Raw genomic sequence first — 72,089 nt, 5'->3', positions numbered from 1 at the left:
ATTGTTTCCAGCTAATAACCCAAGATCAACGGGTTGAGGAGATGCCCCCGCAAAGGTACCAGAAAGTGATTGATACCCGGTGGTAACAGAAGGACCGCCGTGTAAGAAAGATTCAGGAGTTTGAGTAAACACAGACGACTGACCAGACATATTTACAGGAGTATAAATACCTCCAGGTGGAAAAGGAGTACGAGGTGTAGAAAAACCTACCCCTGAGTTGTCCAAATAATTGGTTAACGAAAGGTACCAAGTAGTACTTCTAGGAGGACTGTAAAAGATAGATTCACACTCCTTGAGCTCAATAGTAAGTTGATCTTCAAGGTTAGAGACGCCTATTTCTTCCTCTGGAGCAAGATCTTCAATAGCAATCAGACCAGTAGGAAAATTTTCGGTGATAACTCGTTCTACTCTTGGTGAATCTGGAACACTAGAAGTTGGAGTAACAGGTTCAGATATTTCAGGTTCTTCGCCTATATCACTAGTAGACGAAAAACTACCAGCAAGCTCAGAAACTGTAACAGCTTCGGGATTATAACCTGTCTCTAGACTTTGGTAATCTGGATGGACTACCAAGGAAGATTCTCCTTCTTCAGGTGAACCTACTCTACTGCCACTAGGAGGAGTTACAAGGACCTTCAAACCTTCTAGATTACTGGGGTCGTCTCGAGGAGGCTCACCCCGAAGTCTACGGATCTCCTCAACAATTCGGCCACAGAAACAACTTCAGGAGACTGGCCCCGAAGTCTACGGGATTGTCTCGGTAGTTCCGCCACAGCTAAAAACTTTTAACTACTACACACGAAAACAAAGTAAAATCTCAAATCAAACCACCTAAAGTCTCTAAAGAACCAAACAAATTTGAAGCACACGCCTAAAGAATCTAGGGCGTCAAACCAAGCACAAACAATAGCCTTCCAGACCGAAAACGCTAGTTGGAGATGAAACCCAACATCGCCGGATTCAGTACAGAAGTGGCGGGTGGAACAGTTACCCCGGAAACCTGCTTAATGAATAGACCGGCACAAGTTCCTCCACTTTAACCGTCTCGAGTGAAGTGAACCCCCCGGAAAATCCAAGTGAGTCTAGCCGACGTCTGCTCCAGGTACAGTGGGATCTTCCCTCCACCGTCACCTCGGTAGAATCCTAAAGATAATGGTCACTAAGGCTACCAACCGCAACAAATGCACCTGGGGGAACAGTCTACACTCCGACAGCACGCAAGGGCAGAGTATCAAGCTCAATCCCCTTGCCGGTTCCTTGACAATAATCCAAGGTTTACCGACAAGTGACCCCTGGCTCCTCGACAATGGTTAATCCGAGGTTTACCATTTGTAATACGTGCGTATCTGGCGTCGTTCCCAACGAGGGAGGATTGATCCCCTCACTGGTTCGGACACGAGCTCGTGCTTCTCCTTTAAGAGGAGCTTTCCCAGAGTACAAATGAGACAATTAGATTTATTCTATCACAAGATAAGCTACTTGTTTGGTTTTGTTGTCTTGGAGAGTTAATTACTCTCCTACTCCAAGACACTAGCCTGATCTAAATTGGTGTTTCAGAGCCCTAGTAAATAAAAGTTACTACGTTGATTTTACTTTAAGCGTTAATTTTATGGTTTTTCTTAAAGACAAAAGGTAGCGGAAATGAAACCAATGGTGTGTAGACTCGACTCAAACCACTACAAAGATGCACCTAAGATGATTTACGCTACTTTTCTCTTTCAATGAAACTCCTAACTAAGAGAGTTGGAAAATGCAAATTTTATAGAAAACAACTTTCTTAGTAAAGACAATCAAAGAAACAATTCTCTTTATCTTTCCAAGCATACAAACATGACCACTTCTTACGTGCACGAAAAACTCTTTTTCTTTCAAAACTCCTCACAGCTACTTGAAACAAAACTTTTGAAAGGAGATGTTTTTGTATTTTTCTTATTTAATAAAGCATATAAATCTATTTTAACGAAAATCAATCTCAAAAGTTATAAAATCTATGAAAACTTGACTCACAAGCAAATCAAAAGGAAATTTACTCTAAGCAAACCTAACGAGGCAAAAGCCTACAAAGATGATTCTAGGTTGTTTTTCTTGACCACAATCAAGCCAAGGACTAGCTAATGCAGAATCAAAAGACCAGTCAAAACAAAACTCAAATCTTTTTGTTTTTTTTGTAAAATGGAATTCAATACTCAATCAACAAGCACTTCGAAATTTGCCAAAGAGACCACTCAAAGGTAAGTTGCTCTCACAGGTAGACTTTATGACAGGTCCGACTTCTAAGAAGGCTGACAAAACCAGAGAGATCTAAGGCTTGACAACTTCTACCGCCAAAGTCACTATAGGACCTACTCAAAAATCAAACCCTAGGGCTTAAACTTCTATGAAATCCACTAAAACACTCAATGCTATCGAAACAAGTTCAGGTGAAGATCTTTGACAAGAGACTAATGGATCTGGGCAGTAAAAACTAAGAAAAAGCAAAATCTAAGAGAAAAAATGCAAAAAATGGAAATTTCTTAATTTTTAGCAGGGTACGCAGGCAACCTGTTAAGCCAGGTGCGGGCCCGCTCTGTGCACACAGAAACAGTGCGTACAAGTACGCACTGTGCAATACTCAGAGGGTGCGTACTACTGAAAAAACCAAGAAAAACTAAATTCAATCTAACCCTAAGCTAACCCACCCAAATACAAAGTCACAGAGCCAAAAACCAGAAAATAAATGACTTTTCTCAGATCAAAGTTGCATACAAAGGAAAAGACTTTCACATCAATGGATTCCCCAGTGGAGTCGCCATTTTGTGAGGCGGAAAGAGTCGATAGTGCGGACACAACCAACCTCCCTAGGAGCCTAAGACTCTCTAGTGACAAACAAGACAAACAAGAGCAATCCTTCTCTAAACATGCATTTACTATATAAGAAATCAAGTGTTTAGATCCTACCTGTAATCCAACGCTGTTGTAGCAATCCAGCCTCGCTGATCCGGATGAGCTCCTCCTTCACTTTGAAACCTGCAACCACTAACAATCAAACAATTAAATAGCACTTGATAATCTCGTAAAATAAAACATGTTTAACACATAGACCAAGGAGTACATGAAACAACTCATAAATAACAAGTTATTGAGAAGGATGGACTCATTTTCATTAATAGGAAACAAAAGGAACAATTACAACCTGAGCCTTGGTGTTGTGCAAGTCCCTCCCAGGGTCCATCAAGAGTTCTCCTTTACTTTGACAAAGCTCACCCACTTCCAAATAGAACAAGCAAAGATGGCAATCTCTCCTCACAAGCTTCTAAATGGGAGTCCTAATTCCAGCAGCATCTACCCTTAGAAATGTTTAGCTTCCAATCTCCCCTCCTTCTGGCCCAATGCCTGTATTTATAGTGCTCAAGAGGAAGTTAATCAGGTCCACCATCAATGGGATAATCCCCTCTTTGGATGGGATAGCTCCCTTATTGATGGGATAAGTTCCTCTTTGGTAGGCGTACATGAACCATCTTGAGGCGCTCAATACACGTCGAACAACCTTCTAGAATGCTCTAGAAATGACCACAAGTAACTTTTTAAAGATGAAACTTGCGCATTTTGACCTTTACAGGGGTACGCACCTGCCCCTTTACATACAGAGCGTACAAGTACGCAGCTTTTGTGAACATTAGGTGCGTATCCGCAGGTAAGGTTGAGAGAACCTGCGTACCCAGAGATAAACACATTTACAAAGACTTTCTCTCTTTCTTGAAGTTTGACATGGAGAGCAGAGGTATGAGACTTGCCCAGGAGGATAGCATGACTGTTGATAGAGCCATACCAACTATAAATAGTCATGGTGACATTTTTTAGTGTAACAATGATGGTAGAAATACTTTACTTAACTGTAATTTTCCTTCTTTGACAAAAAGAGAGAGAGGATCGGAGCTTCGGGTGGTACGGGAAACCTGATACAACACATATATATAAAACAACTAAAATCATGTCCTGAGTCGGGCATTCCCATGCTCACTAGCTATGTCAGAGTGATTTTCTCATAAAAGAGACATGACGATGCTGGCCCCCAATAAGCACAATGAGGATCCGGTGTCATAATAAGATCATTGTGATGAGCTGTCTCCAAAAAACGATATACACAACTTGGGAGAGGGAAAAAGGGTGAGTGATGCAAGCCTCTACCCAAGGTCTTGATTTCTGCTTCATTGAACAAAATAGATTGATACATGTGAATATATGCATTGATGTTGAACATGCATGAAATCTTCTGATTACCAGTCAATAATGGAGACTGTTAACAGACGCGAGGAAGGCCACCAATAATTGTGATGGTATCGAAGATGCACAGTACAATCAAGCGAGTGTGAAAGATGTTTTTGTCGTCGAACACCCATAGAATCGCTTAACCAGGAGCCAATAATGAGAAATCTTGATCAAACACAAGGTGACTTGCCACTAATGTCTGTAAGTACCAAGGCACTGTATGTGTTTCTGGTTGTCTTCATAGATAGAGTGTTGAAGTCGATAGGAAGATATCTGTCAAAAGGTAGGCAATAATGTGTCCTACATTAATCGACACGAAACAGGACAAGAATGATTTGTTTTTTGAGGAATCATTAAGCATTGGGTCTAAATGATAGAGGGCGTGATGAAAGGATATAATTGATGGGTTGATGGAGGAAACAAAAATTTAACCCTTCAACAATAAAAGGCACGACAACGATTTTAACCATGCAGCACTAGACTCATGAACACCAAAGAGTGTTAGGATATAGAGATGCAAGAACATCGGGGTATTTAGGCTAAACTCTTAGGATGGTAGGATTCATATTGAGAGGCCGTCACAAGGAAGGTTTATCTGAGGGAGTGCCATGTTCAAGGGAACGACTGCTGCCAAACCATGCTTTCTAACACTGAATACAATTGTACTATCTACTTTCCTCGTCTGATTAGTTTAATGAGTCCAGACGGGTAAACTCGTTGATCTTTTCGTATTTTAAGAGTCTCAAAAGGACCACAAAAAGAGCGACTTTATGCCCTATTTGATTAGTTTAATGAGTCTAGACAGGTAAACTTGTCGATCTTTTCATGTTTTAAGAGTTTGAAAAGGATAAAAAAAAGAGCGAATTTATACCTTGTCTGTGTATTTTAATGAGTCTAGACTAGGCAACTCGATGGTCTTTTCATATTTAGAGAGTTTGAAAATACCGTAAAGAAAGACTCCAAGGTGGTCCCTTTGTCATAGTTGTTAACCGAGTGCGACAAAAGGTTAATAGTATACCCGGATCGGTTACTTTTATGTGAGTTAATCTATTGAGTCCGAATAAAGAGAAACCTATGCTCAATAGATGTTGACCTCATTTTGTTACGAGTACGAGAAGACAGACTAAAGTCAATTTTCATAGTGAATTTTTAATGAGTCACGTGACAACAAACTCAATACCTTCATCAAATTTTAACGAGTCAAATGAAGAAAACTCAAGGTATCATTTTCAGTTTAGTGAGAAAGGAAAAAGAAGTAAAAGAACTGCTCATTCCTTCTTCATAGATTTAATGAGCCCGAAGAAGGGAAAACTTGAGGATTTTTCGATTTTAAGAGTGAGAAATGGTCCCAAAAAAGCAAGTGCTCTAGTTGTTGCCGTAGATTTTTAACGAGCCCGGTGACAAAAACTTAGGATTTTTTAGTTTAACGAGTGAGAAAAGTACCTAAAAGAATGCTCAGGTCATCTTTATAAATTTTTAACGAGCCTAAAGAAAAAACTCAGGATTTTTTCAGTTTTATGAGCGAGAAAAAAGTGCCTAAAAAGAATGCTCTAATGATATTTTTCAGTTTAATGAGCTAGAAAAAGAGCGAAAAAGAGTTTCTCAGACCATCGTCGTATGTGTTTAACGAGTCCAACGATGACAAACTCAGGGATTTTTCAGTTTTTAGAGCGAGAAAATATCCCATAAAAGAAAGCGCTCGTTGAAAAATGCTTGCAGTGCTTTACTGCTTTTCATTCCTGAGAGTACTTTCATCAAAAAGCAAAAAAAGTATAAAAAAGCAGCAATTCCTATCCATATGGGTTCATGCATGATAAAAAATCATGGGGAATGGACTACTTCCTTTTTAATGATTTCAAAAATCATGTCTCCAAAATAATATAAGGAAGTTTTTTGAGCTTTCACATTCACCATTTTCACTATTTGAGAACTGTGAGAGCGTTTTAGAGCTAAAGAGGAGTAGATTTTCCGCAGACCATTGCAGGAGATCTGGGCAACCATTCGACGTTCCGTCAGTCCCAGGTAGAGGCTAAAACCTTTCTCTATGCATTTCTTAACCTTTCTTATCAGTTTCTGGGGTGGATTCTTGCATATCTGAGGAGCCCTAAAGCAGTGTTTGTGCACTAATGCCCTCTGGCTGGCCTATAGGGAGCGTTAAATGCCCTATACGACCTGTTGGAGGGCATTAATCCTCCCTGTGTACCACTAGGGGGAGTGTTAGAGCTTGAGGGCGCAGTTTAAAACCCCATGTAGTGATTCCTGAAGTTGTATTGCCCCATTTTGACTGATTTTTGGGTTATTTTGCACAGGTTTTAGGCCATAATGACTAGCCTATGGAGAGAACAGGCCCATGATAGCCAGGAATTGCTAATGTGAAATGATCCAGCATGCATACTTGCATTGTGCCGCTGTGGTTTACTGAAGTATGCAAAGTTGGAGCTGATGAAAGGGCAAGAGGATTTATTGAGATGGATTATCTAGCGCTGGGATGAACATGAGCAAGTGTTCAGGATTGTAGATCATGAGCTGGCTATTGATCGTGATGACATATACTTTTTAACTGGTCTGTCGTGTCATGGGGCACAAGAAAACCTCACCGGGGGTAGGCCTAATCCACAATCTACCCTAGAGCTGGTGCAATCCTACTACATCCCTGAGAGTGGACTTGTCAACAACAGAGTCCCCATAGAGAGGATTAGGTCCAGGTCTATGAGGGCCATTTTATGGTTGATTCTATGGTTGGTGGGGTCAAAGAGTCCCCACATTGTGAAAAAGGCCCAACTGTTGCTTGCAGTTGACTGTGTCCAGCCACAGATGTTCAACTGGTGTGAAGCAGTGCTTCACCAGTTGAAGGAAGAGTTAACTACATGCAAGACTCGAACCCAAAAAAGTTTTTGGTATGGTACTCTCATAGTCTCATTCATTCTTGAGAGGGTACCTGTTATGCACCCAAGGATGAGATTAGGTACCTTTGATCCGAGGGAGCTAAGACAGGGGTGATGGTCATCACTCGATCGTCGCACAGGAGGAGGACCGATCCGACATTTTTTCCAGGAAGATTTCTTCTAGTGGCTTCATGGCCAGATTGTGATGATTGACAACTATGCTTATGAGGGCATGGAATTCACCGGCGACCCTGACTTGATGTTGCCACCTGGGACCAACTGGGGTCCTCAAGGTGAGAATGATTTTTAAAAGTATTTCAAGTATTTTTTAGCTTTTGAATGTTTATGTGATGTTTTTATGGGTGAACAAGTACTGACATGAAGCTTTATGCTTAACACAGATGTGGCACCATTACGACTTGCAGGTGAACCCCACCATACGATACAAGGAGGCCAACTACCTGCTGGAGGGGGTGATGCCACCAGTCTTCGCGAGGTTCTAAGGAACCTAGACAGATTGAGCATGGGTGTGCCCCCCCTTCCTATGAGGGAGATTCCAGCTCATATGCAGCAGCACACAGTCGGTGTACTTGAGCGGTTTCTGGTTCCTCTTTGGAGGATAGCTAGAGTGGTTTTAGCATTTTAGGAGCAGTAGGATCTTTTTAGCAAGTGTTTTGGCATAGACAATGGGTGTTTGTAGCTAGGCTTAGTAGCCATTTTGTACTTAAAACATCAAAGTTTTGGAATATTTCGATGTAAAAGACTGGATTCATATAGACATTTTGGTATTTTGATGGTGTAAATGTTTTTTAAATGTTTTTGTAAAATTTTTAACTCTGTAAATTTTTACTTTTCATGCATGCTTCTATAGTGAATGAGATAGATGCCAATCTAACACATAGTTTGCTAATGAATCAACAACTGTATTAAATTCTCTAGGAATGTGTTCATATGTGATAACTTCAAATTGACGTTCCAAGAGTCATACCCTTAAATAATGACGTAACAAGGTTGGATTACGAATGTGATAACGATTTGTCAATTGCATAACAACTAGCTAAGATTCTAACCTGACCACTAGATTGGAGATGTCCCTTGATGACGCTTCAGTGAGAAGTGAAATTACGGACATGTATGCAGCAATATTTTTGGTGACGGTATCAAGAAAGACTCCTCTGGAACAAAACAATTTCGACTCAGGTGTGTAGATGACCCAAGCAACTGATGCAATGTGCCATGTGTGATGACTGGAACCATCCGCATATCCTACGCATGCTAAGGGTAACGACGACATCTGCATTGCAAGAAGGATGTATGAGACAAATACTCCAGTAAATACCAAAACAATCCAATCACACCAAAAAAGGAAGCAAAACTTATAAATACATAAAATTACAAAGCACATGCCCAGTGAAATACTAGGCATAATACTTTTTCAGATAGAGCCCATTTCTGCGCTCAGCGAGCAGGACTCCTTCCCAGTCCTGAAGTTTGTATGCCCCTTTTGAGAGGGCTTTCCTGAAGACATAGGGACCTATCCATAAGGGTTGAAGTGTTCCTACCCCCAAGAGGTCATGTTTTTTATCATAGAGCAAAACAAGATCTCCCTCTTGGTAAGACTGAGGCTTGACCTTTCTGTCATACTGGGCTTTTACCCAGCGCTTGTGGGCCTTGAGTGCCAATTCAACATCTTGACGGGTTTCATCCAATTAATTGAGGTATAGCAGGCTCTCTTCTTTGGCAGTAGTGCCGAGCAGGAGTTCAACGACTATTTGTAGGGAAAGGATCTGACACTGTATTGGTAAAACTGCTTCTAGGCCATAAGCTAGTTGAAAAGGTGTAAAGCCCGTGGCAGTTTTTACTAAAGTTCGGTATGCCCATAGCGCCAAATATAAAATTCGATGCCAGTTGGTTTTATGATTTCCTACCAACCTACGGATCATGGTCTTTAAGACACCATGTACAACCTCTACTTGGCCATTAGCTTAGGGGTAGTAGGAAGATGATTGATCCTGACGAAAACCTAGCAGCGATGTTAAGTCAGACATCATGTGATTCTAGAAATGAGACCCATGGTCTGTAATGATCATGCGGGGTACACTGAAGTGACAGATAACCTGATTAAACAGGAATAGCATTGCGGTTTCTCCATCACTCCAGTAAGTGGGAAGGGCGTTAGCCCATTTCGTCAAATAGTGCATAGCTACAATGATATAGTTGTGTCCAGTAGAGGAAATGGGATTGCAAGTTACGAAGTCTATCCCCCATTTGGCAAAGGGGCCAACGGAGATAACCGGGTGCAGTAGGGCCAGAGGAGTGCACATTTTCTTTGTGAACACTTGATAAGGATGGAATTTCCGGATGGCCTTGACACAATCTTTGAACAAGGTTGGCCAGTAATAGCTTGCGCAAGATTTTTTGTGTAGTAGATATGCCAGAAAGATGACCGCAACATGCCCCAGCATGGCAGTCATTTAAAATGTGTTCCACCTCTCAATCAGTGAGGCAACATCGAAGAATTGTATCCATACCACGACGATATAACGTATCGATAATCACTAGATAGTGTCGTGCTTGGAGGTGGATGCGATGACGGTCACTTGATGATAGTTTGGGGCAGAATCGTTGTGCTTGGAGGTAGACAAGAATGTCACCGTACCAAGGGTCAGTAGTGTTGATAAGATAGACAACTTCATCTAGAAGAGGATCGTGGGCTATCTCGTTAGGATTGACAATGGGAAGGTCCGACAAAAGTTCGACGAAGACTAAGGAGTTATTTGCCTTGGTAGTGTTGAAAACCAAATCAAATTGTTGGAGGATCATGATCCATTTTGAATATTTTCCTCCAATTAGTTGACAAGACAAAATGTGTCTCATGGGATTCTCCAACGTGATGAAAATAGTCTATCACAGCAGTATGTAGTGTCAGAATCGGTTGACAGCAAAGACGATTGCCAATGATAGCTTTTCCACATGTGAATATCTAAGTTCGGGCCCAACCAGGCCTTTTGACAGATAATAGATCACATGTTCACTCCAGTCATCATGAGTTTGAACCAAGACCATTCCGAGAGAGGATGGCGAGGCTGCCAGGTATAGAAGAAAGTCACGGCCATAGTTGGGAGCGCTAAGGAGTGGTGGTAATATAAGTGCCTTTTTCAAGGCATCAAATGATTGTTGAGCTTGATCATCCCACATATACGACACTCCCTTCTTAAGTAGGCGCATAAAGCCTTTCGTCAACTCAGCATAATTTACGATGAACCATCGTAAAAAGTTTGCTTTCCCTTGCAAACGTTGGAGCTATAGAACAGATTGTGGTTCGAGCAATTGAGTAATTGCCTTTACCTTATCAGGATCAACCCTAATCCCGTACTTGGAGACAATGAATCCAAGTAAGCATCTAGAATCGACAAAGAAAATGCATTTATGTGGATTTAGCTGTATGTTGTAAAACTAAAACCTAAGAAAGATGGCTCTTAAATGGTTTAGGTGCCGTGTTTGTTGCTTGGAATGGGCTGGAAGGTCATTCAAGTAAGCTTGAACGATATGCTTGATATCGTGAAATGCCTAGTCCATAGCTCTTTGAAAAGTTGCTCTAGCATTCTTTAAACCAAATGGGAGTTTTTGATAGGCAAAGATGACACATGGGCAAACGATGGCAGTTTTGTGCTAGTCTTTGGGTTTTATAGAAATCTGGTTGTAACCTAAGAATCCATCCATGAATGAAAATGATTCACAACTAGCGCAGTTGTCGATGATTTGATCGATGAATGGTGTTGGATAATTATCCTTGGGACATGCGGCGTTCAAGTCTCGATAGTCAACACATACATGGATGGTTCCTTGTTTCTTATTGACAGGAACCAGATTGGAAACCCATTCCGTTAAAGGAACAGGATAGATGAAACCAGCATGTAACAAATTTTCCACCTCGTTTTTTATGGTTGTCGTTTTGCGGGGATGGATCGGTCGAAGCCTTTGATGGAAAAGTTTAGCATTTTCGTAAAGATTGATCTCATGCTTGACAATAGACAGATCTATGTCAGGCATTTCCTCATAAGACCAAGTGAATACATCACAGAATTCCTTAAAAAGGCAGGTGAAGCTTGTAATTTCCTTAGTATTGCAATCTGCTCCAATATGGATGTTTTCCACGATGCCTGTCATGACAGAAATATCGATGAGCAATGTCTTTGAAATATTTCCCATGTTTCCTTCCATGTCCAAAGTTTGGATAGTCGTATAGGGTGAGGAAACGATTTCTATTATGTTAGGTGATAGGATATGAAGAGGTATCATGTCCGAATTAGATATCGAAACACGATGGTGCGAGTCCTCCCAAGGTCGCTCTTCTAAACTCATGATTTCTCTAATAACTTCTTCCGTAGGTAGGACTTGATTGAGTGGATCGAAATAAGGAGTAGTTATGGGAGGGGCAGTGGTACCATTGGCTATAACCAAAGTGAATGGAGATTTAGATGCAGATTGAATGGCTTGGTAGGCCGATTCAGCTGGTGACAGTGGAATTTGTTCTCCGTAAGTGTCAATGTCTAAAGGAGTCGGTAGGATCCATGGATCGGTCTATTCATGAGGAATGGATGAAAGCATATTAATTGTCTGTGAAACCTTGGGTGGCTGAAGAGGGAAACAACCCATCAGGGAAGAAGCCTTCAGTAGACCAATACTAATACTAACGTAAGAGTCAGGTACACCACCTACCAGGGGTACAAAGCCACTTGGTAACAGGGAATGATCAGGGTGCAAAAGGACAACTAGTCCATTGTGACTACCTTTCCATCCAATGGAAATAGGATGATGTGAAAGACAGTAGATACAATGGCTATCATGGCATACGTCCAACTACAAACCAATAAGAGATTATAGTCGAGCTTTTTATCTACAACTTCTGTGTCCACCGTTACCATTTTTCCATACAAGGTGATGGGGTAGCTAGCTAGGTAACCTTTTGGAATGAAAGTGTGGCCATCAAAAGATTTAAGGGAATTCAATGATGGGTATAGGATTGGAGAACCCAAAGTGAGCCAACATGAAGCTGACATGATGCAGGTATAAGCACCTTCGTCAATGACAGTTCTATGTATACCTTTACCTTTCGAAAATATTTGCACCTGAAATGCAAGCTGGTGGGAAAGGGGAGGTTTACACTTTTCCATGTCGAAAATTGCAAGCATGGAATCTTGTGGGTTGATACCACCAATAGCTGAAAGCAAAGCTTTCCTTTGTGCTGGACATGTTTGTAATACTTCGAGCGCCGACATAGCCGATGGCGCTTGCACCAAGTCTTCTATAATGTTGTAGTTTTGGGTGGCACATGCAGATGTATTGTGCGTTGTGCATCGAAGTGCCCCTTTAGGGGGGCGAATCACAGGCTTAGAAACTGGCCTTTTGATATGAAAATTGTTAGGTGGTGGTGGGTTTTGACTTGGGGAAGGTTCCTCTGCATGAGTGACAGGAGCTCCACAGGATTTGGCTCTTGTTTGTAGATCTACCATTTCAAAGGTGTAAATGTTAGAGGATCCTTCACCAATGGAAGGATGTTGTGAACCACCATTTCCCCCTTGTGGGGGTTGGGGTTGGTTTGCAATAAGGTGTTGCTGCTGCTGAGCAGGGAAAGGATTATTAAGGACAGTGGGGGTCCTACCAGTATCCTTTTTAGCAATGAAATCTGTGCATTCCTGAAGATGCGGGCAACGATAGGTCATGTGGTCTTTAGCATAGATTTTTCAAGGGAATCTGGTGGGTTTATCCTTTCCATCGTCAGGAGGTGCAACAACCTTCTGCTTTGGGTTTTGCTGCTTTTTTGACTGCTCCTCAGAAGGAGCGGTCTTTTTCTTATTATTCTTGTTCTTACCACCAGGTTTTTTTGTAGACTGCATATAGTTTATCACGATGGTAGGAAGAGCAGTCGATTTGGTAGAAGGGTCCACTGACATCTGGGCAATGTGACCACTAAGTTGTTTTACAGCAGCCCCAAAGGTTGCACTGATAATACCATCAGTGTGCGCTCTGGAGTGCTGAGTAGCGGAAGCATTGGAGTTGCGAGGGGCATTGGATATTACATCGTAAAGAGTGCTAGACTACGAATATATCAGATCTAAGTGCTAGGCACGACGTATGGATTGTTCTTCTATGAACACACCACCTAAGGTGACATCCTTAGCGATTTGGGGGAGTAGGGACTTGTAGAACCAGTCTGCTAAGAGATAGTCTAGGAGGGGAGCTTTGAGTAACTGCCGCCTACATCTCCATTCATGTATATGATCAGAGATGTGGGTGGCGGTATCCTAACATAATGAACTGAGAAGTTCCGTCCCAGTCTCATAGCAAATGGGTAGCTAGAAGTGCTTTAATAATTCCATCGCTAGAGCATTAAAGGTATTGATTGACGCATGTGGTAACTCAATGTACTACTTGGCTGCATTACCAGTAAGGGTGCGGGGAAAAAGATGTAACCGGATACTATAATCCACCATGGAGTTAGAAACACACCAAAGATGATAGGTGGTGATATGGGTACCTGAATCCTCCCCTTGTTTCCCTTCAAACTTGGGGATGTCTGTCGGTATTTTATGCGGGATTGGTGGCCAGAGTAAGTTATGATAGATGGGGTCATTTTTAAGTTTGTACAAGTTGGGGATATCCAATGTTGCCAAGAAAGGAAGAGTGTGTGATGCCCCTCGACATGGACCAAGGCAATGACATATGACTTGAGGATCCTTGTGGTCCTCCCATTGTTTGAGTCCCAATATTATACATAGGTTGCATGGTATAGTAGTTTCCTTGGGGTATGGCATTGTAATGTGGATTTCCATGGGGATTGTGATGCTAGGGTATAGAATTTCCCCTAGGATAAGTAGTGCCCCCTTGAATCATTTAAGGTTGTGAGTAGGGTGCCCCCATGGATTGGTTGGGACCTCCTTGAGGATTCCCACCTGCCACAGAACTAACCATATGTCCTTGACTGACATAAGGAGTGCTCATGTCAATCAGTGACTGACCATGCATGCCTGAAAATGGAGGGGGAACTGTTACGTTCTCGACCAGTATATGCATATTGGGAGTGCCCCCATATACTTGAATCTGGGGGTGAGAACTATACAATCGATGCCAACCATATTTTTGGTTGAAGGGACCCATGCTAACTATGTTATATTGAGAATTATAAGGAGTGCTGTATGTAGCACTTGTTGAAGGTATAAAGTTTGACACTAAAGGGGTGGAACCCAGCATTGGATGGGTTCCACTCGTGGAGGGTGTCATGTGAGGGTTTTTACCTGGGACAAATGGGATAGCAGGGTTCACCATTAATGGTGTGGTAGTGATTGTCGACTGGGAACTGGTGGGGGACCAAAAGTTTCTAAAAAGTTCCATGACCCGTTGGTCATCGACGGGTTGGATGGAAGTTTTTGAATTGAAGAAAAGGGGGTATAGGTGCAACGCAAACCAAGAGTGGGTCCAACAGATTCGTGATAGGAGGGTTATAGGGAGGAAGAAATCCTGCAGTAAAGAAATCCTTTGGTAAGCTTGAATCATCGGTTGTCCAAACTGATTCTGTCTGAGATCTCGGAGATCGATTTCCCGAAGATGGGGAATCCGGTTCACTGGAGCTCGGCGGATATTCCACAATGAGTGGAGGAAGTCCTAACAATCGTCTAGATTGACGACGAGATCTGGATGTAGCCATGGTGACTGATAATTTTTAACAATAAATTTTATCATGATATTTATTAAAGTCTCAATGATAACACTCGGGCATCTAAAAAAAATAAAAAATACACTAAGTGAGTCAATCAGCAAACAGAGTGAAATGACCCTGTTTGATAAGCATCGATCACTGGAGATGAAACCCAGTATCACAATGAATAACAAAGAGGGCTGGCCAAATGTATAGTTACAATTACTGTAGAGCTTTGCCCGAATCTTAGATTGAGAGGCCAAGTACTCTCGTGAAGACGAGCACCCTCCCAAAAACTGAAGATAGAGTAGGTTCATCTGTGTTAATTACCAGGGCAGCCTGCTCCAATCACCTTGTGTAAGTCCCTAAAAGTATGGCCACTAAGGATACCTCAGATCATAGACACTACCGAGGGGGACATAGTCATAGACAATACGCTATGTGGGCAGGATACCTGAGTCCCTGACTCAGCTCCAAAATCCCTGAAGGGATCCCCAATACACAGAATACCCAAAGGAGTTGTAAGCAAAGGCAACCTATCTTCACTTACAGTCATGTTACAAAGTAATTTGTCACTGTCTTCACTCCAGTCCTTCTACTATGTCATGTGTCCAAGTCAAACATGCTCATATTAGACAAATTCTCTCTGATGTTGCCAAATGAACCACTTTTCCTAAGTTATCTACCTCATTGCATCTGTTGGCTAAATAAACGCGCTGAAGGGCGCTCATGAACAGTCCAGAAGCGTTGCCATCGTGAAAGTACACCTGATTCCCGCGATGGTCCGATTTTATGTCCCAGCGCGAGGTTACTTGTAATCTTCGGCGATGACCTGACTAGCTACGTTATTCAATAGCGATGTCAGTGCTATAGATCAGTTATGCCCCCACGATGATCCAGATTGGGTGAATTTGTTCCAACAGTTGGCCTTCTAGATGACTCCAGACTTGGTTGTTGGCATAGTTTGTATCGCCCTCCTTTCTCTGGCATGGTTGTTCCGTCATTTGTGCTACCTTCCTTTGGAGATAAGCTCACTCTTCCACCTTTCATGGAGACTCCTTCTCCTATTTAAACTCTCACCATTGCTATGCATTGCTAGTTTTCTGATAGTTGGCTAGTTGAGCAGTGCTGTTAGTGTTTGTGAGTTTGCTAGATAGCTGGTGTGAGTGTGACAAGTGTGGGATTGTTGATAGTTTGTGGAAGGTTGTGAAGTGCCCTTAATCTTGTGTGAAACTTATGAGTGAGAGAGACTTGTATGTTGGGAGATCCATCTTCAAAGAGTGAATGCTTGAGGAACATGCTGGCTGGACCCTTCTGAGAAGGCTTGTGACGTCAAGACTTTGGTTGTAAGCTTACTCTTATTTCATTATTAATACAATCAATGATGTTTCCCTATGTATTGTATGTAATTTACTTGATATCTCATGACTTCTTGACTTTAGATTAAATAGATCATTGTTGTTTCCGGTTACATGCTTTGTTGTATTTCCTTTGCATTGTTTTAGGTTCATCACTCGTCAGGAGAAGGAAGCGGAAGCTAAAGCAGCGCAACAGAACTTCATCGACCACCGGTTGAGGTAGGCCTCCAACTATGACTATTTAAGGAAAGCTATTGTTGATCTATCCTCATTTGTGACTAGACCCACTCTAGGGCTAGAGGGGTTGCCTCTGTCTATAGAGGTAACACTTTCCTGCATCACAAATTGGCGACTCCGTTGGGGAGATTGGCCTTTGTTCTTTTCTTGTTTACTCTTGTTTTGATTTTTGATTTAGTCTCTTTTGAAGTTTTGGGGATTAGTTACCAGTCTTTTGAGTTTCCTAGGTTGATCTGGGAAATACCCTTATTTGATTGAAGATTTAACTGTTTTTGATTTGGGAGTTTTGGTTCACCTGTCATTGTTTTGAAAGTCATCGCGGATTTAAATTTAACAGTCGCGCTGTCATCGCACTCACCCTTTTGTAATATCCTGTTCATCGCGTAATTATGCCTTACAGTCGCGACGGTTCTGAAAATCGGACCATCGCGGAAAAGTCGTGTACTTCTGCACTGACATCACTTTGTTGCTGTGGCTAGTGCTTTATTAGTGCTTGTTTCTTGTGTATTACCCGTGCTGATTGCTGTAGAATTGATTTTCTCAATTCTGCCTCCTGAGTCCATCAGTCTTGCTAGTCCCTTGCTTTTCTCACTTGTTCGATAACTTGTTTTTCACTGTTTATGATTAAGGACCTCTCTTGTGAGCTTTGTTGAATGAATCTTGTTTTTCCTTGTGTGACTGAGTTCATTGTTTCAAGTCTCTTGGATCAATTTGGCTTGGTTTCTTGTTTGCTCAAAGATTCGTTTGCAGCTTGTTCTTGGTTTGATTGAGCCTTCCCCTTTGCTTGTTTTTGGTTGATTGTTGAGTGACTGTTATTGAACCAATCTTTGGCATTGATTTGATTTCCTTTCGCTACCAAACATAGATCACAATTGTTTGGATCAACCGGGTTTTTCCACACTTGCTTGTTGTTTATCCGTTTCTTCTAGATTTAAAGACATCAAAATCAAAAGAATTGCATTCATTTAGTATACGAAAGTGAAAGTGAATTTGCATTTCAAGTTTACATATTGGAAAGCAAACGATAAGATCTCTCATTAGTAGTATCCGTGCACTTTAGGAATTGATGTCTGTATGCATTGAGTGACTGCCTTTGTTGTCTTGGTTTTCTTGGTTTGGGAATGATCTCTCTACCCTCCTGTAGGTAGGTGTTCATCGAAGAAAAAGGATATTTCATTCATTCTAGCTACATCCTAGGATTTGTTGTATACATACGGTAAGGCCTGAAAACTGAAACATAATCCAAGATCAACTCTAAAATGAACTGAATAAATCTAACAATGCATTGGAACATAACACACACTATTTAGAGGTCTAGGCTAGAGACGTGCTCCGGCGTCGTTAAACCTAGTCACTTTTGTTCCCACTCAAGGTTGGGTGATTCCTCCTGCTGTGATTCAATAGTGGTCTAGCACAGAATTGTGCTCCCATGTACCGTCGAGTATATGTTGGGAGACCCCACTAGGTTATCATCCTTTATCCTTAGGAAGCCGTGTCTGCCACCTTACAAACCGTTACGCACCGAACACAGCATTTGGGAAGATTGACTACTGTATGAAAATTCCTTGGTTTTCATATGACTGCCAAGCTGTATATACAGTTTTATGGATTTGTCTGGTAAACCTTTTGCCTAGTTCTCCAGAGTAGTCACTTTCGTTCCTTTTCAGACTCCCTAAAAGAAAAGGTCCATCTGAGCACTTGTCACTTCAAGCTCATTAAATATTTGAAGGTGACTAGAGTCATCATTTTGTCCTTCTCTCGACTCTTTAAAGATGAAAAGGTCAAGTTCTGTTCCTGTGTCTTAAAATTTATTCGGCCGCTATTCACATTTACCCTGTTAGATCTTGCTTGCATTAGCTTGAGTAGGATTCTTTCTAGTTAGTTTTCCTAGGGTTTCTGAATCATCATCCTAGCAGAATCACCGATCCCGTCTCCCGTTCCAAGTGACCAAGGGTCTCCTTCTTCTGTTTCTCCTAAGGTAACGGTTGTTAGTGATACTCTCCCTGTTATTCCGAGTATCCAACCGATTAACTATCGTGCTCCAGAAGATGAGTCTTACGATATTCACTAGAACCTCGTTTGGGAGCCTTCTGAAGAAGATATTCCCGGTACTCCTCCTAGTGTTTCAGTTCCAATGTCTTCTTCCGACATGGAGGACGCATCCCCTGTCACGAGTGAAGAATCAATTGCAACCAGCGGTGAAATTCCTATCTCAATGGAAACTACAACTTTTCGTGTCACCCCTCTTGGTGTCACGTTGCCTTTACGCTACAAGGCTTTGAGGGATGTTATGGGTTACAGGACCTCCCTTACGAGTTCCATGTGGCCTCACACTGTCACTCTGACCTCGGAGTCTTTTATTCCTCAAATTCACAATGTGTCTGTCACTTCCATCGCGACTATTCCAACTGTCTGTGTGGCCTCTTCAACCCCTGTGGTTGGTGCCATTACTGCATCCTCAGTTGTCACCACTGTTGTTGGACCCTCGTCCAGATCAGCAAATAGTGGCCCATCAGCATCTGTACCCAGAGTTTTTGATCCTACACTAAGTGTTGCACCTTATTCTGGTTCCATTCCAGTAGCGGGGGCATACGATCAATATTTGCACGCTCTTCAGAATCCGAACCCTCAAGATCCATTTCATTATTATGATTCTCGAGGAGCTAATATTTATTACCCCGGACCTTTACCCTCTCAACCGGTGGTTGAGGTTACAATCTCGTTATCTGTTTCTTGGGGTACCACCAGTTATCATGTTGCCCAAGTATCCCCTGTGAATTTTCAAGGACCACCTTATCAAGGTCAGTTATCTTACACGAAACCCTCCTATGGGTAGCAGTATTATGGACAGCCTTATCCAAGGCAACCTGGAGGCCCATAAGGACAACCCTTCCAGGGACAACCTTCGGCCTCTGGTGGTCCATATTTTACCTATTTTGGGCAACCTTCTGGTAATTCGGGACAACCTTACATGCAACAAGGCCAACCTGGTGTCCAGCAAGGCTACCCTTCTGGGCAAGTCGGTCAACCTTACGTTCAGCAAGGCCAACCCACTGTCCAGTCTGGTCAACCATCTGGACAAGTTGGTCAGCCTCAAATCCAATCAGGTCAACCAACTGTCCAGTCTGCTCAGCCATCCGGTCTATCAGGACAGCCCTCAGTTGTGCAAGGACAACCCAATACCCAGCAAGCTCAACCTTCTGGGAAAATGGGCCAATCTCAATCTCAACTAGGTCAACCTTCTGGCCAGATGGCTCAGTCTCAATTCTCTCAAGGACATCCATCTGGGCCTACTCAACTAGGCACTCAAATGATTGTTGCTTCTCAAGCTCAACCCGATTTTCAGTCCCAGTTTGGGCTCCAAACCCAATCTGATTTTCAAATGCAGGTTGGATCTCAATCTCAACTGGCCTATCAAATGTAGCCTGGCTCCCAAGCTCAGTTTCAAGCCCAGCCGCCTTATGGTTTCCAACAATCCCAAGGGCAAACCCAATTTTCCCCGTACCAAAATTATCGACAACTGCAGGTGAGTCCTTATCAGAATTACCAGTAACCGTATGTTGCTCTTGTAGGCCAAGTTGGTAATCAATGGAATGCTTGGGGGAAAATCCAGGGTCAACCATCCTATAACCCCTATGGACAAAATCCCTATGGACAGAACCCTCCTGGGCCAAATCCATCCAGACAGAATCAATGGGGGCAACAAGTAGCTGGCTGGAACTCTGGTGCTACCTCCTACTCGTGGCCTCAGATGTCCTTTAACCCTCAATTACCCTTTTTAGCAACATTGGAGTTATCGGATGTGTCCAAATTGACAAATGATCCTATCCTTCATAATTCGTATTGGCCCCCGGTTCTAACTAAGATTCCCGGTGATTGTCCCAAATTTGATGGTAAAGCTGGAGAAGACCCCCAAGCCCACGTTATGACTTATCATCTATGGTGTTTGTCAAATTCATGTCTTGATGATTCAAATTAGCTCCGCCTTTTTCAAAGGACCCTCACTGGCTTTGCTGCTAAATGGTATATTGAGTTAGCTCGCAGATCTTTTCAGGATTTTAACTCGTTGGCTATGGCATTTTTAACTCATTTTCAGTTGCCGATTCGATATGAAACGGGCACACACCTCCTGACATCCTTGAAACAAACAACGACTACACATATCTCCGATCATATCCATGAATGGAGACGGTGTCACCGTTTGATTAAGTTTTGGATTCCCGATCAACTTTTGACCAATTGGTTTACAACCTCATTTGTCGGTCCGATAGCGTGGGACATTGCTATGGGGGCATGTGTAACTGAGGAGCAGGCTATCGCGCGTGCTCAGTACCTTGACTTGGTTTACTCCTAGTCCGATATGCTATATGATTATTTTCCTGATGCCCCGAGACCCGAAACTTCCAAAGCCCCGCCAACACCATCTGTTGATGGTGTCATTGGTTCTGTTAATCCGCCTTCTAAGAAATCTTCCGCGAACCCTGGGAAGAAAAAGTCGAATGCTCCAAATGAAAATACTTCCCAGGCTGTATCCAATTCTAGTAATACATCCGAGGTCAACGCTGTCCAGTCCACCACGGCAGATAAAGCATCGAAAGGAAAGAAGACAGGAAAAGGAAAGAATAAAGCTGATCAACCTAAGCATGATTCCCCTAAACCTCCACCCGAGGAAGGTGCCAAATGCAAACCTAAGTATCCTTGCCTTATCTGTGATGAGGATCACTATACCAAAGGCTACTCGAGGCGGTCTAAAGTTAGTCATTTGTTGAAAGGTGCTCCCGAGACTCCTGCCGTGCTCAAAGAGCCTTTTCCCTCACAGTAAACGCAAATGGTGGCTGATCCATCCCAATCCTCTTCTCCCTTCGGTTCTTAAGTGTTTATGGCTGGGACGATTCCGTCCACATTAGTACTCAGGCAAAAGAGTATCTGTCACCTGCCGGGAAAGAGCCTAAGGTCCCCTCTACCACTCCTTTATCCAGTTTCGGTCCGCTCCATATCGAGGGCCTAGCACTGAGATGCCAATCCGACCCCCTCCTAAATTTGTACTCCGGAAATCTTCTTACAACCCTAATTCTCGTGCTTCTCAGCACTATAGCATCATTGAGGACTTAGCCCAGGCTCCATAAGCTATGTCTGCTTTAGAAGTTCTCCAGAGCTGCCCCTCTAAGAGGAAGTCCTTGTTATCAACTATCGGTGGCATTGACCCGGCCGACTCGGACCTAATCACTTTTGACCTCGACAGCCATATACCGAGACTGCCTCACCAAATTGCCTTCCTTATCCAGGTCATCATCAATTCTAAAATGATTCATCGTACCGTCATTGATGAAGGTGCTTCAACTTGCATAATTTCTATTGCTTGTTGGAAGGCTATTGGTTCTCCAACTCTAAGCCAGTCTCCTATGACCTTGGAAGCCTTTGATGGGAGAGAGTCTCGCCCTTATGGTATACTCCAACATTTTCCTATTACTTTGGAAGGGAAGACGGTCGAAGTGGAAGTTGAAGTTGTTGATGCCAATCTTACTTACAACCTCCTTCTGGGACGAAGCTAGACATATGCCATGCGAGCCGTGGCTTCATCTCTATTTCATGTCATTTGTTTCCCTCATCAAGGGAAGATCGTCACAGTAGACCAGTTGTCTTTCTTCGCCTCCTCTTCCAAAGGCAACGTGCCTTTTGTGGAGCATACCTCTATCCCATGTGAGCGTGTGGGAGCTGGACTTTTTAAAGATCCTGCCCTGATGAGTGTCTTTTCACTCCCACCTCCCAACGTCGCTCCCATTAATATGATTTATGTCTGCTCTGATCCTTGGGTTCTTCCCCCCACCGATCAGATAGACTCATGGGGCGATGAGATGCCATTGAGTCCTGCCGAGCTGAACTACGTTGAAATTGTTGCTGCATTGGCTCCACCCTCTGAATCTGCTCCTTCGAGTAGAGCTCTCGACTCATACGCTCATTCCCCTTGGCTTGGAGACGACGCTTATTCAAACCATCTAAAGGAAATATTTCCTTCTGATGAAGCCATTATTGAGACCATGTCTCTCGAGGAACCCCCTTGGTCTGATCATCACCATCATTCCACGTTTCTCCCTACCCATCAGGAAATGCTTACCTGTCTCGAGCGATTTGCTCCTTGTCTCCTATCCCAACCCCTTCAGACACCTATTCAAGTTTATCAAGTGTCTTCTGAAGGGAACATGGGAAACATCACGCAAACCTGGGCCATCGACATCTCTATTAAACCAGGGATTGTCAAGCATATCCATGTCGGAGTAACTTGTACTCCGGAGGAGATTCAGCTCTATACTGATCTTTTTCATGAATTCCGTGATGTGTTTGCTTGGTCTTATGAAGAGATGCCCGGCATCAATCCTAGCATCGTGGTGCATGAGATACCTACGTATCCAGGTGCTAAGCCTGTTCGCCAGCGTCTACGCCTCGTGCACCCCTGAAAGGCTGCGACTATTAAAGTGGAAGTTGAAAAGCTTCTTAAGGCTGGTTTTATTTACCCCATCCCACTCACAGATTGGGTCTCCAATATTGTCCCTATGACTAAAAAACAGGGCACTATCAGAGTCTATGTTGATTACCGTGACATTAATCGGGCCTGTCCCAAAGATAACTTCCCCACACCCTTCATTGATCAACTCATTGATGAGAGTGCTGGGAGTGAAATGTATTCATTTATGGACAATTTTTCTAGTTATCACCAGATTAATATTGCACTTGCTGATCAACACAAGACCGCCTTTATCTGTCTGTGGGGCACTTTCACCCACAAAAGGCTCCCTTTCGGTTTGAAAAATGCCAGTTCTACCTTCCAATGCGCAATGTCCTATTCATTCCATGATATTTGACACATTGTGCAACCGTACCTGGATGATCTACTAGCTCATTCAGCTAAATGAAAGGACCATCCCTCTCACCTTCGCGAAATATTTCTCCGCTGTCGACACTACCGCATCAGGCTTAATCCTCATAAGTGTGTCTTCTGCATTGAGTCAGGCAGACTTCTCGGGTTCATCATCTCCTGAGAGGGCATCCGTTTGGATCCCCTTAAAGTCGAAGCCATTCTGAATCTTCCTCCCCCTGCTTCTTTACAGCAATTGCATAGTTTGCAGGGCAAAGAGAATTTTTTACGATGATCCATTCTGAACTATGCCAAAGTGGCCAAAGGTTTTACGTGGTTATTGAAGCGGGATACCCCTTTTCTTTGGGATGCCGCTGCTCAAGAGTCCTTCGAGCATCTCAAGGTTCTCCTTGTTTCTACTCCATTGTTGTGTCCTCCGAATTATCATCACGACTACACTTTGTATTTGGCTGCTGCCGATACCACTACTGGCATGGTTCTCATTCAAGATGATGACAATGACACTGAGCATGTCATTTATTATCTCAGCCGCAATCTTCTAGATACGGAAACTCGATACACTTATGTCAATAAGTTGGCATTGGCCTTCGTTTGTGCCGTCCAATGTTTCCACCATTATATCTTGTTGCGCACTACGACAGTGTTTTCTGATTTCAACCCGATTATGTACATCCTGTCACGTCAATTGCTGGGGGTCAAGTACTCGAAGTGGATTGTTATCCTCCAAGAGTTTGACATGGAATTCACCACCGCCAAGTCTAAGAAATCCATTGTCTTTGCTGAGTTGCTTTGCTCTCTGCCATATCGTACCGTGCCCTCTCAATTAGAGGAACATATTCTGGACGAAACTCTATTCTTAATCAACACCCTTGATCTTTGGTATGGGGATATCATTGTCTATCTGCAGACGTCCTCTTTTCATCCCGATGTGTCTAAGGATGCTTGACGATGGATTCGTCATTAGTCTCAGCCCTATCGTATTATTGGGGACACCTTGTACCGTCTCGGTGCTGACTCTGTTCTTCGTCGATGCTTAACATTCGAGGAAGCTGAGCGAGTTTTGAATGAATGCCATTCTGGCGCCTGTGGTGGTCACATGTATGGATATGCTACTACTCAAAATATCCTCCGTGCCGATTATTTTTGGCCCTCCATCTTTAAGGATTGCATTCTTGCCGTCTACTCCTATCACGAGTGCCAAATCTACCAAGCGGAAGATGTGTGCACCCCCCGCTCCATTGCACCCTGTTTTTACCGTCAGCCCTTTTGCAAAATGGGGCATTGATTATATGACATATGACCCTCGCTCGACCAAGGGGCATGGGTATATCATCGTTGTCATTGATTACTTCACAAAATGGGCCAAGGTGACGTCCACATTATCTGAAGACGGTCACACAACAGCGCAATTTTTGTTTAATCATGTCATCTCATGGTTCGGAGTCCCTCAGGCTATCATCACTGATCACAGTAAGCATTTCTGTAATCACATGATGACTAAGCTAACAACCCAGCTAGGCTTGTGGCATGATAGCTCGACTCCATACTATCCTCAGGCCAATGGCCAAGTAGAATCCATCAACAAGGTTCTAGTTACGATGCTTCAACGTACCATTGGCATGCACAAGTCTAACTGGCACTTGATGTTGTTCTCTGCCTTATGGGCCTACCGAACTTCTGTGAAGGATGCCACCGGTTTCACTCCATTCCAATTAGTTTACGGACTGGAGGCTACCCTTCCCATCGAGTGCAAGATCCCTTCTTTGAAATTAGCCATCAAATTACTTCCCAACACTACTCCAGTAGAAGAACGCCTTCTTCATCTAGGATGGTTGGATGAGACTCGTCGACTAGCCTCTCTAGCTATTGAAGCACAGAAGAAGAGAGTGAAAACTCACTTCGATCATACTGTCCATCCTTGTTCTTTTGTTGAAGGAGATTTAGTCCTGCTCTACGATCAAGCAAATGATAAGCTGGGGGCAGGCAAATTTGAGCCCATGTGGCATGGGCCTTATATTGTAAAGCGAGTTTTGCAAAAAGGGGCCTATGAGCTGATTGATTATGAAGGGAATCCTCTGGATAAGCCCCAAAATGGGCTTTACTTGAAAAAGTATTATGCGTGAATTTCATGCACTTTGATTTGTACATACGTGTGTTTTTAGCAGGTGTGTTGTGTGTGTGTTTTCATGTTTTGGCTTGGTGTGTAGGCATGATTGCTGCTTATTGTGTCTTTTGCTTCTTGTGCAGATGTCTAGTGCACCTTATGTTGGTTTCGCTGATGGTGCCTGCCACAGTACTCGCAACTTGTCTTCTGCGGCATGGGTGATCTACAATCCTCATGGTGAGTTGATAGACCTTCAAGGTGTTTGTCTAGGTTGTACCATGAACAATGTCACTGAATATAGTGTTGTTATTGAGTTACTGGCCAAGGCGATCAATCTCAGTATTCGTACATTGGTTGTGAACCTGGACTCTTAGCTTGTAGTCCACCAGCTCAATGGGCGATATTTCGTCAGAGACCATCGGATTTTAAGGTTGTATTTACATGTTAAATTGTTAGAAAGGAATTTTGATTTCATCACATATCAGCATATTCCACGAAGATTAAACACGTTAACTTATGCATTGGCAAACTATGTATTAGATAGAGATTTGCGTAACGTGTAATCAAAACAGCGTATAAGAAGCATGCAAAACACAATAATGAACCATAGGAATATGTATATGTATATATATATATATATATATATATATATATATATATATATATATATATATATATATATATATATATATATATATATATATATATATATATATATATATATATATATATATATATAGATATATCTTGTGTGGCGCACCGAGGCACTCAAAAAATAAGTGTACATGTCCAAATAGAGTCTGTGTTCTCCATACATCCAAGACACATGTCTCTCAAAAAATCATCAGCAGGAACTAAAACCTAGGCATCTACTGCGGCGGGTTATGCTCCCTATAGCATACCACCGCTCGTGCCACCTGCCTCAACAGGTGGTGCACCCTGGGTTCCACTCCTACTGTATGGATCTGGAATGCTATAGGGACCTCCTCAATCCCCATGTAATCTGGAATCCCTTCTGTTAGGCCCTCAAGGTTCTGGGCCACTGTCTCCACCGTATCATCAGCCGAGCGAGCTAAGGCTAGTGCTGCAATTCCCTGCACATCCCTCTGCGCCTCGGGAGCCAACTTGATGGGTCTCACTGGTCCTACATCTGCATACCATAGCATTCTTCATTAGGACATATACATAAAAAACCAAAAAAAATCATAAAAAGTAAAATGCAAAAAATGTGATCAAGTGTCTTACCACCATCATCCTACTGCTCTCCAGCAGGCAGCTGCATGTTAGGATCTCCATGGAAGTCCATGCCAGCATATGGCCAATCCTCAACGAAGATCGTCTGGCACTCCAGCCACTCTCGAAACAGTGTCCCCCACGACACTGGTCATCCACCACCTCCTCGTGGCATGACGTGTGCCCACCATGTGGCCCTGGGCTCACGTGGTCTGGGCAAATCCAGATCCATGTCCTGTAACTACAATGCTGGCACCCGCTCCAGCATGAGCGAGACTAAGATCGACCCATAGCCAAACTGCTTCATCTCTCCTCGACGGCAGTTGGTAAGTTGCCTCTTCATGTTTGCCGTCACCATTTCTACCCAGTTAAACATGGTTAGGTAGAGACATTCGAGAGCCAGCCAGAGATGGGTCTTCGAAGCCTTGTGTTGGGCTTGGGAGACTGTTGTCCATGTCACCATGAATAGCACAGCATGAAGAACTACATCCTCCACTGTTGGGATTGCCACCTTCCCGCTCGTCGTCTTGCATGCTCATGGGCACACTTGAGCCATCAACATCTCTAAGGAATCGCCCCCGGGTCGCTGCCCCTCTAGAATGGGCCTCTCACCATGACGGGATAGCCTGGTCAAAAAATATATGTCTGTAGCGTCAAACTCGATATCCTGGCCTCGGATGATGAATTTCCCATCGGTGGGATTCTAGGCCCGGATTAGTAGCTCCAGTAAATCAGGCTGTGACCGAAGATGGGGAGTAAGGAAGAATTTGAGCAATCTGCATGCTCGTAATGCATTTTGGCACCCCACATCGGTGAAAGCTTCCACATCATTGTCATCATGCGTTCGTTCTTGCCAGACAAATGCCATTATGGCCTGCATGACGAGAAAAAATGAATTAGCACTTCATTTGCAAAATTTAACGCGTAATTTGCATAAAAATATAATTTCGCGTCGTCATCGCGTCTGTTTTTAAAATAGATGCGATGACGCGAGGTCGCTAGTTCTATTTTTTCGCGGTCATCACGGAAGTACACCACTTTCCCATGATGATCATAGCATGTTATGTGTGGATTTTTTCAGTCATCACGGACCCGAGGGGTATACCCACGATGATCGAGCGACGAAGCCCGGTCCAAAAATCCACCCAAACTAACACGTCTAATGTTCAAAATGCATGAAAAAGGTATTGAATTGAAGTGCAGGATGAGGACTGTTTACCTGGAACAAGTTTCGAGATGAACAGTGGATGAATGGGGCCGAAATTAGCTCGCCAACTTTGGTCCTCCAAATGCTCCACAGTGGAATGAATAGTAACAATGGTAAAAATGGATGGATTAACCCCTTCTTATAGTAATTTTTGGAAATTAAAAAATTATATTTTATAAATGTGGGTTTTTCTCATTTTTTTGTCACATGGTAGTCAAAATTGGGCTTTTAAACTATGTTTCTACATATGTTGTTCGTTTTATATCGAATGGGTTTACATTTGATGTGCTTTGTGCAGGGCTATAGGTAGTGGTATTGTTGGAAATAATACTGAGAGGGGGGGTGAATCAGTATTATATAATTCTTTTAATAAATCTTCTTTATTTGTTCTTTGAATTATTTTTTCATGTCAGTACCATAAAATAATGAGCATGAACAAAAGAAAATAGATAGTCACACCAAAGAACACAAGATGTAAGGTGGAAACCCAATGTGGGTGAAAACCACCTGCTGCAATATGTCTCTATCTTCTTTCAAATTAGAAACTCCTTTTACAATGGTTTTGTACTGGTGCAGTCCTTTACCAGTACGCAGGCTGCAACCTACAGAGAGCTACAACTCTCTCTCGTTTTCCAGTCTCTCCTGGAAGGGAGCTACAACCCCCTACTTCTTTTCATACAAGGACCACTTTTCATAAATTTTCAAACTGGATCCATAAGCATCAATTGATCATCAAGTGTAAGAGAATCACTCAATCAACTGTAGTAACCAGATCAACAATAATAGGACCAAACCCAAAACACAACAATGATAAACAAAGATTTTAAGAGAAGTAAGCACCCTGCTCAACTGCTAGCATGAGTCCCGGACTCACCCTGCTCAACTGCTAGCCTGAGTCCCGGACTCACCCTGCTCAACTGCTAGCCTGAGTCCCGGACTCACCCTGCTCAACTGCTAGCCTGAGTCCCGGACGCACCCTGCTCAACTGCTCGCCTGAGTCCCAGACGCACCCTGCTCGCCTGCGTCCCGGACGCACCTGAAACGCTTCGCTCCTGCGTACGGACGCACTTTTCTCTTACTGCACCTGCGTCCCTCCGAGCATAGATGATTTCAAGACTTCAGAAGTAACCCAGACAATCAGATCTACAGATCTGAACATGCGCCAAGAGATCTCGGTCCATCAATAGATTCGCCTTGTTTAGATCTAGACCAGATCAAGCCCTCATAAGATATTCAACCCAAAACATGCTCAAGCCAAATGATCTCCTTTGCTTTATATAGGCAAGCTCCTCCTAAAATCATGGAACAATACCACGAGCCGACACCATAATAACCCAAAACCGTCGGCTAAATACCAAGAGTAAAACATAAGAAACCCCCACGTGAGCTTTTCTCTGCCTTGAAATGTGTGCACTGGGTGGACGCACCTCCTGAACGGCTGGCCTGCGTCTCTGGACGCGGTCCCTGCATGGTGTACCTGCGGGTACGCACCTTCTGAACTGATTTCCTGCGTCCTTCTTAATTTTTCAATAAATGGAGAGCCTTGTCATGGGAGTTGCCATCAAGTACAACATCTGTAACATATAGCCATACCAGAAACATAATGCCAACAGGTATTATGTTAGCTTCATGAACACTTGATCTGAAAAGTCGTCTTTAAGCTCTTTTCCGACTTGAAAAATGAAAAGATAGTCGAGTTGTTCCTCTTGACTCGTTAAAAGAAGTAAGGGGCGGTCGCCTTTAAGCTCTTTTCCGACCGTGTAAAAATGAAAAGATTGCTAGGCCTTTGTCGTTTCAAGCTCATTATTGGTTTCGAAACGACATGATTCTGACCGATTTTCTACTTTTTCTGGTCGAAGTCACTGGTCACGAAAAGTACTCCTCGATCGTAATGGTCGGGCGGTTCTTTCGAGTATCGTTTTATACTTTTTCAGGCTCGAGAGACACAAATCTACGAAAAAGGACCCCCCTGGAGTTTTCTTTTCCGTGTCTTTTTCAAACTCTCTAAACATGAAAAAGACTCCGAGTTTTACCTATGTTGGACTTGTTAAAACCTGACGATGTTGGACTCGTCACCATGACGAGACTCGAGCTTCTCCTCCCTAGGGCTCGTTAAATTGTTACTAGGTTGGACTCAACAATAGGTTTATCATTGATTGTCTATGGTAGCTAATCACTCTTGAACATCGACACTTTTGCTTCTTGTCAGGTTGGGACATCCATACATCGTCATTTGGCCTTCCGCGGGTCGGGTTGTCATTTAGCCTCATTCCATATGATTCACGCCCTTTCCATCGAGCCTCTGATCCCTTGGTACTTGAATGCTGCCACCCTCCAGAGTCATGTCGCCGACATGTTCAAGAGTATGATCCTTTTGCAGTTTACACCCTTGCCTTCTCCTTTGATACTCTGTTTCACCATCTACCGCTTGTTCCTTATCTCGTGTCGTTGACAGGGGAAACATTATGGCCCTCCTGTGACGCATCGTCTCCTGTCGACATTAGCTCATTATCTAGGAGATTGATCTAGATATCCCCTTTGGTACCTTAGAGCTTGCATGCCTTAATGGCAAGCTCTTCGCACCTGACGGTCGACTTTCATCATTGGTCGTCGATTGGGTGATTCCACGAGTGTTCGACTTCAACTCCTTTTTCACACTTCATGGATTGTGCTCGATCGTACCTTGAGAACCATTGGCATTATTGGTGGTTTCTCTTGCGCTTGTTAATGGTTTTCATCATCGACTGGTAATCAGGCGACCTTCTATCATGCTCAACCTCAACACATCTATTCACATGCTAGAATTTGTACTATGATCAGATGGGTTCAAGACCCCGAACTCATATTACACATGTTCGGGCTACGTGGATTGGTTTATCATTACATCACTCATTGATGGATGGCTGCGACCATACCTGAGTCTTCATGGATGGCTACAACCATACCTTTGTTATTATCATGGTCTTACTAGCTGGATGGTTGTGTCCATACCACAAACCAAGCTCATATGTCTTTTGGATGGCTGTGCCCATGCCTAGACTACATGTACTTCATTATCAGAGATACCAGTTGTACTCGTGTGCAGGTTCTTCTAGATGGTGTTCCAGCTCAGTCAGTATCGTAAAGCATTTCATCCCTCCCACTCTCTCGGGCTTCATACTTTAGGGGGAATCTGTTACACAGTAATTTGTCACTATCTTCACTCCAGTCCTTCTACTGTGTCAAGTGTCCAAGTCAAACATGCTCATATTAGACAAATGCTCTTTGATGTTGCCAAATGACCCAATTTTCCTAAGTTATCTACCTCATTGCGTCTGTTGGCTAAATAAACGCGCTGAAGGGCGCTCATGAATAATCCATAAGCGTTGCCATCGCAGAAGTACACCTGATTCCCACGATGGTCCGATTTTATGTCCCAACGCAAGGTTACTTGTAATCTTCAGCGATGACCTGACTAGCTACGTTATTCAACAGCGATGTCAGCGCTATAGATTAGTTATGCCCTTGCGATGATCCAGATTGGGAAAATTTGTTCCAACAGTTGGCCTTTCAGATGACTCCAGACCTGGTTGTTGGTATAGTTTGTATCGCCCTCCTTTCTCTAGCATGGTTGTTCCGTCATTTGTGCTACCTTCCTTTGGAGATAAGCTCACTCTTCCACCTTTCATGGAGACTCCTTCTCCTATTTAAACTCTCACCATTGCTATGCATTGCTAGTTTTCTAATAGTTGGCTAGTTGAGCAGTGCTGTTAGTGTTTCTGAGTTTGCTAGATAGCTGGTGTGAGTGTGACAAGTGTGGGATTGTTGATAGTTTGTGGAAGGTTGTGAAGTTCCCTTAATCTTGTGTGAAAATTATGAGTGAGAGAGACTTGTATGTTGGGAGATCCATCTTCAAAGAGTGAATTGTTGAGGAAAATGCTGGCTAGACCCTTCTGAGAAGGCTTGTGACGTCAAGACTTTGGTTGTAAGCTTACTCTTATTTCATCATTAATACAATCAATGATGTTTCCCTATGTCTTGTATCTAATGTACTTGATAGCTCATGACTTCTTGACTTTGTGAGTGAATAGATCATTGTTGTTTCCGATTACATGCTTTGTTGTATTTCCTTTGCATTGTTTAAGGTTGATCACTCGTTAGGAGAAGGAAGCAGAAGCTAGAGCAGCGCAACGAAACTCCATCGACCACCTGTTGAGGTAGGCCTCCAACTATGACTATTTAAGGAAAGCTATTGTTGATCTGTCCTCGTTTGTGACTAGACCCACTCTAGGGCTAGAGGGGTTGCCTCTGTCCACAGAGGGAACACTTTCCTGCATCACAAGTCCGATGTTGTCTTGTATTTAGCTCCACTTTTACTGGAGTGGTCCCGGTAGTATGAGTGAAGAAGGAATTTTCTCTCTTTTAATGACACTAGTTTTGGTTTCTGATCTTGGGCAATTTACTCACACTACCTATCCCAAGATCCTAGCCTGAACTAATGTTTGTTTGCTCTATAAAGAGTTACTGATTGATTTTAGGTAGATTTTATGTGTACCTTTTTAGTGTCTTCAGTAGGGGTGGTGATGTATGATATTTGGTGGGACTCTGATTCAAAATCATGCAAAAGACAATTCTTGAAAATATTCAATTTGATGAAATAAGCTGTATTCTACAAGTGAGAGTCTTTCATACATTCATATTTGTTCCATGCATCCTACTCATTATAACACTAGCATAACCAACAACAATTTTTTAATGCTTTCTAACAACTATTTGAAACCAAATAAAGCAGATTTTAACCAACTAAGTAGAAGAATAAAAAATGTATCTTTTTCCTTTATAAAAACTTTTAAGAAAGAAAAAAAAAATATTTCCTAAAAAAAAAAAATCTTTTAGGACACATATCTTGCTAACAAAATATAGTTGCAGATCCTTTTTTAGTCCATGGGCAGGTTTCCCATCCCTTTGAGTTTACAGACACAACTGCATGTCAAAATTTGGGTGACTAACGCTCTGTGCCAAAGGCCACAGAGAGTTACTAGTCCTACTAACACACTATTTGTGCAGACACAGAGCTTTATAAAGCTATGTTTACTCTCCTAAACTGCGTTAGTGTGGGGAAAGAGTTCAAAACAGGGCTTTATGGATAAGATCCGGGGTTGAATATATGTGGGAATAATGTTGCAAGGTCTTGATGGGCCAAAAATGGAATGCAGAAGTATAGGAAGGTCTAGAAGGAGGAGGAAACTAGGAACTGTCCGGGTGAACCGGGAACTAATGTAGAGTCCCCAACTGAGTCGCCAATTCTGTTATAGGATAAAATGCACGGTGTATGGAGAAAGGAGATACCCTCAAGGGTCTTCTCAGGACCCTTGGTAGACTGTAAGATTTTCTATAGCTGTCACAAATCTACATGCATGTCCATAAACAATTACTAACTATCAAAGAAAAATAGATTCAATACCTCAAGCCTCCATGTAGGTTTACTGGAGAGCACAATGCAGCTAGGTGGAAGTCCCCTGAGCTGGCTCCAGATCAAGTCCTGCACATAGAAGAGACAAGCATAATCATAGCATACAACCTTGATAATTAATACATGAATATATAAAAGACATCTAGTTACACATAACTAAGCTACTCATGCTAAAAGGTATTGGACAAAAAAATAAATGAATGATAGTACCGACATCATGGAGTAGACAGTAAAACTGTAGTTCTATATTAATGTCGGAAGAGTGATTACAACCATCTATTGCATCAACCTTCCCTTACCCCTCTAGCTCCTCTCTCTCTCTCCCTTCTTACCAACTTCTTATGCTTAGATTTGAGACTATGCTCGACAATCAAGTAAGTTATCCATTTAAATGATCTGACCCTTATCATAATGGCCCTAGTTTTTCTTATGTAGCAATCGAGTTAGGGTTGCCAAGTTCCTTCATGAGTCTCTTAAGGTAAAAGAAATGATGTTGCCATGCTTTTGAGCTCTTTCCCATTTGCCTCCTTCATTAGGATTAGAAATCCCACAAATAGGTCAAACTTTAGATGTTTCCTTGCTTTTCTGAGTAGATTTAGGAGGGAATATAGAGATATTTATGAGTCAATTCGCTCCTTTGAACTCTATATTCTCATTAAGATCCACTAATGTTGTCCCCGAACCAACAAGTAGAGTTAATAGGGTCACTAATGCTCCCTTAGGCTTACAGAGAAGCTTTATAAAGCATGTTGTGTTGGGTCCCTATAATACTAGTGATTACCAATTACTATTGTAGTTGTATCCCTTATTAATATTGTTGTGCCCCTATTGTCCCCATATTTTTATGACTGTGCCCTGTAGAATCCCTCTATTGTTATTTTTGGGGCTTTATATTATTATTGTTAGGTCAGCTAGGTTATATTGTGACTCCTTAGACTCCTATATATAGAAAGAAGGTTTTGTCATTTGAATCATCCAAGAATTGTTCATTTGTGTAATGTAAAGGAGGTTTCCCCCTTGAAGAGGCTGAATTCTAAGGCATTGATCTCTCTTTTCTATCCTTTTGTGAGCTGGTTTCATAACATTTGGTATCAGAGCTTTGGATTCTAGGGTTTCGCTGCTCCAAACAGGTCATTGTGGAATTTTCACTATAACTTTTTTTCTGTGACATTTCAGAAGCTAAAAAAAACCCATTTGAGAAGAAATCACGCTAAATCTCGGGTCCAAATTTCATAGCTTTTCGCACTATATTTTCGGAGATATGATCTGAGGAAGTTGGTCTTTTTGCAGACTCCTAAATTACATTCCAAACAAGTTGGGGAAAATCGTCATAACTTTCTCTCTGAGCATCGGATTGAAATTTCGTAAGAAGGTACAAAAAGAGGACGGACTGTATTTTCTTGTATATATTTTTTAGAGCACAACCTATAAGGTTGACACCACAACAATTGGAAGAAAAAATAGCAAAAGGGCTTTGTTACAGTTGTGATAGCAAACCCTAGTCTTCCACAACCTATAAGGTTGACAGCACAACAATTGGAAGAAAAAAGAGCAAAAGGGATTTGTTACAGTTGTGATAGCAAATACAATAAAGTTCATAAGTGTGCTGAGAAGAAATTATTCTACATAGATTGTGAAGAGGAAGAAGAAAAGGAGCAAGAAAGGTCAAAAGAAGAGGATATACTCCAGGAACAAAGCCTAGATAAAGAAGAAATGAATCTGACCATATCTTGTAATGCATTGGCGGGAATTACCACTCCTCAAACCATGAAGATAGAAGGACAAATCAAGAAGAAAAAGGTAATAGTGTTGATTGATTCAGGAAGTACCCACAATTTTATTCATTGTAAGGTAGCAAAAGAATTGAATTGCTTCTTATATCCAACACCAGAGTGTCAAGTGATGGTTGCAAATGGAGGAACAATAAATTTCTCTAGAAAGTGCCATAATATCAAGCTATCCATGGGAGAATATTTATTAACTAGCCCAATGCTTTCCATTCCAATGGGAGGTGTTGATGTTGTACTAGGAGTCCAATGGCTACAATTTTTGGGTGCAATAGCTTTTAATTTTCAAGAACTTTTCATGAAATTTTATGTGGAAGGAAAGGAAGTTGAATTAAGGGGTATTGTAGGGAAACCAGGAAAGATAATCAGCTCTAACAGTATGAAAAATCTTCTAAAAAAGGAACAAAGAGGTGTAATTGCACAATTATGTTCGCTAGCTGTTTCCACGTTGGAATCATCTATTTCTCCAGATCTCCAAAAAGTCTTGGACAATCATTCCAAGGTATTTGAGACTCCCAAAGGTCTCCCACCTATTCATGATCATGATCATGCTATTCATCTGATTCCAGGAAGTGTTCCTCCAAAGATTAGGCCATACAGATATCCTTATGCCCAAAAGAGTGAAATTGAATGTATGGTTGCAGAAATGCTAGAGGCTGGTATAATTCAACCGAGTCAAAGTTCTTTCTCTACTCCAGTAGTATTGGTTCACAAGAAGGATGGATCATGACACATGTGTCCGGATTATAGGGAGCTCAACAAGCTCACTATTAAAGATAAGTTTCCCATTCCTGTCATTGATGAATTACTGGATGAATTGCATGGATCAATTTACTTCACCAAGTTGGATCTTCGTTCAAGATATCATCAAATCAGAATGAGGACTGAAGACATTCTGAAAATAGCATTTAGAAATCATGAGGGTCATTATGAATTTTTGGTCATGCCTTTTGGCCTTACCAATGCACCTTCAACATTTCAAGGTTTGATGAATTCCATTTTCAAACCATTCCTTAGAAAATTTGTGTTAGCATTTTTTGATGATATACTAATCTACAACAAGTCTTGGAAGGATCATGTTGAACATGTTGACAGGGTGCTACAACTATTGGAGGAGAAACAATTTTATGCAAAAAGATCCAAATGTTTCTTTGGAGTACAAGAGGTGGAATATTTGGGTCATATTGTATCTCATGAAGGAGTTAAGGTAGACCCTAACAAAATTAAAGCCATTAAGGAATGGAAAATCCCCACATCCATAAAGCATCTGCGAGGATTTCTCGGGTTGACAGGGTATTATCGCAAGTTTTTGAAGAATTATGGGAGAATAGTAGCACCTCTAACAACATTATTGAAGAAAGATGCATTTTCATGGACTCCAGAAGCAACAAAGGCCTTCGAGCATCTTAAAGAGGGAATGTGCCAAGCACCGGTCTTAGCTACACCAGACTTCACAAAAACCTTTATTGTGGAATGTGATGCTTCAGGAAATGGAATTGGTGCTGTTTTAATGCAAGATGAAAGACCCATTGCTTTTGAAATTCGTCCAATCAAGGGAAAGTTTTTACACAAAGCTATTTATGAGAAGGAAATGCTGGCAATACTCCATGCACTTAAGAAATGGTGACCCTACCTAATGGGAAGACACTTCAAGGTAAAAATGGATCATGATAGCCTTAAATACTTTTTAGAACAAAGATTATCCTCTGAAGAGAAACAAAAGTGGGTCACAAAGATGTTGGGTTATGACTTTTAAATCATCTACAAAAAAGGGAAGCAAAATGTGGTGGCAGATGCACTCTCAAGAAAGGATGAGGATGTGGAAACATTGTTGTGTGCCATTTCTATTATCCAACCAGATTGGATAAACGAAGCAAGGGAGGAAAGAAAGAATGATGAAGAAGTGTGGGCACTTATTCGAAAGTTACAACAAGACTCCAGTACATCTAATACATTTATCTGGAAAAATGATTTGTTATGGTACAAAGATTGCTTATGCCTCTGTAAGAATTCCCAGCTAAAACAAAAGATTCTTATGGAATTGCACACTTCCCCCTTAGGAGGGCACTTAGGATTTTTAAATACTTACCACAGGGTTAAGAAGGAATTTTTTGGGGAGGGCCTTAAATCAGATATTCAAAAGTTTGTGGCGGAATGTTTGGTTTGCCAACAAAATAAAGTTGAAACAATTAAGACACCAGGTCTATTACAACCTTTATCCATTCCAAGCCAATGTTGGGAGGAGGTTTCGATGGATTTTATCACAGGTTTACCCAAGTCTGAGGGAAAGAGTGTCATCATGGTGGTAGTTGATAGACTTAACAATTATGCACACTTTTGTGCATTATCACATCCATTTAAAGCCAGTACAGTTTCTACTGCATTTATGTAAACAATTCAAAAGCTACATGGAAACCCAAAGATTATTGTAAGTGACAGGGATCCCATTTTCACTAGAAATTTTTGGACAAAATTATTTTCTTGTCTTGGTACTCAGTTAGCTCATAGCTCATCTTATCATCCTCAATTTGATGGGCAAACTGAGATAGTAAACAAATCTTTGGAAGGATATCTTCGTTGCTTTGTATCTGATAAACAGACACAATGGGTCAAATGGTTGCCTCTGGCTGAATGGTGGTATAACACTTCCTTCCATACAACAACAAAAATGACCCCATTTATGGCACTTTATGGATATTAGCCACCATCCATCACATCATATTTAAGAGAAAATTCTAAGGTTCAAGCAGTGGAACATCAAATCGAACATCAACAACAAGTCCTCCAACTCTTAAAGGATAACCTCGTGTTGGCGCAAAATAGAATGAAACAACAGGTAGATCAACATCGCAGTGAAAGAAGTTTTGATGTAGGTGATTGGGTATTCCTATGGCTACAACCATATAAGAAAATGTCCCTCAAGCAAGCTAAGAAGGATAATAAATTATCACCAAAGTATTATGGTCGATACAAGGTGTTGCAAAAGATTGGTACTATGGCATACAAATTGGAGCTTTCTGCAACTTCTCGATTGCACCCAGTTTTCCATGTTTCATGTTTAAAGAAGGTTATAGGTGACAAGCTCCCAGTTCAAACAATATTGCTAGAACTTGACGAGGAAGGAAAAATTATATTGGAACCAGAAGCAGTCATAGAAACAAGAACTCGACAGTTACGAAATCGATCAATTTCGGAGTATCTTATCAAGTGGAAGAACTTATCCGCTGAAGATTCCACACGGGAGGACGAGAATTTTATACAGAAGCATCCAGAACTACTCAAGTGTTGAGGAAAACACTTTTTTAAAGGAGAGGGGCATGTTGGGTCCCTATAATACTAGTGACTACCCCATTACTATTGTAGTTGTATCCCTTATTAATATTGTTGTGCCCCTATTGTCCCCATATTGTTATTACTGTGCCCCATAGAATCCCTCTATTGTTATTTTTTGGGCTTTATATTATTATTGTTAGGTCGACTAGGTTATATTGTGAATTCTTAGACTCCTATATACAGAAAGGAGGTTTTTCATTTGAATAATCCAAGAATTGTTCATTTGTGTAATGTAAAGGAGGTTGCCCCCTCGAAGAGGCTGAATTCTAAGGTGTTGATCTCTCTTTTCTATCTTTTTGTGAGCTGGTTTTATAACATGTTGTTAGTGTATAGCCAACGTTAGTGTGGAAACAAGGCTTGTGATCTTGGTCTTTGCTGCAGCTATCATTTCTTTCCCCTTTGAGTTGATGAGGGGGTCATTTTTCTGTATAACAGGAAGTCCCATCCCGGGTTTGGATTTTGCATCAATATGAGGTTATTTCTCCTTGCATTTATATGAGTATTATAATGGTTTATATGTGGATCATATGGATATGATTTCATTGGTATTTCTATTGCTATTATGCTAGTTATATATATCTTTTATGACAGTAGCTATGTATGGCTCTCATCATGTTTTTTCTTGTAAATGAATTATCAATGTATCTATGACCTAATGGATGAAAGGGAAGTTAATATGTTGAGGCATCAATGTCTCTTGGGGATTATTAGCTAAGTTTTAGACCCCTATACTCAGATATGTTATTTACATCTGTAGATTACATATTCATGATATGTTTAACGAAATGCCTATCATGGCTAGTAGGGGTCCAATCAAGCTATCATTCAAGTGATTGCATTTATACTATCATTTCCTTGTTATTTTACTATTCTAAAGATGTTATTCAATTCTCAGAAGTGACATGGGCCCCGGGCCTAAAAAAGTGGCTCAAATACTAGGGAAACTTGCATAACACTAACAAAAAGTGTCCCTAGACGCTAGCTTGTAAGTCTGTGAGAGCATCAAGAGGTCCCTGGATGCTGGCATGCCCATAGCATGAGAGCATCCATAGGTCAAGTTGTCCAAAAGCTTAGTGGGACCAAAGGGATGGTTGGAAGAAAGGTTGGATTGGTTCTTGAGGGTCATAATGTTGATGTTGAATGTCTGTAGGGTGTGTTTCCATCGGCTCCACTTCCTTAACATGACTTACGAGGTTGAATCATATCATAGTGGCCTCTCTTCGCATGTTTACCCTAGATGGTTGGTTTATTGGGTAGATGTGGGAGGAGGGTGTTACAGAGCTGTATCATAGCATGGTTCACCCCTTGGATTGGATGGACTGTGTGTTGGTCATGCATGCATGTCAATTTCATGTGTGTCCCTTACACTTTCATTCCATGTGCTTGTTGGATTTTCATAATGTTAATCATGGTTTTAATGATGTCGTTGTTGGCTTTGTGGGCCCTAACCCATGTTCAGTGTTAGTTAGCCAAACAAATCCCTACACTACTGGCCCTCTCAGCATCAGCCCGTGGAGCGTAGACCAAAGTATCACCCGAAGTAGTATGGGGGGATGCTGGAACCAATTTTCTGCACCCTAAGATGGTCGTGATGTCAGTTTATACCCCCTACTCCTGCCTTTGTGTAGGTCGCTAAGCCTTAGGGCTTATTGATCTACCCTCTATCCTACCCTTCAGTACCTTCGTGAAGGTGTACGATTGATCTTCGCGTAGCCCTAACCAATGGTTTAGGTAAGTTCATGCTCCTATAACGATATATTGTATAGGTTCCCAGGTTATCTTAAGTGTTCTACTTATTCTACCAATCAATTACAGTTATCGTCTATTAAAGTGATATTCTTACTTGCGTTCAATTAAAAAATATATTCGCGCATCAAATAAACATTGTAATATAACTTAGATCGTAACACAATATAAGCCGATGCATTAACAAAGACTAAATACATAGTAATTTCAGAATACTTCTCTTTATTGATATCTTCAGTTTAATACAGACTCTATCCACCCTGTGCACACAGCTGCAGGGGTCCACGCACTCAGCTGCTGAGTTCTACCCTAGGCCTCTGCACACTCAGCTACAGAGTTCTACCCTAGGCCTCTACACACTCAGCTGCAGAGCCTCTACTGAAGCTAAGACCCAAGAACACTTAGAACTTTTCCACGCTACTCCACTACTTCTTACTTACTTAGCTCCTTTTTATACAATCCCATGGTCCGTGGACCATGGGTAAAGCTTTACAGCCGACTTGACACTTTACAAAATAAGGGCGGACAACCCTTTATGACTCTTGACACCTTCACGCTCCATGAGCACAAAATGCGGAGACTTTACAACTTTATTACAAAATTGTCCCAAAACATGGGCTTTTAGTCCCAAAATTGCTCTTGGGGGAACCTGTTCCCAACAGGCCCCCAACAGGTCCCCAACACAAACATGGTGACTCACCCTCGAGTTACTCTGTGGGTGTGGAGATCTTAGTGCAAAGACCTCCCAACTCAACCTGTATGAATGTTACCTCGGCGGTGCATTGCGCGGCCACCTGATTCACTTCTTTGACCAGTTGTTCTGTCACTGGTCCTGAACTTCAGCCTGAAGCATTTGCTGAGTTGCTTGCAGACTAGCGAGCTTGCCTTCAATGGAGGCTGTGAATAAATAAGCTTCGTTCAACCAAGGCTTCAAGCACGCCTTCAACATTGCCTCTTTGTGTTGCGATGCATCTACCTGTTCATTAAGTGTTTTGGCCTCTTGCAGCTCCGCAAGTCTCTATGTGAGGGTGATAGTGCACACTGTTCCTTTCACCTCATTGTAGCACTGCTATAGTTCTCGTGCCTCTATTTCCAACCTCTGTACATTAGGATCTTCTTGTAGACTGGTCAGTACCTCGAACGACTATTCAAACATTCGTGTGTAGTCTGCTACTACACTGTATTCTATTGCTATCGTCTCTGTGACAACGGTTGTGCACTGCTTCTTTACTTCTGGTGGAGTTGAAGGTTGGGCCTTCAAATGAAACTCTGCAGTATAGAGGTTCAGCTCCAACTGAACCTTGGCCAGCTCTGTGCGAGCGTCACACACCCCCATAGGAAGTTTGCAAACACGCACCTCTACTGATTTTTCCTCAGGAATGACCAACTCCAGGTCCATTCGGCATGCTTCCTTCACAACTTGAACTATGTCCTTATTTCAGTCGATTACTTAGTTCACAATGACGCTGGTAGAGTCTCGTTATAGGGCCATCTACACATTATTGATGTTCTACTCATTGATCACCTGTAAAGTGTGCTATTCGCGGGCCCTCAGCTCCATGATCACCCATCCTGCAGTAGGTGGAGCGCTTCGCCAGGAAGCGCTACCAAGTTCATCCCTACTCCCTTGAGGGCGCTGACAACATGCCTATCAGCTTCGTTTTCTATGGTTACTGCTCCTTCCAACAATACTATTGTGCAGGAGTCCTTCGCATGCAGCATCCCCGCAACTTCTGAAGTACCGATGGTGAGGCTAGTGGATGCCACGCTGGTCTATGATGCATGGATCTAAAACTCATGCAGACCCATCTGGATGGCCCCCAATACTTGCTGTTGTTGTTGCTTGAATTGTTGTAGTACCTCTGTGGTGACATCCCGCACAGTATCTCCAATGTCGTTCAAATTTCCCTCTGTTAGGGTGATTGGGTCCAACGATGTCTTACTGGCCTTGGATTTCTTTCGCGGCCCAAATTTTTCCTATCCTCTTGGATGCTTGATACGGAACGACACTGTCTGTGGGTCCACTCTATGCTTCTCTACCTGCTCATCCATTTCTTCTTTTGTTTCAGACAAGGGCGACCTCGCACCTTTGTTAGAGTCATGCTTTGTTCCACCTATCTTCTCTTCCACCTATTGCGCGCCATCACGCTCTGCCTGGGCCTTGGCATCAGCCTCCTTCCTCCACTTCTTGGCTAGCCGCGCCATCTTGAGCTTGGCCTCATCCTTTTTTCACTGTGCGTCGACTTGCTCAATCCCAGCGCTGAGTCTAAAGAAATGCACCACTCTGTTGGCCAATGATCAAGAACTGCATCGATTGCATCGTCAGTTGCCAAATAAGGCAAGTTATGCCACTTCTACTCAGGGTCCTTCTGTGCCCTGATCGATACACGTTGAAAGTCTCCCTTGAACTCCATGTATTCCTGTAGTTTAGAAAACACCGTAGGTAACAATCGCGACTTGTGATTGATAGCCATGCGTATATTCATTTCCATCAAGATACAAAAGATCTTGCTATCCTTAATGCGCTGGGAATCCTGGGTCACCCACAGCGAAGCGTACTTCACCGATTTTGGCAGGTCTAGCACAATTGAGGGGAATTGTCTGTCTTCAGGTAGCTCCCAGGCTACTAGCACAATGGACAGCAAGAACCATGCATAGTGGAAGGTATTTCTGAGCTCCTGTGCCTCACGGTCGTTCGTGAGGAACTCACCATAGAGATAGCACACCCACTTAAAATTAACTCCTTCTACACATTGGGCCGCTAGAGTGATGACGAGTGCCGACACTTCATCTGTGTGACACTTTCACATAACTTTTCCTACCAAAATCTGCGTGGCCACTTGTTGATCTAAAGATGATGTGAGGTTGTCATTGATGTCAACCCAAGCAACACCAAGGGCTACCCTGATCTTGAAAGGGAATTTTGACTTGACAACTTACTCTATTTTGAGTCAAGGATCTTCCAGATAGATTCTACTCATCGAGATGTTTCTGTTGATATATGGCACGCCAAGTAATTCTTCACGGTTTGAGAGATATTCATGTTTGAATTTAGTAACCCCAGTTGTGGGCTAAAACCCTATGGGGTTGTGGCATGGCACTCATAATTGGTTTTGGTCATTGAATAGTCAATAATTAATAATTTTTTAAACACTTGAAATCCCTCCAACATTCTCTATAGAAGCCCCTCTCAACTCTATAAAAACAAATCTCATATATCCTCCAAATGAAGTGATCGTGGAATTTTCGCTATAAATTCATTTCTGCAAAGTCTTAGATTCTGAAATGAAAACCCATTTGATTTTCAATCCTAATGAATGTCGTGACCGCATTTCCAATCTTGGTTCGCTATAGTTTCAGAGATATGATCTGTGGAAGTTAGGGTTTTTGCAGGCTCTCAAATTTCATCTCAAAGAAGTGACCTGGGGAAAATCATCATAACTCTCTCTCTGAGAAGAGGATTGGAATTCTGTAAAAGGTAGTGGATAGTGCACAGACTAAGTTTTTTGTATATCAATTTCAGAGCCGAAGGATGAAACAGTGACACGTGGCACGCATTACAAGTTCGCTCTAGGGAACTAGTCCATAATTAGGTCATTGTGAGAGATTGGGCATAACTTTGCCTTGAAGAGTCCAAATCGGGTCAGACCTGTGGCATTGGAAAGAAGACTCTGAGTGATACTATAGGACCAAAGATCACATTTTGGGGATCTGAAATCACAGCGATACATCAGATTAAATATCGTTCTCCTAGAAGGCTAGAAAAACTAGATCAAGTGCTGTCAAGGGGTGCAAAGGACCAGACTTTCTAGGGTAGCAAAGAGCAAGGTGTAGCAAAATGATGCAGAAGAGGTAAGCTACAGGTAAGTATCTTCTGTAAATGCATGTTCATCTCTTAATTGCATTAAGTTCTTTGTATTCTAATTTGTTGTTTTTGTTTAGCACTGACATATGCTCTACAGGATGAGGTAAGTTTTGTTATTATCATGTCATGGGTATTTCCTTGAAGACCTTTTGCAGGTATTATATATTCATCAAGAGAAGACTCAATGCATAATCTAATGTTCTTAAGAATGAGAAAGGGTAGCATGACAAGAGAAACAATCAAGGTGCAGAACAACAACAAGAAGTTCACCACATGAAGTCTTCAAGTGGGTAGCACTGCATACAGGCATTGTAAAAGTATCATTGTACAGAGTCATTATAAAAGCATCTTTGTAAAATTTGTACAAGTGTCTATCTACCAAGAGTTAAAGAGGTAGTGTCAGGAGGTCTAGGATCATCATTAGGTGGTTGTGTCATGGTTGGGGTTATTGTCTATTGTGTCATCTTCTTCTACATCATTCTATTTCATTGTAAAGTGGACCAATTTCCCTGGTACGGGAGTCCATTCTTCTTTTATTCTTCTATAGGGTGGTAGGGTGGTGCTAGGGTGAGTTGTAGCTCATTGGGTGTTGGGGCATCCGTTAAGTTGACTACTGAAGAATCTCGGGCGTTGGAGCATCCATCCAGTGGGAGCTGGAGAAGAATGATTTTCTAGATTCTAGGAAGTTGGAGCTTTCTTTTCAATTAGAGTTGAATATTAAAGAATTATTAGAAAAGAGTTCTGTGGTTTTTGACCCGGAGGGGGTTTTCCACCTAAAAATTTTGTGCCTCGTGTGTTCTTTTATTCATTGTTGTTACTGCATAAACATTAATGATAATTGAAGATTAACTAATTCTCTGAAAATATTTAAAAGTGCTAATTGCTAAGGAATACTAATTCACCGCCCCCCCCCACTATTTTCCAACAATTTGTATTAGAGCTTGGTTCCTTCAGTAATAGCTTAACCACTAGAAGTCAGTTTTTAGAGCATAGAGATGGGAAAGTCAAAGAAGCGAGTTACAAGGATTTCAAAGGAAGGTACATGTACAATAAAATATCAAGAAAGTAAGTATTGTGTACCAACCCCTAATTTTGATGCAGATAATTACTGGATATGGGAATCTAGGATGGAAGTATCTTTGCAGGCACATGGAGTATGGGAATCAATTGTTTCTGGAGACACATCTACCGATGAAGCTAAAAGGTACAATTCAAAGGCCATGAATTTAATTTTGAATGTCTTGCCATATTCTTTGAAAACAAAAGTTGGTCAATGTTCAACAGCTAAATCTCTTTGGGAAAAGCTTCATAATCTCTATTCAACAAAGAAATCAGGTCAAGATGTTATTGAAAACTCGGATCCTTCTAAGTATGATGAAGAAGGGTTGACCATAGAAGAATTTTCTAAGGAGGCAATCAAGCTTATAAAATAGCTCAAGGCTGAGAAGATCTATTCCAATACTCTTGAAGAACAAGTTCAAGGTCTCAAAATTGAAGTTGAAGAACACAAATGTATTGAAGAGTCACTTCAAAAGAAGTTGGAAGAAATCAATAATACAACGACACGAGACCTCAAGAGAGAAGTCCAACAGAAGCAACAAGAACTCGACACAGCATTTGTAGAGATTAGCAGGATCACACAACAGATGCAGGAATCATAAATTGAAAGGAAGGAATTTGATCAAAGATACATATCCGTCATTGACCAAAAGAAAAAGGAATTAGAAACATATTTAATATAAATAAGCAAGCTCATGATTGAAAATGAGAAGCATAAGGAACAGATATAGGTTCTCAACAGAGAAGTATAGAAGACCACTCTTCTCAAGCTACAGGTTGAGGAGGCAAAAAAAAAAAGGAAGATCTTGAAAATATGGTTTCAAGAAGATCTTGCTCAAAAGCAAGAAGAACTTGATGCAACTCGTGATGAGACCAACAAACTCAAGGGATCACAAAAAGTGATCAAAGATAAGATAGATGAAGAAGTGAAAATGAAGGCAATTAAAGATGGTAAATCTCCAGTTGATGAAGGTACAAGCTCCATAGCTTCACAGGATGATTCTAAGAAGGAAGTTGATCAAAGTGAAAAGCCAAAGAAGAATGTTGCAACTCCAAAGAATAAGACCAAAGCAATCAAGAACAAAGGACCACAAGAAACTACAACACTGCCTCCAAAGAAGAATGGAAAATCTTCCAGGTATGTTCATTTATTTAATGGTTATTGCTTTTTATGTGCTAACTATGGAAATATGGCTAGTGATTGGGAAGTTTTTGATAGGTAAAATCATTATCTACAAAACCCTAGAAGCAAGTTTGCAGGATCACGAGACAGGTTCCACGATGATTTTGTCAGAAGAGAATATGTGCTAGATGGGCCAAATATTGAATGTTTCAAATGCCATAACTATGGCCATAGTGCTCGTGGTTGCAGATATCAGATGGAATCACCTATGGACAACATTGAATGCTTCAAGTGTCATAACTATGGGCACATGGCTCGAGATTGCAGGAATAAGAAGGTCTGGAAAAGGAAACAGGTACAGGAAGACCAAGTAGATAACATGGTTTCAGTAGTTATGCTTTTAGGATTTGTAAAATCAAAAGGTCATGAGGAATTAGCAGTTTCTTCAAATAGTGACTCAAGTCAAGATGGCCCATTAGTTGACTCACTAATTTTAACAATCTGGCTTGTTTACTCCTTAATTTTTGTACAAGAGGAGTCTATGCAGTAGTATATGGCACAAGTCTATGATTGACTGGAAGGTAGTTTGAACAAGATGGTAGTTTAATTAAAGGTTCAGGGGGAGCAAAACAATTGAAGGATTACAGGTTACCATGAACAAGAAATGACTAGTTTGCAAAGGATATGCACAAGTGGAAGGAATTGATTTTGACGAAACATTTGCACCAGTTTCCAGAATGGAAGCCATCTGGATGTTTCACACCTATGCATGTTCAAGAAAAATAAAAGTCTATCGAATGGATGTCAAGTCAGCATTTCTGAATGGAGAATTAGAAGAATAAGTTTACATCGAACAACTTGAAGGTTTTCTACTATCAGAAAAAGAAGACTATGTTTGCAGGTTAAAGAAGGCTCTGTATGGTCTCAAGTAGGCTCCCAGAGCATGGTATGCTCGTCTTGATAGATATATACATCAACAAGGGTTCAAGAAAGGTACTGTTGATAAAAATATTTATGTACAAATAGATAAAGATAATTTAACAATCATTGAGGTATATGTGGATGATATAATCTTTGGTATCAATGATGATCGACTAAGCAAGAAATTTGCTACAAAGATGCAAAGTGATTTCGAGATATCTTTACTTGGTGAGTTGACATACTTCTTAGGGCTTCAAATATATCAGCAAGAGAAAGGAATATGTATATGTCAAGTCAAGTACATCAAGGAAATTCTCAAGAAATTCAAAATGGAAGATTGCAAACCCGTCCTTACTCCGATGGTAACAGGTTGAAAATTGAGCATAGACGACGCATCTAAGGATGTGGATTAGAGGTTGTACAAATATATGAATGGTAGTCTTCTATATGTAATAGCCTCCCAACTAGATGTTATGCAAGCAGTTGGACAAGTATCAAGATTCCAAGTAGCACCAAAAGAATCAAATATTATTACCGTCAAAATAATTCTTCGATATCTAAAGGGAACAATAGAATATGGCTTGTGGTATCCCGAGGGAAACAATCTAATTATTCAAGCCTTTACAAATGCAGATAGGGCAGGAAGCGTTGATGATCGTAAGAGTACTAGTGGAGCAACATTCTATCTAGGTGGTTGTCTCGTATCATGGTTGAGCAAAAAGAAAACCTCAATCTCGTTATCCACAGCAGAAGTAGAATATATTGCAGCAACAACTTATTGTACTCAAGTTCTCTAGATGAAGAAAACTTTTCAAGATCTTGAGGTCAAGTTTGATGAGCCTATTCCCATATTTTGCGATAACACCAGCACCATCAATATCTCCAAGAATCCCGTGATGCATTCCAAAATGAAGCACATTCCAATTAAATATCATTTCATTAGAGAGAAGGTCGCTGAAAACAATATCAAGCTTGAATATGTTGGTACAAAAGAAAAAATCACTGATATCTTCACTAAACCTTTACCTCGTGAAGCATTTGAATATCTTCGCCAGAATTTTGGGATTCTCCCAACTTCTCATTAGATTTTCCTTATTCAGAAAATAAAGGGGGAGTGGAAGTGTGTATAGGTTTTCAGGATGGTTATGTGTTAGGGGGAGTTACCCTTTTCCATTGATGTCAAAGGGGGAGAGAAGGCAGTAGGAAGAGGTGTCCTGATTGCAGGGGGAGTACTTGTGTTGCCATCAATGCCAAAGGGGGAGATTGTTGATCTAAAGATGATATGAGGTTGTCATTGATGTCAACCCAAGCAGCACCAGGGGCTACCCTGATCTTGCAAGAGAATTTTTACTTGACAAATTACTCTATTTTGAGTTAAGATCTTCTAGATAAATTACACTCGTCGAGATGTTTTCGTTGATATATGGCATGCCAAGTAATTCTTCATGGTTTGAGAGATATTCATGTTTGAAGTTAGTAACCACAGTTAGTGGGCTAAAACCCTATGGGGTTGTGGCATGGCACTCATAATTGGTTTTGGTCATTGAATAGTCAATAATAAATAATTTTTTAAGCTACTAGAATCCCTCCAACATTCTCTATAGAAGCCCCTCTCAACTCTATAAAAATAAATCTCATATATCCTCCAAATTAAGTGATCATGGAATTGTCGCTATAACTTTATTTTTGCAAAGTCTGAGATTCTGAAATGAAACCCCATTTGATTAGCAATCCTGATGAACTTCATGACCAAATTTCAGATCTTGGTTCATTGTATTTTCGGAGATATGATCTGTGGAAGTTAGGGTTTTTGCAGGCTCCCAAATTTCATCTCAAGGAAGTGACCTTGGGAAAATCGTCATAATGCTCTCTCTGAGAAGAGGATTGGAATTCTATAAAAAGTGGTGGATAGTGCACGCACTGTAGTTTTCTATGTATAAATTTCAGAGCCGAAGGAGGAAACAGTGACACGTGGCATGTCGTACAAGTTCGCTCTACTGAACTAGTCCATAATTAGGTCATTGTGAGAGATTGGGCATAACTTTGCCTTGAAGAGTCCAAATCGGGTCAGACCTGTGGCATTGGAAAGAATAATCAGAGGGATACTACAGGACCGAAGATCACATATTGGAGATCTAAAATCACAAAGATAAATCAGATTAAATATCGTGCTCCCAGAAGGACAGAAAAACTAGATCAAGTGTTGTCAAGGGGTGCAAAGGACCAGACTTTCTAGGGCAGCAAAGAGCAAGGTGTAGCAAAATGATGTAGCAGAGGTAAGCTACAGGTAAGTATATTCTGTATATGCATGTTCATCTCTTAATTGCATTAGGTTCTTTGTATTCTAATTTGTTGTTTTTGTTTAGCACTGACATATGCTCTGCAGGATGAGGTAAGTTTTGCTATTATCATGTCATGGGCATTTCCTTGAAGACTTTTTGCAGGTATTATATATTCATCAAGAGAAGAATCAATGCATAATCTAATGTTCTGAAGAATGATAAAGGGTAGCATGACAAGAGCAGCAATCAAGGTGCAGAATAATAGCAAGAAGTTCACCACATGAAGTCTTCAAGTGGGCAGCGCTGCATACAAACATTGTAAAAGTGTCATTGTATAGAGTCATTGTAAAAGCATCTTTATAAAAGTTGTGTAAGTGTCTATCTGCCAAGAGTTTAAGAGGCAGTTTTGAGAGGTCAAGGATCATCATTAGGTGGATGTCTCATCGTTGGGGTTATGGTCTAGTGTGTCGTCTTATTCTACATCATACTATATCATTGTAAAGTGGACTATTTTCCTTGGTACGGGAGTGCATTCTTCTTTTATTATTCTATAGGGTGGTAGGGTGGTGCTAGGGTGAGTTGTAGCTCATTGGGTGTTGGGGCATCCATTCAATTGACTACTGAAGAATATCGGGCATTGGAGCATCCATCCAGTGGGAGCTGGAGAAGAATTATTTTCTAGATTCTAGGAAGTTGGAGCTTTCTTTTCAATTGGAGTTGAAGATTAACGAATTATTAGAAAAGCGTTCGGTGGTTTTTGACTCGGAGGGGGTTTTCCACCTAAACTTTTGTTCCTCCTGTGTTATTTTATTCACTGTTGTTACTGCATAAACATTAATGATAATTGAAGATTAACTAATGCTTTGAAAATATTTACAAGTGCTAATTCCTAAGGAATATTGATTCAACCCCCCCTCTAAGTATTTTCCAACAATGTGGCCATCTTGACCATAGGATTGCAGATACTCGAGATGGCAGAGTCTTGTTGTAGGGCCATCTGCACATTATTGATGTTTTTCTCAATGATCACATGTAAAGCGCGTTGTTTGCGGGCTCTCAGCTCCGTGATCACCCCATCTCGTAGTAGGTGGAGCGCCTCACCAAGAAGCACTGCCAAGTTTAGCCCTACTCCCTTGAGGGCACTAATAGCGGGCTTGTCAGCTTTGTTTTATGTGGTCATTGCTCCCTTCGGCAATACTATTGTGCGGGAGTCCTTTGCATGCAGCATCCTGATGACTTCTGAAGTACCGATGGCGAGGCTGGTGGATGCCATGTCAGTCTGTGATGCGCGGATCTACAGCTCATGTAGACCTGTCTAGATGGCCCCCAACACTTGTTGCTGCTGTTGCTCGAACTACTGTAGTACCTCCGCGATGAAATCCCACACCATATCTCCAATGTCATTCAAATCTCCCTCTGTTAGGGTGATTGGTTCTAGCGATGTCTTACTAGCCTTGGATTTCTTCCGCGGCCCAACTTTTTCCTATCCTCTTGGACACTTGATACAGAACGACACCGTCTATGGGTCCGTTCCATGCTGCTCTAACTGCTCATCCATTTATTCTTCTGTTTCAGGCGAGGGAAATCTCGTACCTTTGTCAGAGTCGCGCTCTTCTCCGCCTGTCTGCTCTTCCACCTGTTGTGCAGCATCGCGCTCTGCCTGGGCCTTGGCATTGGCCTCCTTCCTCCAATTCTCGGCCAGCTATGACATCTTGAGCTTAGCCTCCTCCTTTTTACGCTATGTGGTGGACTTGCTCGATCCCACTGCCGAGTCTGAGGCAGTGCACCACTTTGCCAACCAATGATCAAGAACTACATTGATCGCATCATCAGTTGCCAAATAAGGTAAGTCATGCCACTTTTGCTTAGGGTCCTTCCATGCCCTGATTGATACGCATTGAAAGTCTGCCTTGAACTCCACGTACTCCTGTAGTTTGGCAAACAACGTAGGTGACAATCACAGCTTGCAATTGATAACCATGCGTATATTCATTTCCTTCAAGATCCAAAATATCTTGTTATCCTTGATGTATTGAGAATCCTTGGTCGCCCACAGCGAAGCGCACTTCCCTGCTTCTGGCAGGTCTGGCGCGATTGAGGGGAATTGACTATCTTCAGGCAGCTCCTAGGCTACCAGCACAATGGGCAACAAGAGCCATGCATAATGGAAGGTCTTGCTGAGCTCCTGTGCCTCGTAGTAGTTCATGAGAAACTCATCGCAGAGATAGCGCACCCAATTAAATTGAACTCCTTCTGCGCATTAGGCTACTAGAGCGACGACGGGTGCTGACACATCATCTGCGTGAAACTTTTGCATAACTTTTCTTGCCAAAATTTTCGTGACCACCTTGACCACAGGATTGTAGATACTCGATATGGAATAACCTCACAACTTCTTCATGAGCTTGAATTTATCATTCATGGCCTCTGCAAGGGCATGCTCAGCACCTTTTCCACCAAACATCATGGCCGAATTTTCCCCTATATAGGGCAGTTGTGTGATCCTAAGGATCAACCTGTTAGTGATGGGTATTGGCTCCTCCAACCACAGACACCCATCGTGCACCAAGCATAGCAGCTACTTGATTACCAATACTGTAATGGGTGTGCGATTATAGTGCAGCACCCATAGTAGGTTGAGCAGACCTGCCTTGTCTACACCCCTAAGCCACTTTCGCGGTTCTAACGTAGTCATCCCGATGGTTGTATGAATAATGTGGTGCCTTATTTGTTCTCTCACCAAGTGAGGAAACTTCTCAGTGTCAGCTAAGTCCCAGTCTTCTAATTTCAATAGCGAAACCCACCCCAAGCGTGGTCCTTCAAAGACAATCTCGTCCGGCAGCAGAGGTATGTGCAAGGCGACCTTGCTTTCGTCAATGTCCTTCGGTACCTTGGTCTTTCCCTTGCACGAAGGGACGTATTTGGGCAACTTAGTAATAGGGTCAGAACCCTCGACTTCAACGTCCTCCACTTCCACCCCCAAATTCTCATCATCCATTGGGATGTCATCAATCTCTTCCTCCTCCGGCTCCAAGTTAATAGCTTTTCCCTTTTCCTGTGCAGTGGGCTTGTATTTCTGTGGGTTTCTTCTAGGTGATGCACGCATAGGTGTCACAGCCTGCTTGCCCTTCTTATCCTTCGCACTCTCATTGGTTGGGGTAGGCTTTGGTCTACGCGTTTGTGGTGACTTGGGGACATCAGCTAGTACCTTTGCAACCTTTGGAGCAGCTCCCTCTACCTCCATAGCAACCTCCGGCACATCCCCCTTAGTTGTCACTGTTTCGGCGTCCATAGCTTCTGATCCTAGGATAATGTCATGAATGGAATTGTGGTCAGACTCTTGAAAGTGATCAAATGTTGGCCAGTCAAGCAATTCTTCGAAGAATGAGCGGATCATGCATGTCTAAGATATCACCAACTCAATGCTCAAAATGCCAAGTGTTTTTTGTTGGGCAGCCACATGCAATTTATAGGCCATTTTGAATTCAAATCCAACCGTTCCCCCCAAATTTGGTTCATTAATTCCATATTGGCGATAGATTTTCAAGGATATTACCCATAAATTTCGTCTTAAATGCTAGCCACCCACTCCATTTGACCGCATTCTCATCGTCAAATCATGAACAATGACTTTAACAGTCACTTTCCGGTTGACCTGCGCAGTTTTTCCCTGGGTAGCGTAGCTCTCTTTGCATTGTTGCGAACCCTGTGACATCTCCTCATTCCGCGCAATCCCCCGATCGTGTAGTTTCCCAACTCGGGCAGTGTAGTTTATAGTCCCACGCCTCCTTTCAGCTTCCTGGAGCACTAAGACTATGCTACCTTCATATAGTCACCTGGCCTGATCACCGGTGTATGGCTTCAATCGACTGCCATTCACCTTTCCTGGGAAGGGATCTCCATTCAATTTAACCAACTGAACTGCTCCACCATCAATAATCTCCTTAATGACATAGGGCCCTAGCCAGTGCATCCTAAATTTCCCTGGAAATTTATCAAACTTGCTGTCATATAACAAAACTAGATCATTTACCTTAAAGGTGTACAGTTTAATGTGTCAATCATGCCATGCTTTTTTGCACTGCTTTTGGACCTGTTGGTGAAATCCAGCCAGAAACCTTTCTTCCTCAAGCTCGGTAAGTTGCACGAGCCTCTCTTCCAGGGCTCCGCATCTTTCATACCCATGAGTGCTGCTATGCACAGACTAAGCACAATGTATTCCATTGGCATCACTACTTCAACACCATATACAAGCCTAAAGGGTGTTAATCCAGTCAACTTTTTGCACGTCATTCTATAAGCCCATAGTACTACGGGTATGCGTAGGTCCCAATCATTTCACTGAGCATTGTAAACCTTGGTCAGTGTGTTCTCTAGTACCTTATTGAATGCTTCCACCGTCCCATTATCCTGTGGGTGATAAGGCATGCTTTTCTGGTGATAGACCTGAAATTCCTCCGTCAGCACACTGATCGTTTTTCTCAGAAAGTGCGTACCACGATTACTCATCAAAATCATGTCAGTACATACTCAAAGAGAAACTTCGCAACAGTCATGCCTGTGCAGTCTTTCACAGGCTGTGCCTCCCCCCATCAAGTCAAATACTCAGTCGCAGTAATAATGTACCGTGCACCCGTCTTCTTTTGTTGAGGCTGAATGGGTCCCACAAATTCTATTGCCCATTTCTTGAAAGGTTGTAACATCATCTGCGGGTTTAGAGGTAGCTCATCTCTCCACGATGGCCTGCCAGTCCTTTGACACACGTCGCACACCGTGCAGTAGGATTTTGAATCCTTATGGAGGGTTGGCCACCACAACCCTGCGCATATAATCTTCTATGCAGTCGCCCTTCCTGTGTAATGCCCTCCCGCGGCACCCCCATGAGCATCTGCAAGGATACTACTTCTTTCAAACTCCAGTACATATCATCACAATACTTCATCAGACCCCATTTTGTACAGATGTCCGACAATGATAGAAAAGTCCGCTGCATGCACCACTAACTCTTTTTTTTGCTCGATGGTGTAGTCTTCCAGGGAATTTCCCGTCGTTAGGAAGTGTTTGATGTCTTCAAAGTGGCCATCTGTGACATGCACTACAAAGAGATGGGCATCAGGCAATCCTTCCTCCAAATTAGTGGGCTCTTCTCCCATTTCGATGCATGACAGATGTTCTGGGCCCGTGTTCAATCATCTAGGCTTCACAATAACTTCAAAATCATACTCCTGGAACAATAAAAACCACCTATATATTCTCCCCCCCAACACAAGCTTATTGACCAGGTATTTCAACGCAGAATGATCCATATACATCTTAAAATGTCCACTGAGCAAATAGTGTCTAAACTTCTGGAGCGCGTATACCATGGCTAGTGCTTCGCACTCGGTGGTGGAATAGTTCTTCTCAGCCTTGGATAACCTCCTGCTCGTGAATGCTATAGGATGGTTCAATTCTCCTTCGCCAACCTATGTTAGTACTACTCCCAATGATTTACATGACACGTCTACATGTACATGAAACTCCTTCTTCCAATCTAGGAAGACTAAAATCGGCACGGTGACCATTTTTCCTTTCAGCACGTCTAAGATTTTCTGACAGCCCTCGTTCCAACAGAGCGTGACATCCTTTTTCAACAACTTCTCCATAGGCGCGGTGATCTGGGCATAGCTCTTGATAAACTTCTTGTAGTACCCAGTATGTCCCAATGTCGCGCGTAGCTGTTTCACACTCCTCGATGCCTCCAAGTTAATTATCACTATGATCTTCACATATCTACCATTAATCCCTGTCTCCATAGCACATGACCTAGCAGAGCCCTGAAAATGACACAAAACAAGTATTTCTTTAGATTGAGCACAATCTGGTACCTTCGACAAGTATCTAACATTAAGTGAAAACTAGCCACATGGAATTTTACCAACCCAAACACAGTCCAGTCATCAAAGTGAACCTCTAGAAACTTATGAATGAAGTTTTTGAATGCAACAATGACTACATGCGAAAAAATCATAGGCGCATTCTTTAATTTGAAAGGCATTACGTTGTACTAAAAACATCCCCATTTAGTCGCGAAGGTCATCTTGCTTCTATCTTTAGGTGTGATTTTGATTTGATGGTACCCAGAGAACCCATTAGTGAAGGAGTATGTCTCCTGGCCACCTACATTATCCAATACCTCATCAATGAATGGAGTCGGGAAAAGATCATGCACCCAAGCGTCATTGAACTTCCTGAGATCTACACATATCCTTATTTCATCCTTTTGCTTCTTTTCCTGTACCACCATTGGGCTCACCCAATCAGATTCTTCCATGGGCTCAATGATGCCTACCACGAGCATCTTATCTAACTCTAAGTGGACCTTCTCCTTATACTTCAGATTGAGACGGTAAGGTATTTGCTTAACCAGCTTTGCGTCGGGTTTTAACATGATCTTCATAATGCCCAGGTCTCCTATTATCCTCTTTAACTCCGAAAATTGGTAGGGAACAAATCCTGGTATTCGTAGAGAAATTTGGTGACCTTATCTACTATTGCATCATCCTAGTAATCTCCAATCTTTGCAAATTTCGGATCCACCTCCGTGCCAATATTTATCTATTTAGTTTTCAACAGCACGATTATATCAGGATTCTCGATCTACAGTCTCTCAACCTCACGGTGACCCTCGGTTTCAAGGATATTAATATTTCAGGGGTCCTCATCTTCTTATTCAATAGTCACGTTATAGAATTCCAGTGCGTGGCTCAACTGAGTAGTCCAATCGGGTTGAATCAGATCTAAAGGATCCTGTAGTATCTTAAAGATTATTTCTTTAACTTCTTGTAGTGCTTCGTCAATACAGTCAAACCCGTCTTCAAAGTTGAACGTCATTATGAACCCTTCACGAAAAATATCCCATTCTCCCATGCCATGGTGGAGCTCCATCTCCAAGTACCAGTTCATCGGGATGACATCCAGGGTGTGACAAAACAAGTGCACCCATTCCAGTTGGGGTTTCACTCCATAGGACTTAGCCCATTTGGCCAAGTGTTCATGCAGATCATCCTTCCTATCATACTTGTCTGTCACTTGTACCTTCTCTTCCAAAAGCGTGTTCTCATAATCCTCCTATACTCGTGCCAATCATCAAAACTACCCTTGTGCGTACCCCACCATCTCGTGAGCATAGCACGCAGTGCCTAGTCCAAAGCCTGGAAGCACTGCTTCTCTGGTACTTCCCTCTCAAATGCATCCAAAAACACATCCACATCATTCAAGCCATCATAAGTGGGCAGATTTCTTACCTCTGACAACACACAGTGCAACGACTGGGTCATCATGTTACAGCTCAGCGTAGTTACTTCATGTAGTCGATTTTGCCAGTGCTCTAATTCTTCATCCAAGTTTGAGGTGCAGGAACTCTCGTGATCCCATGTAATTCATCCATCTGCTATTGAATTCACCCAATATTGGTCTCGCGCTGTTATCTTATATACATAGTCAAAATCGTCATCGCTTTCATAATCACAAATTGGTTCAGTATAGCGCGATCCTTCTGCAGGATCTAGGGGTGCTATTACGCGAAGCAATTGCTTTTCAAATATCATCTTTCGCTTCTTTAGGTTGATTACCCCGTTCATGTTAGTAGCCCAATTAATGCCAAGGAGCACAGGTTAGGGGTTTTTGTCATCCATAATATCTATTACTTCAAAATCAGCTAATGCGCTCGCACCTTCAATATCTACAGTTACTCCCTGCAACCATCCCATGGGGATGATCTTCTGCTAATTTTCCATCCTTAACTAAATTGGAGAAAATAGCAGCACGGGTCTCCCCATCCGCTCCCAAGTCTACTTTGGAAAAACGTTCACATCTGAGCCCAAATCTAGAATGACTTGATCCATTTCATATTCTCCTATCTGCGTGGTGAGTCTCATCTCACATCCTATCATTTCCTTATGCTTACCAATCTTCCGTACCACGCGCGGTTCACCGAAAGTGTTTCCGGTGCACCTATTTATAAGTTCCTATAACCCCTTCACAGCCTTGCTATCGCGCATCAACTTCATGCAGGTCTCTAGAAAGGTTGTAAGCATAGAAGGGTCCATTTCCTAAACAAGCTTATCCCGGCTCCCTGAGGTAGAGGCCTCAGCAAAGCTCTTCTTCTATTTCATGAATGTTTCACGTGTACACTCCAAACCAAATTCAGCCTCCTTCTCTGGAGCCTTGTGAACCCACGTGTTGTCTTCAATTTGTTTCCCCTTATTGTCGCCCGTTTCAATTCCACTTCGGAGCACTATATTCACATTTGGATCTTCTTCGCGAGGCTCAACCCTCATCCTCTGTAGGTTCTGAGTCGGCTGTGGAGGTAGCACCCTTTTGTCACGTATCCTTGCTATCAGTGTAGGACAATCCTCAATCTCATGATCAAATTGAGTACAATATTTGCACGACGGACATGTTGGGTTAGTGCATTGTCCTGGTCCTCCACAATTGTAACAGATTAGTTGTCCCCGACCTTTGCTAGGTCGTCCTCTACCTAGGCCTCATCTATGCCCCTTAAAGCCTGTCCACGCCATCCCAACACCCTGGTCAGGAGGCCGCGTTTCTTCCTGAACTCTATAGGTAGGTGTCCTATCCATCATCAATTCATAACTTCGGCAAGTGTGCTCATCATGCCCTACCGACCCGCAGAAGTTGCAAAACAGTTTTTACAGTGTTTGTACAAACTTCTGTAGCAAATGACAATTATCAGTTGTATGTTTCCCTGCTACCTAACATATAGCGCACCACAACGTAGGCCCCACGCTTAGTCCTGCTTGGGCTTTCGACCTCAAAGGCATTGGTCCTCCTCCTGCAATATAGTTCACAAAGATTGGGTAGTGGTCTTTGTCATGTCCCTAACCTTTACATTTTAGGAGCCATATCTCTTCGCACGCCTTCGTCTGAATTGTTCTATCCTTCTTTAGACTTTGCATTTTGAGGCAAATATTTTCCAACTACGCATGGATCTGTTGAACCCCCAAATTTGAATCTTTCATCGGTGTTTCATGTAGTCTTATTGCAATCTCCAGGGCCTCTGCCTGAGTCATAATCTTCTGTTGTGACAACACAACCCTTAGGTGAGGCAGGAGAAAAGCCATGAACCATCGTGGTGTTGTCCATCTGTTAAATTCATATTAGCTTCATGGATTTTACACTTCAGTCTCTGATCCAATTCCCAAGGGGTCTCACTTGGTTTCATTGTGATTTCCTTGAACCCCACAATCGACTGCCCCTCGGATTTAGGCCTACTGAACTCTTTATTCAGTGTGGTCTAGATCTTTGACAACGTAGCATTTGGGTTATCAATAGAGTACTTGATGTAGCAATTTAGCGCGTGATTCTACAAAACACTAACCAATGTTGCCTTCTTCATGTGATCGTCTGTGACGCCCTGAGCTTCCCATACAACTTTTATGATGAACTAAAACTGGTCTGGGTCCTCATTTCCCAAGCCCTTAAACAATGACAACTTCACTGAATTCACCATGTTGAACTGTGGTGGAGGTGGTGGTGGTGTGGGTGAAGTTGCAGGTGATGGTGGTGAAGGTGGAGGTGGTGTAGGTGGAGGTGGTAGTCACAGGAACCCTTGTTTTATCAACTGAACTGCACTTCGTGGAGAAGCCTGCGCTACTCCCTCTTTGTCACTCAAAGGAGGTGAAATCAGTGGGCTATATTCAGGACCCTTTCTTCCTTCGTTCCTGTAAGTCTTTCCACTTCGCATAGCTCCGAACATCAAGGTAGCTACATAACCCACTTTTCACACAATAACATCTTAATCCAAGTATTTAAAGACTTCAAGTACTTACCTCGCAAACCTTTGAAAAAGCATCGCTCCGCCTCGCTGTAACTGATTGAGGTGTCAACCACGAATTCAATCACAAACTCTCCTATGATACGATCAAGCCAATGATCGACAGCGTGGGTGATCTTATCCTCAGAGACTTCCAGTCTCTCAACTAACTCCAGGGTCCAGACAATAGGACCATCAAGCTTCCACCTTCCTTGGCTATCCGCTAGCTTCACGATCCACTTGTATAACTCAACTGGAAAGGAATAGAAAAATATCTTGTAGATTTTTGTATACAGGTACCTATCTAGCCATTGTTCCCTTGTCAGCCGTGGATTTCTGTTTTCCTGCGCCACGAATTCATGGATCTTCCTATCAAACCAGTATTTGATCTCTTTCTTAGTTGGATTCCAGTGATACGACATCGCACATCTCTCATGTAGATTCATGTCCCGACAACAGAACCATTTTTTGGCTTTGTGGGCCCTGACCCAGGTTCAGTGTTAGTCAGCCAAGCAAATCCCTACACTACTGGCCCTCTCAACATCAGCCAGCGGAGCACAGACCGAAGTCTCACCTGAAACAGTATGGGGGGATGCTGGAATCAATTTTCCACACCCTAAGATGGTCATGATGTCAGTTTATCCCCCCTTCTCCTGCCTTCTCGCAGGTCGTTAAGCCTTAGGGCTTATCGATCTACCCTCTATCCTGTCCTTCAGTACCTCCGCAAAGGTGTACGATTGATCTTCGCATAGCCCTAACCAATGGTTCAGGTACATTCATGCTCCTATGATGATGTATTATATATGTTCCCAAGTTATCTTGAGTGTTCTACTTATTCTACCAATCAATTATAGTTATCGTCATGTAAACTGATATTCTTACTTGCGTTTAATTAACAAATATATTTGCGCATCAAATAAACATTGTAATATAACCCAGATCGTAATGAAATATAAGCTGATGCATTAACAGAGACTAAATACACAGTAATTGTAGAATACTTCTCTTTATTGATATCTTCAATTTAATACGGACTCTATCCACCCTACGCACACACCTGCAGGGGTTCGCGCACTTAGCTGCAGACTTCTACCCTAGGCATCTGTGCACTCAGCTGCAGAGCCTCTACCAACGCTAAGACCAGAGAACATTTAGAAATTCTCCACATTACTCTGCTACTTCTTACTTACTTTTGTTAGAGCTTACTTAAATCCTTTTTATACAATCTCATGGTCTGCAAACCATGGGTAGATCTTTACAGCTGACTTGACACTTTACAAAATAAGGGTGGACAACCCTTTATGACTCTTGACACCTTTGCACTCCACGACCACAAAATGCAGAGACTTTACAACTTTATTACAAAATTTTCCCAAAACATGGGAATTTAGCCCCAAAAATGCTCTTGGGGGAACTTGTTCCCAACAGTCATTAGGAGGAACTTGATGTTTTTATTGTTGAGTGAATCGTCATTACTACATGAATGGTTACATGTTGTTATATGTCGCTTACATGTATCATTATTGTATGATTGGTTACATTTTTGTATGTTAGGTTTCATTCTTGTATGCTTGGTTTCATGTATCATTCTTGTAGGTTTGGTTACAAGTATTGTTCGTTTATTCTTGGTCATATGTGTTTATGCATATGTATGGTTAGTTATGCATGGCTTACACATATTCATGTTTGAATGTGGTCAAGTCTACAATGATGTAATGATTGTTGTCATGCATGAGGTCATGGTGTGTGTTGTTGATGAGGTCATGCATTGATGACTAGACCCTAGCTAGAATGATGGTTGCATGGTTATAACTTATGTATTATGTTTCTATATGTTGTCATGATTTTTTTATACATGTATCACACTGATTTTTTGATCTTACAGACAAGGTATCCTCACCAAGCTATACTAAGGTACGTTGGTTTATTGTGATTTGGTTTATCTGAAATGATATAGCTTACAGGAAGAAATATCAAATGGATAGCAAGATGGTAGACTACAAAGACTCTCATTATGAATGGTAGACTAAAAAGACTCTCCCTATGAATCAAATAAGTAGTATGGTGTTGGGAAATCTTCTGATTTGGCAGGTACACTGAGAATATTAAAGGAAGAAATAAGGACTTGTAAGGCAGATAATGATAGAATGATTCAGGCAAAAGAGAACCAAGTAGAGGTAAATGTAGTCATACTTCTGAGTTTGTCAGATTTTCAAAGGCAGGAACCACGTCGAATTAGCTATGAGCAAGAAGACAGAACTAATGGGGCATATGGCAGTAGGTCGCATGGTGGTCATAGGTCAGATAGAGATGACACGGTTAGAGATGGCAGATTGTTGGACACTACGTAGAGGAGAAGGGATAGACACATGTATTATTCTAGTTCTGATTCAGATATGTACTATGATCATCATCGTTATCATCCTTACGAGAGGGTTGATAGGGGATACTTTCCATATGAGTTTAAGAAAGAAAAGACAACTATTTTTCATAGAGAGATGAAGAAACCACAGGATGCAGAGGTATGGTTGCTTGGTATGAGGAAGTTCTTCAGGTTGCATGATTATTTAGAGAACATGAAAGTTAGAGCATCTACATTCAGTCTCAAAGGTAAAGAAGAAATTTTGTGGGAAGATGTAAATAATTTCAGATGTATTCATGAGGACGATTTAACTTGGAGTGAGTTTGAGAGGCTATTCAAGAAGAAGTACCTATCGGAGAGATATTGTGTTGACAGGGAAAAAGAATTTTGTGATCTAAAGATGGGATCGATGACAGATGACGAGTATGCTAGCAGGTTCTTGGCATTACTGAGGTATGTGCCTTATCTCACAGAGGAGAAGGTTAAGATTCAGAGGTTCATTAGTGGAGTACTAGTTGCATTCAAAGACATGATTGAGTTTGATGAGCCTATATCATTAGAGGAGGCCATTCGAAACCTAAGGCATTGCTATGAACAATCGGAGCATAGTTCTAAGACTAAACCATATTGGAAAGGTAATACAAAGAATAAAGGAACATGGGACAAGAAACAAGAAATACCACATGATTAAGGTAATAAAGAGAATGCAACTCCATCTAAGAATTTCAATGGATCAGATAGAGGAAAAGGATTCTGATCAGGAGAGCAGAACAAGGAGAATTAGGGTGGTAGGCCTAATATATATAGTGCGTAGGAGGCACAGACTCTTGGGGATGTTAGTCAGAGTGTTGCTCACATTTATGCAGCATTGGATAAAAAATATGTAGACCATCAGACATCTATCATTGAGATGGATGGTAAGATTTGTGATCAATTTATTTCTATTTTGATTGAGCCTAGATCTAATTATAGATATGTTAGTCCTGACTTGGTGGATAAGTGTGGTTTGAGTAAGGAAATGCATGTAGAATCTTGGTTAGTGAAGTTGGATACAGGTACCAAGAGGCGAGTTCATCATTGGGTAAGAGCTTGTGCCTTTGATTTGGATGGTATGCCTACCATAGCACATTTGAATGTATTACCGTTGGGATCATATAGTATGTTGTTGGGCATGGATTGGTTGTATCTTCATAGAACCAAGGTAGATTGTTATACAAAGAAATTGAGTGTGTGGATGACATTTGGGAACCAAGAGTATTGCAGGGAAAGAAAAAAGCCACATAAGTTAGGATGGTAACAACTATGCGAAAAAAGCACAACCACAACAAAGGGTGTGTGTTATTCACAGTGAGAATTTTTAGTGACAAGGGTAAGGAAGTTGAGGATGCAGATGTGTTGAGAAAGTACCCAGTTTTACAACAGTTCGTGGATGTATTTCCTGAGGACATTACAAAGTTTCCACATCACAAGGAGGTATAATTTTCTATTGATTCGGTGCCAGGGGAAACTCCAGCATCAAAATCACCTTATAGGATGAGCACATCTGAGTTGGTTGAGTTGAAGCTATAGTTGAAGGAAATGGTGGAAAAGGGATACATTAGGCAAAGTGTATCACCTTGGGGCACATTGGTATTGTTTGTGAAGAAGAAAGATGGTACTCTCAGATTATGCATTGACTACAGGCAGTTGAACAAAGTGACCATCAAGAACATGTATCCATTACTGAGGATTCATGACTTGTTCGATTAGTTGAAAGGAGCAGCAATGTTCTCGAAGAATGATTTGAGATCTGGATATCATCAGTTACACATCAAAGAAGAGGATATTTACAAGACAACTTTCTGTACCAGGTATGGGAATTATGAGTTTTTTGTTGTTCCATTTAGTTTGACTAATGCTCCAACTACATTTATGTTCTTGATGAATAGTGTGTTGCATCCATATTTGGATAATTTTGTTATTGTGTTCATTGATGATATATTGGTATATTCTAAAAATGTGGAAGAGCATGCCAATAATTTAGCAGCAGCATTGAGGTTGTTCAGATAGCATCAGTTGTATGTTAAGCTCTGCAAATGTAGTTTCTTTTAGATTGAGGTACACTACTTGGGGAATGTTATCTCCAAGGAGGGCATTGTAGCAGATCTAGAAAAGATAATGGCCATCATGGAGTGGGTAGCTCCTAAGAATGTAGATGAGGTGATACCTTTCATGGGTTTGGCAGGATATTATAGGAGGTTCATCAGGAAATTCTCACAAATTTCTTATGATATCACATCATTTCAAAGGAAAGGTAAGAATTTTGTATGGACAAAGGAGTGTGAGGCTAGTTTTGAGCAACTTAAGCAATTGTTGACACATGCAATAGTGTTCAAGATTGAAGATACAGACAAAGAGTTTGTAGTATTCACAAATGCTTGCAAGAAAGGACTTGGTGGAGTCCTTATGTAGGATGGATAGGTGGTATGTTATGAGTTGTGAAAACGTAATGGGAATGACCATAACTACCCCACACATGACCTTGAGTTGGTAGTGATTATAAATGAATTAAAGATGTGGAGACACTATCTTCTGTGTAGGAGATTTACATTGATGAGTGATAACAGTGGTTTGCCCTATCTATTTGACCAACCGAATCTAAATGGTAGGTAGGCTTGGTGGTTGGCTATGATCAATGATTTCGATTTTGAGATCAGATTTATGAAAGGTAAAACAACAGCAATAGTATGTTCAGATGAAAACGAGAAGATTATGAAGTCTCTGTCAAATTTTGGGCCTGTAAGGACTGGTGTTTTGGTTAAAGCTATTTTGATTTCTTCAAAGGCTTGTTTAGCTTCTATTGTCCACTTGACCTTGGAATCCTTCTTTAACATGTTGTTTAGCAGTCTGATTAATTCAGCCAAATTAGGTATGAATCTTCTTAGAAAGTTGATTTTCCCCAGGAAATCTTGTAGTTCTTTGATATTTCTTGGGCGAGGAACTTGCAGAATGGCTTGTATTCTATCTGGATCTATTTTCATGCCTTCATTGGAGATGATGTGACCTAACAGTTTGCCCTCTTCTAGGCCAAATAATGATTTCTTTGGGTTTAGTGATATACCATATTTTTTGTAGATTAAAAACACTTGTCTGAGATGATCTAGGTGTTCTTGATCTGATTTTGAAAAGGCAGTGAGGTCATCTAGGTATATGACCAGGAAATCATGAATTTCTTTAGAAAAAGCTATGTCCATGGCCCGTTGAAAAGTTTCCCCTACATTCTTCAGTCCGAATGGCATCTTTACATATTTGAAAGTTCCCCAAGGTGTTGTAAAGGCAGTTTTTTCTTGATCATCATGGTGAACAAAAATCTGGTTGAAGCCTGAAAACCCATCTAGCAGTGAAATTCTAGAGGCACCTACTACCCTTTGTAGAATGTGGTCCATCTTAGGTAAGGGGTAGTGGTCTTTTAAAGAAACTTTATTCAGATTCCTTAAATCAACACACATCCTGATTTCTCATGTTTTCTTCCTAGTGGGCACTAGATTGGATACCCATTCTGAAAATCTGATGGGTGCAATTATCCCAGCTTCATACATTATCTTGACTTCCTTTTCAATTAGTAGGAGGAGTACAGGGTTGACCCTTCTGAGTTTTTGCTTGAAAGGTTTTTCATTCTCTTTGAGGGGTATTGTATGTTGAATCACAAAAGTATCATAGGACTTGAGATCTTCATAGTTCCATGCAAAGAGATCCTAAAATTCTTTGAACAATTCAACATATTTCAGCTTTCAGTCAGGAGGAAAAGTTTTGGACAATTTTATCATTTTAGGATTCTATTCAGACCCTATGTTACGGTCCTCAATTTTTGCATTTAATGGCTGCATTTTGGGTTTCCTTGGAATATCATTAGAATAAAAAATGTCTTCTAGAGGAGTTAATCCTGTGGGTTAAAAATTGTCCTTTAAATCAATAACTTCAGAGTCTCCTTCAACAATTTCATCAAAGTCTATTTCTTTCAGCTCTTGTAACTCTTTGTTGGTAAAGTTTGTTGGATGTAGTATTTGAGTTGCTATTTCAGCTGAAATTGGAGTTTCAATTTTGTCTATTTGATCAACTTCACCAACAGTGCCTGTGTCTATATTAGTGCTGGAAAATTCTTCTTTTAAGGCTAGGAAATTATTAATCTGAGTGTCATTGTCAAACACTTGCCAATTTTTAAAATTGTCGGGTACAGTCGGCCTGTGTTTAATTTCAGCTGTAAAATGATGATTAGGATCAAACAAAAGTTTACAAGTGCTAGCAAATGTTGCTAAACTATGAGCATGCAAATTGTGATTCCTTGGAATTTTCACAAGCTGTGATTCTAGAAAGGTATTAAGTATTTCAATTGCTGCCCCCCTATAAGATCTTAACCTGAGGTCATTTGTGAGGAAGTTTCCTTTCATTTGTTGAATAACCAAATCAGAGTCTCCCAAAATTGATATCCTAACTTCTCCTAAGCCTTTGATCAACTTGAGTCCTAGCAGGAGGGCTTCATATTCAGTCATGTTATTTGTGCATCTAAAATTCAGCCTATATGCATGTTCTTCAGCATGATCATTTTCCATGTTATGTATCCAAATCCCTGCCCCTGCTCCTAGCATATTGATTGATCCATCAAACTCTAGATACCATAGGATTTCTTGATTACAACTAGCATCAGGAGTTTTAAAAATTTGCTTAGTAGGCAGATTTGGATTTTCAGTTTCATGTGTTTTCCCTTGTGTGTCTGTTGTATCATTGGTCACAGAGATTTCTTGAATCTGAACACTAGATCTTTCATTTATGACTTTTTCTTGTGCTGATGCTAAAACCTTGTCATTAGTTGGAGGGCAAATTTCAGCATTGTATAGGATGAAAGAGTCCATATCAGAATGTAAGGAGTAAATGGGAAAATTTTGGGGTTTCTCCTGGCTGCTGACCACATATTTCATCAAAGTTTCCCGGTACAATCTCTTTTGCTGACCAAATACTGAAACAGTAGCATAGGACATGTCCAACTGTAAAGATCCCTAGAGCTTAGCACCCCAAGATCTGGACAGTAACATGCCATATTTTGGTGGGATATCAGCTACCACTACATCCATTAAGATTTTCTTGGTAGGGTATTGAACTAGTGATACACATAAATCTTTGATTAGGCCTAGACATCTGACCTGGCTAGAATCAAAAGAGAACAAGCCTTTGTATGGCTTGGTGATATCTAGGTCCAATTTTTCCATCACAGATTTGGGCATTAAATTATGGGAAGCTCCAAAATCAAACATTGCATTGTGAAGTACTTTGTCATGAATATTCAAACTTACATAGAAATGAGGAACTCCTCCATCTACTGATTTACCATTTACTTCAGGGCCAAAAATTAATTATGGCTAGTCATCTAGGACATTTACTGCATCTCTATTTTCTAAAATTTGAAGTGATCTGGTGATTTGTTCTCTATAGACATCATTTTTAGCCAATTCAGAAAATGGAATGGCTATCTTTAATTTGCCTATTTCGGTTTCAAGGTTAAAAGGTTTTTCTATTTGAATTTTTGCATTTCGGGCAACAATATTTTCTTTTCCTGCTGTATTTTCTATGTTATTTTCCTTTTCAGGAGTGTTGTTATGAGCTGAATCTGTTTCCAAGTCCATTTCTGGAGGCTCTTCCACAGTTCCTTTGAGAGGAATGGAAGTTGAAGGTTGTTTGCTAGGTTGTTTATTGTCTGATATATCTTCAACTATTGGATGATTTGGATTATGGATTGTTTTAGGAAAAGTTTGTACAAGAGGGTTCTTAGCCTTGGTTTTGGTAGGTTGCTTGGTTCCTTTCTGCTTGCTGGTTTCAGGGACATCTATCATTCTGCCTCTCAGATTGTACTGCTTGTGAACCTCATAGACAGCTGCATCATATCCCTCCCTAAAATCGAATGATTCCCCAGATTGGGTTTGGAATTGATTAAAAGTATGAGCTTCTTGGTCATCCTGGGTCAAAAAAATTTGTTGTCCACTATTGAGACCCATTAAGTTAATTTGAGTGTCCTCTATTGGCTCACTAGAAGTTGAAGCTTCAGCATAGTTTTCCTGGAATGGAGGTCTAATGTTTTGGTCAGGACCAGCCTTTCCAGTATTGGGATTCTGATTTTTCCTGAAATTTGGGTTTCTTCCAGTGTTGCTTGGTTGACCATCCCAAGAGGATTTCCTCTCAATTGTTTCTACTCTATCACCCAGTCTATCCATTCCTTTAATAATTGCATCTAATTTTTTTTCAAATGCAGAGGGTTCTTCTTTGAAAGGTGTTCTCCTTTTAGCTCTAGCTCGAGCTCGTTTAGAAATCAGATTGGCCTCTACACTGACAGCTATACTCTGCATGTCTTCTGAGCTTGGAGGATCTCTTTCCCTAAGCTGGTAAGCCATGTCAGAATCAAATCCATCAGGGAATTTGATCAAGGCCAGGTCTAGTGGAGGTCTGAGATTCTGAGGGATAGTATTGTATACATTGTTAAATCTGGCACAGTAATCTTGAACAGTTTCTTGTGGGCCTCTTTTCAAGCTTTCATATTCTAATAGGATGTGTAAAGGGTCCTTCTTCTTTTCCCATCTGTTCAAGAAAGTTTGATAAAGGGCATCTGGGTCAGCAATAGTGTTTACAGGGAGTGCCCTAAACCAGGTCCTAACATCACCAGTTAAACTCTGAACAAAGATCTTCATTCTCACATCATCAGCATCAATCTCATAGTTTTCAAAATAATCTGTCATTTTCTTGGTATGTTGTTGAGCTATGTAAGTGTCAGCACCATCAAAATAAGTGATCTTGCTTTGATAATCTTGAGGCATAGCCCCTGGATTTGCAGGTAATTGCAGGGGAGCATATCGGTTTGCCATATTTGCAGGGATAAATGTAACAGCTGGAAGAACAGGGATAACAGTGGAAATATATGTTGTGGATGGGGGAGTGGAAGAGATGGTTTGAAGTGCTAACGGTGAACTAGGAGAAGCAACAGTAATGGCAGAAAGGACTGGTGCTTTTGCAGGAGTAAGCTCAAACTGGGTAAGGTTCTGCTGGATTTTAAGGTGTTTAGGAATCAAATTGGGATTTTCAAAGATAGGTGGATGATCTGGATCTAGATTTGATCTGGTATAATGGATTTTCTTCTTTAGAGCCAGCTTCTGAATATATTTTTTGGTTTTCTTGAAATATTTTGAAGGATACAACTTTTGACAGTATCTTGAAGGAAGCTTTTGAAATATGGGAGCTTTGAATTTTCCTTTAGATATGTTGAAACAAGGAAATGATCAAATATTTGAGACCGGTATTCAACACCTAAAATTGGACTGGAGATAGACTGAAGCAGCTTTTATTTACTCCTGTAATTGCATAGCAAAAGTAATTTCAAAGGCTAACTGGCTAACTTTAGGCTCCATCTGTAGCTTTAAAAATAAACAGCAGTAATAAACAATTATTCAGATCCCCAGTGGATTCGCCAATGATGTTAACACTCAAGTTGTTCCCAAAAGTTGTAACAAAGGGAATACGACCAAGGTAACCACATACCAATCTTTTAGATGCAGCTTCTAGCCAATCTGGATCCAGAGAGGGCTCTCTCTTTGTAATTTAGCTTTGTTTTAAGATATATTAGGCTAGTTATGAAGTGCAAGGGTTGGTTTGATTTTTGGATGGTGATATTCAATAGAACAGGGGTGTAAACCTTCGGAGTTCAGTCCATTGGGCTAATGGAGTCTATGAGGATGAACTGCTGGATATGGTTTCTTTGACAGAGGGTGGCACTACAGAGCAAGGTAATCAATCATGGAACAAATTTTAAGCTGGAATCAGATGGGATGGAGTCAGTGGGTAAAGGGCAATCAAGAATCCTTCATCATGTAGACAGAGGGAAAATGGATGATTATTCTAGGGATTAGTTAAGAATTCCTTAACTAATATTCAAGATGTAAGAACTAGGGGAAACAGGAGCAGTTAAGAATTCCTGCTTATGCTAATTCTGAAGAAAACATTAATAATAATAGAGATTGAACACAGAGTGCAAACAACAAAATTCTGAGTTATTCTTTTTCTCTATTATTCAGATCATGAAACATATATGATATAGTAAACACAGAAACTGAAAACACAAGTAAAAGAGACTTATTGATCCATAAGATGATTCAAGAATTCTATAACATGGTCCTCTACTATCAATTCCACATCCAGAGAGTCTAGCAACAATGGATTCCAACAGCTTTTGTATTCAGAAGGTTTTCAGAGTTACAGCGCAGTCTAAGAAATGTATCACCAACCCCAAATACTTCACTTGGGGAGGTATTTGTACAAAAGTCTTTACAAAATATCTCAAAGAGATAATATCTAGTAATAACTCATTCTATCTACTTTACAGGAGAAGTAAATGATCTTGAAAACAGTGAGAAATAAATGTTGTTGTGCTGGCTGCTCAGTTGGTGATATGTGTTGACTGTAAGTTCGGTGAGTCGGTTGGTGGCTATTTCCACTGATATTCCACGCTACTGGCTCAGCTTTCTCAGGCGTATCTATTTTTGATTTGATAGACTATTGCCCCGCATGACTCTTATCCATTCCTAATCTCTGCTTTATGGTATCTATCGTATCCTGGGTAAAACAAAAGTTGTAACATGCCTATAGGATTTCTAACATGCTTTGCCACCACTTCTCTTCTGGTAAATTATGTCTTTGTAGTTTTCTCAAAGTCTCATCAGCATTTGTATACCTGAGGAAGTTAGGTTGGACTGTAAAAAGATGTTTCACTTCATGCTCAATATAAAATAGATTTTCCAAGTTGTTGTAGAGAGTTTGGCCAGATGGAAGGGCCTTCTCTGCTAAAGTACTTGATGATGAATTTATTTGATTAGTAGCATGTTTTTCCAACTTGTGTGTGTACTCAAATTTTCTCAACAGGTGTTCATTGCTTCCCAATGGACTTGGCAAGCCCCTTTCATACAAAACTGCAAATCTTTCTATAAAAGAGTCTATCTCCACTTGCATATCCTGACACCTCCTTTCCAGATTCTGCATCAAGGTTCTCTTGGTCAGACCTCTTTTGATTGTTAGGATGGTTCCTGTCCTGTCTTTGATGTCCAGTGCTGCTAGTTCTTCATTGGTCTTAGTATTCAAAAAATGGATTAGCCTATTGGCCTGTTCGGGCATATGTCCCAATTGAGTTCTGGCCTTTTGAATTTCCACTTGGGCTACTGCTATCAAGTCAATATGTTCATAAATAGTTTGAATAGATCTCCACACATTATTAATGGATTGACTGATGTTAGCCCACAAAATTCCTTTGATTTCTCCCAGAGGCTTATCTAAAGAGAGGTCTTTTTCCAATGATTTTACCTTGTTCTCTAATGCTTTCACCTCTCTTGTCTTTTCTGCCACAGTCATTTTGGATTTGTCATAACTTCTAATTTTGCCAATTTCTCTTTGGCTTCTTTCAATTCTGATACTTGGAGTTTTAATTCCTCCATGGCTTTTATTAACTCCTCTATGGTCATGGTAGTGCTGTTGCCTGCTACTGTTGTTGTTGCTGAAGTACCTGCTGCTGTTGCTGATGTTGGAGGGGCAGTTGTGACTGTTGGAGCTACTTCAGGTGGCTGGGAGGTCGACTCTCCCTACTTCTCTCTTATTTCTTTCTCCAATGCCTGCTCTGTCTCACTTAGTCTATCATTCATTTTCATAAGCAGGTCCATCATGTCCTCCTCTACTTTTTGTTGTACAACCTCTATAGTTTGTGGATGCATAGTAGTAGGCAGCTTCAATTGTTTCCTGAGGGCAGCAATGTCCTCTTCCTTTTTCTTTATTAGGGCTTTTATGCCTTTGGCATCCTTGGGATCATGTCCCAGCTTGATGATAATCTCTTCCAAGGACTTTATTCTGTTGTCTTTGGCTAAAGAAGATGCCTTCTCCAAATCTAGTTGGGCAGATGTGTTGTTCAATGAGTTCTGCAATTTATAAGCCAACATTGCCTTATCTGCCAATGTAGAGTAGACCATCTCTCCAGTTTGCTTATGTAGCTCAATTTGGTCCATAGGATGAATGTCTTTGGCAAGGACCTCCAGATTTGTTCTAATGTAGTCAGTTGCTGACTGTGGCTGCTGCACTTTAGGCTTAAAGTGGCTCAAGATCATTTTTCCTTCTTTAATGTCATATGCAGACATTAACCTTTGCTGGTTGGCGGGGGTCATCTTGAGAAGCTGATTATAAAGTTGCAGCCTCAGTGGGTCATTCCAGGCTTTTATCTCTGTGAATGTCTTTTTGATCTCAGAGCCCTGCTTGCTTTGTGGCCTTGTGGAGGAAACTTCCACACTATGCTGCCTTTCTGGGTCCTGCCTATGAGAGCTGGTGGATGTTTCTATTACCGGGAGATCTGTGGGCTGGTTGCCCTCTCACCTCTTAGGCTTTCTATGGTTTCCTCAATAATTTCCTCTTCAGATAGAGGATTTATTCTTTGCCTTTTTGCCCCTA

Source organism: Pinus tabuliformis, chromosome 5_1 (genome assembly GCF_031772625.1).
Source record: "Pinus tabuliformis cultivar Carrire ecotype Pingquan chromosome 5_1, CPIR1, whole genome shotgun sequence".
Lineage (NCBI taxonomy): Eukaryota > Viridiplantae > Streptophyta > Pinopsida > Pinales > Pinaceae > Pinus > Pinus tabuliformis.
The sequence above is the reverse complement of the archived record's forward strand: the minus strand, read 5'-3'. Positions refer to the sequence as shown.